We start from the raw sequence: 72089 nt of genomic DNA, 5'->3' as shown, positions 1-72089 counted from the left end.
CGTCGTCCCCTTCCTAGGCCTCATTGTCGTCCACCGCCTTGGTGCTCTCGGCGCAGCGTGGTCAATGTGGTTAAGGAACGACTTCCATCGGAAGAGTACTGTACGTGGAGAGGCTGACAGCTGGGTTCACGGCCGCAGCAAGGAAGTGCCTCCTTATTACGCGCAAAATAATGATTCCTCCACCTGACAGCAGGGACCCATCGTACAGGCCACCGTATTTCACGAAAAAACATTTCCCCCTGACTGTTGGGACCCACCAGCTACATCTTCGCACGCAAGAAAGTGCATCCATATTACGGGCAAAAAATATGATTCTCCCCCTGACTGTTGGGACCCACCAGCTATATCTTCGCACGCAAGGAAGTGCCTCCTTACCTCCCTGATAGCTGGGACCCACCCGGTCGAACCGTACGTAGGGTTGTATGTCTGATCGCAAACGTGTACGAATATACTGGTCGATCGGTCTGTCTGCAGGCTGCAGCGATGAACCGTGGCCGAGTAAGGAAGGGCACGTGTCGTAGTAGAGGCGCGGACGTAGCATGTCATGCAGTCCCATCAATATCGTGTACACGTATGTACATCCAAGGTGCAAGAAAGTAAATACAGCCACGTACGTACATGCGGGCGGGGTCTCGAACGCCTACTCGCGCATACGTATGGCCAGGGCTCATGTACATGCAGACACAGCGGAGCAACGATGGCGTCCTGTTCATCGGCAGCCAACTGGCTGGGTCGGAACGGAGAAACTATGTCATGTTCATCGGGAGGCAACGGAATGCATCATGTTCATCGAGAGCCAACTGGCTTGGATGGAACAGCCGAAATTAGGCCTGGTGTGCCGCAGAACGGAGGAAACAGCCTTCTGTTCGACCACCTACGGTCGAAATGGGATCATGTTCATCGAAGGGGTCTGGCGTACCGCAAAATGGAGGAAACGGGCTTCTCTTCAACCTCCTACGGTCGAAACAGGGTCCTGTTGATCGGGAGGGGTGTGGCGTACCGCAAAACGGGACTCCACGTGCTACTGTTCATCCACCATCAACCTCCTCCAGCCTCCACCTGCTACTGTTCATCAACAGCATCTCCCTCCTTCCTCCACGGGCTCCTGTTCATCCAGCCTCCACCGGCTACTGTTCAACCAGCCCTCCACAGGGTCCTGTTCATCCAGCCTCCACCGGCTACTGTTCAACCATCCCTCCACATGGGGTCCTGTTCAACCAGCCCTCCACGGGGTCATGTTAATCCACCCCCAACCGGCTCGGGTGTGTGGCGGCCTCCTCTCGATCGGGGTCCTGTTCATCCAGCGGCAACGTCCTCTACTACCATGGGGTCCTGTTCATCTAATCCCCACATGGAACTGTTCATCCAACCTCCAACAACGTCGACTGTTCATCAAGAGGCAGCAGGTTCGATCGGCTTCAGTTAGCAGCAGTAGCGACGGAATCGCTCGATCGGGTTCAGTTAACAGCCAGGGATCGATCGATCGCTCGGGTTCAGCAACGCGTAGCTAGTGCAATCGCTCGGGTTCAGTAAGGGAATGCCCCGCTCGGGTTCAGTTAGAGCCCAACGCCTCGCACAGACGCGCGTAGTGTACGAGAGGAATGCGCAAACCTATCTGCATCGCTCGGCCCTGAACACCCACCGTAACCGGGAACTCCCCGAAATTTTCCTTGCCCTCTCTTCTACCATAGTTTTTTCCATTATGGACGGCCCAAAGAATGTCATGCAGCTGCATCTCCGGCCCGCCCAGGACGAAAAGCCCATTTTCTATCATGATTTTTCATCATAGAAGTAGGAGCCCACCACATCTATGATGATACCGGGTTTTGTCACAATTATCGTCATAGAAGTGTCATAAGCATGACAGAAAAAAATTCGTTCGGCCCAAAATGTCACAGATGTGTCTTTTTTTGTAGTGAAATCATATGTTCTTGAGATGTGGATAGATGAACTGAGGTTAGCTCTGAAGAACTCCGACGAACCCTATAAACAAGATTGATCTAATGGAGATCTTAGAAAGAAGAGGAAGAGCACCTGGAAGTACTGATGAAGCGCGGAGGTGCGCCGCCGAGTTTCTGGTCCGGTCAGGTTGATGCAGTAGCCTGGACGAGGTCGTTCGCGACGGTCGACTAGGGCGACGGAGCTTAGACGACGGCGGTCGACACAAGGAAGAAGAAGAAGAGAAGGAAGCAGGGATGAAAATGGAAAAAAGCCCCCCCCCCCATCCCCCCATCCCTATTTATAAGGAAATAGTAAAACGGCACGCACGGAAATCAGGGAGGCAACATGATTATTTCAACATTATGGGCGCCTCGATTCTCAGAATGACCAATTAATGTGAAAGATCCGTTGTGATATCACATGTTTTTTGTAGATTTGATATACATGACATCATGGTGGGTTATAATGCTTCAGTTCGCATGACGTCATGGTGGGTTACAGTGAATTATTCCAGGTTAAGATTTGGGAGATGATTCACCAACGGAAGCACTGAAGATTGACATGAATGAGCTCAAGTAAATCTGGGCCCTAATGTTGGGGATATAACCCCGAGGTGTGACCCACCAGGAGGGGCCAGGTTACAATGTTGGTGGCTTAACATGAAGGAGGCCCAAGAAGACGAAGTGTGAAGATGGCGGCTCACAGAGGCGAGCTTGGTAGTGGCCCAAGACCCGTATATGTGAACCGCCACATGGTGGCTTTCTTGTTAAGGCGAGACAACTTAGAAACCAGGCCAGTTACGTTGTGTGATCCGTCTCGGACTCTTGTAAGCCTCGAGCCTCGACCTATGTATATAAAGGAAAGACCCGGCGGCGGGTTAGGCCAAGAAACAATCGATCGATAGCTAGGTCAAGCGTATTCGCTCCCTTGTAATCGAACCTTAAGCAATACAACTAGAAGCAGGACGTAGGATTTTACCTTAGCTAAAAACTTCAGATGGTTAAATCAAATCACATAGAAGAAGGGAGCACCTTGCTTTGATACCAATTGAAAGTGCTAGTTATCGACTAGAGGAGGTGAATAGGTAATTTTTATGGAAGTCGTCAAAACAAGCAATGTCTTTGAAGACAGATAGTAAAACAACACCGAAACAGGATGCAATGGAAGATAAATTACACCAGCCATGCCATAGTCAAACAAACAGTACAGAGAAAGCATGAAGACAAATAGCAGCTAGGTAGAACAGATCAGAATAGGAAGACAATATGAAGCCAAATAAGTAATTAGGAGTGAGTGTATTCAACCAGAGAAGGCAATCAATGACTTCACAAAGCTAAACAATAAGTAAGGGTTGAAGTGATAGGACCAGTTGCTTGACGAAGACAAGGATTTGGTAGACTAGTTCCAGTTGTTGTAACAACTGTATGTCTGGTTAGGGAGGCTGAGACTAAACTCAGAAGACCATGTCTTCACCTTATTCCCCTTAAGCTAAGGTCACTTAGTCCTTGCCCAATCACTCAGGTAAGTCTTCAAGGTAGACTTCCAAACCTTCACAAACTTCGTTCACCGGCAATCCACAATGACTCTTGGATGCTCAGAACATGACGCCTAACCGACTAGAAGATCACAGTCTTCAAGTGTAATAAGTCTTTGCTACCTCTTGAGCACTGCGTTGGTTTTCCCTTGAAGAGGAAAGGGTGATGCAGCAAAGTAACGTAAGTATTTCCCTCGGTTTTTGAGAACCAAGGTATCAATCTAGTAGGAGACCACGATCAAGTCCCACGCACCTACACAAACAAATAAGAACCTCGCAACCAACGCAATAAAGAGGTTGTCAGTCCCTTCACGGTCACTTAAGAGAGTGAGATCTGATAGATATGATAAGATAATTGTTTTGGTATTTTTATGATAAAGATGCAAAGTAAAATAAATGGCAAAGGAAATAACTAAGAATTGGAAGATAAATATGATGGAAGATAGACACAGGGGCCATAGGTTTCACTAGTGGCTTCTCTCAAGAGCATAAGTATTACGGTGGGTGAACGAATAACTATTGAGCAACTGATAGAATTGAGCATAGTTATGAGAATATTAGGTATGATCATGTATGTAGGCATCACGTCCGAGACAAGTAGACCGACTCCTGCCTGCATCTACTACTATTACTTCACACATCGACCGCTATCCAGCATGCATCTAGAGTATTAAGTTCATAAGAACAGAGTAGTGCTTTAAGGAAGATGACATGATGTAGAGGGATAAATTCATGCAATAGGATATAAACCCCGTCTTTTTATCCTCGATGGCAACAATATAATACGTTCCTCGCTGCCCCTACTGTCACTGGGAAAGGACACCGCAAGATTGAACCCAAAGCTAAGCACTTCTCCCATTGCAAGAAAGATCAATCTAGTAGGCCAAACCAAACTGATAATTCGAAGAGACTTGCAAAGATAAACCAATCATACATAAAAGAATTCAGAGGAGATTCAAATATTGTTATAGATAAACTTGATCATAAACCCACAATTCATCGGATCTCGACAAACACACCGCAAAAGAAGATTACATCGAATAGATCTCCAAGAAGATCGAGGAGAACTTTGTATTGAGATCCAAAGAGAGAGAAGAAGTCATCTAGCTAATAACTATGGACCTGAAGGTATGAAGTAAACTACTCACACATCACCGGAGAGGCCATGGAGTTGGTCTAGAGGCCCTCCGTGATCAATGCCCCCTCCGGTGGAGCTCCGGAAAAGGCCCTGAGATGGGATCTCTCAGATATAGAAGGTTGCGGTGGTGGAATTACGTTTTCGTGGTGCTCCTAGATGTTTGGGGGGTACGTGGACTTATATACGAGGAAGAAGTAGGTCGGTGGAGCAACGAGGGGCCCACGAGGGTGGAGGGCGCACCTAGGGGGGTAGGCGCGCCCCCCTGCCTCGTGCCTTCCTCGTTGATTAACTTACATCCACTCCAAGTCTCCTGGATCACGTTCGTTGAGAAAATCACGTTCCCGAAGGTTTCATTCCGTTTGGACTCTGTTTGATATTCCTTTTCTGTGAAACACTTAAATAGGCAAAAAAACAGCAATTTGGGTTGGGCCTCCGGTTAATAGGTTAGTCCCAAAAATGATATAAAATTGTAAAATAAAGCCCATTAACATCCAAAACAGATAATATAATAGCATGGAGCAATCAAAAATTATAGATATGTTGGAGACGTATCAAGCATCCCCAAGATTAATTCCTGCTCGTCCTCGAGTAGGTAAATGATAAAAGAAGAATTTTTGATGTGGAATGCTTTCTAACATATTCCTCAATCAAATTTTTTCTTTATTACGGCATGAATGTTCAGATCCGAAAGATTCAAGATAAAAGTTTAATATTGACATAGAAATAATAATACTTCAAGTACACTAACTAAGCAATTATGTCTTCTCAAAATAACATGGCCAAAGGAAGTTATCCCTACAAAATCATATAGTCTGGCTATGCTCTATCTTCCCCACACAAAATATTTAAATCATGCACAACCCCGATGATAAGCCAAGCAATTGTTTCATACTTTTGATGTTCTCAAACTTTTTCAATCTTCACGCAATATATGAGCGTGAGCCATGGATATGGCACTATATGTGGAATAGAATGGTGGTTGTGGAGAAGACAAAATGGAGAAGATAGTCTCACATCAACTAGGCGTATCAACGGGCTATGGAGATGCCCATCAATAGATATCAATGTGAGTGACTAGGGATTGCCATGCAATGGTTGCACTGGAGCTATAAGTGTATGAAAGCTCAGCAAAAGAAACTAAGTGGGTGTGCATCCAACTTGCTTGCTCATGAAGACCTAGGGCAATTTTAAGGAAGCCCATCATTGGAATATACATGCCAAGTTCTATAATATAAAATTCCCACTAGTATATGAAAGTGACAACATAGGAGACTCTCTATCATGAAGATCTTGGTGCTACTTTGAAGCACAATTGTGGTAAAAGGATAGTAACATTGTCCCTTCTCTCTTTTTCTCTCATTCTTTTTATTTGGGCCTTCTTTTTTTTTTGGCCCCCTTTTTTCGTCTGGAGTCTCATCCCGACTTGTGGGGGAATCATAGTCTACATCATCCTTTCCTCACATGGGACAACGCTCTAATAATGATGATCATCACACTTTATTTACTTACAACTCAAGAACTAAAACTCAATACTTAGAACAAAGTTTGACTCTATGTGAATGCCTCCGGCAGTGTACCGGGATGTGCAATGATGCATGAGTGACATGTATGAAAGAATTATGAACGGTGACTTTGCCACAAATACGATGTCAACTACATGATCATGCAAGCAATATGACAATGATGAAGTGTGTCATAATAACGGAACGGTGGAAAGTTGCATGGCAATATATCTCGGAATGGCTATGGAAATTCCATGATAGGTAGGTATGGTGGTTGTTTTGAGGAAGGTATATGGTGGGTTTATGGTACCGGCGAAAGTTGCGCGGTACTAGAGAGGCTAGCAATGGTGGAAGGGTGAGAGTGCATATAATCCATGGACTCAACATTAGTCATAAAGAACTCACATACTTATTGCAAAAATCTATTAGTTATCGAAGCAAAGTATTACGCGCATGCTCCTAGGGGGATAGATTGGTAGGAAAATACCATCGCTCGTCCCCGACCGCCACTCATAAGGAAGACAATCAATAAATAAATCATGCTCCGACTTCATCACATAACGGTTCACCATACGTGCATGCTACGGGAATCACAAACTTCAACACAAGTATTTCTCAAATTCACAACTACTCAACTAGCATGACTCTAATATCACCATCTCCATATCTCAAAACAATTATCAAGTATCAAACTTCTCATAGTATTAATTGCACTTCTATGAAAGTTTTTATATTATTCCTAAAAGCAAATTTCCATGTTGTCTAAAGGACTCTCAAAATAATATAAGTGAATCATGAGAGAACAATTATTTCTATAAAATAAAACCACCGCTGTGCTCTAAAAGATATAAGTGAAGCACTAGAGCAAAAACTATATAGCTCAAAAGGTATAAGTGAAGCACATAGAGTATTCTAATAAATTTCAAATCATGTGAGTCTCTCTCAAAAGGTGTGTACAGCAAGTATGATTGTGGTAAACTAAAAAGCAAAGATTCAAATCATACAAGACGCTCCAAGCAAAACACATATCATGTGGTGAATAAAAATATAGCTCCAAGTAAAGTTACCGATAGACGAAGACGAAAGAGGGGATGCCTTCTGGGGCATCCCCTAGCTTTGGCTTTTTGGTGTCCTTAGATTATCTTGGGGTGCCATGGGAATCCCCAAGCTTAGGCTCTTTCCACTCCTTTTTCCATAATCCATCAAATCTTTACACAAAACTTGAAAACTTCACAACACAAAACTCAAAATAGAAAATCTCGTGAGCTCCGTTAGCGAAAGAAAACAAAACACCACTTCAAGGTACTGTAATGAACTCATTCTTGATTTATATTGGTGTTAAACCTACTGTATTCCAACTTCTCTGTGGTTTATAAACTATTTTACTAGCCATAGATTCATCAAAGCAAACAACACACGAAAAACAGAATCTGTCAAAAACAGAACAGTCTGTAGTAATCTGTAGCTAACGCAAACTTATGGAACCCCAAAAATTCTAAAATAAATTTCTGGACGTGAGGAATTTATCTATTAATCCTATTCAAAAATAATGAACTAAATATAACTTTACAAATAAAAATGGCAGCAGTTCTCGTGAGCGCTAAATTTTCTGTTTTTCACAGCAAGATCAAAAAGACTTTCCCCAAGTCTTCCCAATGGTTCTACTTGGCACAAACACTAATTAAACACAAAAAACACAACCAAAACAGAGGCTAGATAATTTATTTATTACTAAACAGGATATAAAATCAAGGAATAAAAATAAAATTGGGCTGCCTATCAACAAGCGCTATCGTTTAACGCCCCTAGCTAGGCATAAAAGCAAGGATAGATCTAGGTATTGGCATCTTTGGTTTGCAATCCATAAGTGGCTCTCATAATAGATTCCTATGGTAGTTTAATTTTCTTTATAGGAAAGTGTTCCATGCCTTTCCTTAATGGAAATTGGAATTTAATATTCCCTTCCTTCATATCAATAATTGCACCAATCGTTCTAAGGAAAGGTCTACCAAGAATAATAGGACATGAGGGATTGCAATCTATCTCAAGAACAATGAAATCTACCGGCACATAGTTCCTATTTGCAACAATAAGAACATAATTAATTCTTCCCATAGGTTTCTTAAAGGTGGAATCCGCAAGGTGCAAGTTTAAAGAACAATCATCAAAATCATGGAAACCTAGCAAATCACGCAAAGTTTTCGGAATCGTGGAAACACTAGCACCCAAATCACACAAAGCATAGCATTCATGATCTTTAATTTTAATTTTAATAGTAGGTTACCACTCATCATAAAGTTTTCTAGGGATATAAACTTCCAACTAAAGATTTTCTTCATAAGATTGCATCAATGCATCAACGATATGTTTAGTAAAAGCTTTATTTTTACTAAGCATGAGGAGAATTTAGCACGGATTGTAACAAGGAAATACAATCTATCAAAGAGCAATTATCATAATTAAATTCTTTGAGATCAAAAATAGTGGGTTCATAGATATCTAAAGTTTTAACTTCTTCAATCCCACTTTTATCAATTTTAGCATCAAGATCTAAAAACTCCGAATTTTTAGAGCGCCTTCTAGGTAAAGGTGACTCATCTTCAGTCCCCTCATTATCAAGATTCATATTGCAAAACAAAGATTTAATGGGAGACACATCAATAACTTTTAGATCTTCATCTTTATTATCATGAAAACTAGAAGAACACGCTTTCACAAAGCAATCTTTCTTAGCACGCATCCTAGCGGTTCTTTCTTTGCAGTCATCAATGGAAATTCTCATGGCTTTGAGAGACTCATTTATATCATGCTTAGGTGGAATAGATCTAAGTTTAAAAGAATCAACATCAAGAGAAATTCTATCAACGTTCCTAGCCAATTCATCAATCTTAGACAATTTTTCTTCAATCAAAGCATTGAAATTATTTTGTGAACTAATAAATTCTTTAATATTAGATTCAAAATCAGAGGGCATATTATTATAATTTACATGAGAATAGTTGTAGGTTTACCATAATTATTAGAGGAATTACTAGGAAACGACCTAGGATTAAAATTAGCTCTATACGCGTTATTACCAAAATTGTTCCTACCAACAAAATTCACATCCATAGATTCATTATTATTCTCAATCAAAGTAAACAAAGGCAAATCATTAGGATCAGTAGGAGCACTCTTATTAGCAAACAATTTCATAAGTCCACCCATCTTTCCACTCAAAACATTAATCTCTTCGATTGCATGCACTTTCTTATTAGTAGATCTTTCGGTGTACCAATGAGAATAATTAACCATAATATTATCTAGGAGTTTAGTAGCTTCTCCTAAAGTGATTTCCATAAAAGTGCCTCCCGCTGATGAATCTAAAAGATTTCTAGAAGCAAAATTCAATCCGGCATAAAAAATTTGTATAATCATCCATAAATTCAAACCATGTGTAGGGCAATTACGTATCATTAATTTCATCCTCTCCCAAGATTGTGCAACATGCTTATGATCAAGTTGCTTAAAATTCATAATATCGTTTCTAAGAGAGATGATCTTAGCGGGAGGAAAATACTTAGAGATAAAAGCATCTTTGCACTTATTCCATGAATCAATACTATTTTTAGGCAAAGACGAAAACCACACTTTAGCACGATCTCTAAGAAAAAAAGGAAATAGCTTCAACTTAACAATATCGTTGTCCACATCTTTCTTCTTTTGCATATCACACAAATCAACAAAGTTGTTTAGATGGGTAGCGGCATCTTCACTAGGAAGGCCAGAAAACGGATCTTTCATGACAAGATTCAACAAAGCTGTATTGATTTCACAAGATTCAACATCGGTAAGAGGAGCAATCGAAGTGCTAATAAAATCATTGTTGTTGGTACTGGTAAAGTCACACAATTTAGTATTATCCTGAGCCATCGTGACAAGCAAGCAATCCAACACACAAGCAAAACAAGGAATGGACAAAAAGATGAAAATTGGGAGAGAGGAGGAGAAGGGAAAGAGAGGGCGAAAGGAAAAGAAGGCAAATAAAACGGCAAGGGTGAAGTGGGGGATATGAAAATGAGAGGCAAATGGCAAATAATGTAATGCGAGGGATAAGAGTTTGTGATGGGTACTTGGTATGTCTTGACTTGTGCTTGACTTGACTTGGCGCGAATCTCCCCGGCAATGGCGTCAGAAATCCTTCTTGCTACCTCTTGAGCACTGCGTTGGTTTTCCCTTGAAGAGGAAAGGATTATGCAGCAAAGTAACGTAAGTATTTCCCTTAATTTTTGAGAACCAAGGTATCAATCCAGTAGGAGATCACGTTCAAGTCCCATGCACCTACACAAACAAATAAGAACCTCGCAACCAACACGATAAAGGGGTTGTCAGTCCCTTCACGGTCACTTACGAGAGTGAGATCTGATAGATATGATAAGATAATATTTTTGGTATTTTTATGATAAAGATGCAAAGTAAAATAAACTAAAAAGGAAATAACTAACTATTGGAAGATAAATATGATGGAAGATAGACCCGGGGCCATAGGTTTCACTAGTGGCTTCTCTCAAGAGCATAAGTATTATGGTGGGTGAACGAATTACTGTCGAGCAATTGATAGAATTGAGCATAGTTATGAGAATATCTAGGTATGATCATGTATATAGGCATCATGTCTGAGACAAGTAGACCGACTCCTGCCTGCATCTACTACTATTACTCCACACATCGACCGCTATCCAGCCTGCATCTAGAGTATTAAGTTCATAAGAACAGAGTAATGCTTTAAGGAAGATGACATAATGTAGAGGGATAGATTCATGCAATATGATATAAACCCCATCTTTTTATCCTCTATGGCAAAAATACAATATGTGCCTTGCTGCCCCTACTGTCACTGGGAAAGGACACCGCAAGATTGAACCCAAAGCTAAGCACTTCTCCCATTGCAAGAAAGATCAATCTAGTAGGCCAAACCAAACTGATAATTCGAAGAGACTTGCAAAGATAAACCAATCATACATAAAAGAATTGAGAGGAGATTCAAATATTGTTATAGATAAACTTGATCATAAACCCACAATTCATCGGATCTCGACAAACACACCGCAAAAGAAGATTACATCGAATAGATCTCCAAGAAGATCGAGGAGAACTTTGTATTGAGATCCAAAGAGAGAGAAGAAGTCATCTAGCTAATAACTATGGACCTGAAGGTATGAAGTAAACTACTCACATATCACCGGAGAGGCCATGGAGTTGGTCTACAGGCCCTCCGTGATCAATGCCCCCTCCGGTGAAGCTCCGGAAAAGGCCCCGAGATGGGATCTCTCAGATATAGAAGTTTGCGGTGGTGGAATTACGTTTTCGTGGTGCTCCTAGATGTTTGGGGGGTACGTGGACTTATATACGAGGAAGAAGTAGGTCGGTGGAGCAACGAGGGGCCCACGAGGGTGGAGGGCGCACCTGGGGGGGTAGGCGCGCCCCCCTGCCTCGTGCCTTCCTCGTTGATTGCTTTATGTCCACTCCAAGTCTCCTGGATCACGTTCGTTGATAAAATCACGTTCTCGAAGGTTTCATTCTGTTTGGACTCCATTTGATATTCCTTTTCTGCGAAACACTGAAATAGGCAAAAAAACAGCAATTTGGGCTGGGCCTCCGGTTAATAGGTTAGTCCCAAAAATGATATAAAAGTGTAGAATAAAGCCGACTAACATCCAAAAGAGATAATATAATAGCATGGAGCAATCAAAAATTATAGATACGTTGGAGACGTATCAGTCTTCAGATCACACGGAATAGAAAGACTTCAGTGATGCCAAACACTCTTTGGGCTTTGAGGGATTTGGGTTTTGTCCTCGTAAGGATTCTCTCTCAAAGTCTTTGGAGGTGGGTTGCTCTCAAATGACAAAAGTTGTGCACTTACTCTGAGCAGCCACCAAATAATGGTGGAAAGGGGTGGCTATTTATAGCCAGGGCAACCCGACATGATATGTCTGAAATGACCCTGGGTCATTTGGGAACCAACACGTGTCCAATGGCCAGACTTCAAACACATGCGGCATCTTGACTTGGGCTACAAGTATAGCTGACTTATCCAACTCAGGATAAGATTTCTCTCATTTGTCTTCACTCGAAGACATAGGATTTGGGTTGAGCATCACATCAGTTTTCTAACTTTGTTCATCTAGACCCCACTTAACATTTTGGTGGTTCCTATGACTTAAGAAACAAGAAAATGAAACTACGAAAGAAACTATGTCTTCGCACTCCATTGTCTTCAAGCGAATGTCTTCACACGTCATTATCTTCGACGCGAATGTCTTCGCGAACCACCAATGTCTTCATACATTTTTAGGGGTCATCTTTGATGGGTAAACGAATCAATAGGGACTTCTACCCGTGTTTTCCTATGAATCTCACGAACACATTAGTCCCTCAACCAAGTTTGTCGTCAATACTCCTAAACCAACTAGGGGTGGCACTAGATGCACTTACAGCATCACTTGCTATTGCAATAAATATAGTGCCCTTGTATTGTCTGGTCAAGAACATGTCGTCAATGAAGATGACCGGTCGGCAGTGTTCAAAGGCCCTCACACATTGCTCGAACATCCAAAATGCACAGCCAAACACTCGGATGATCCTTCCATTGTGAATCATTGTTTTTTTCACATGAGGCTCAACCACATGAACCATGCTCGGGTTAGTGGCAGCCATAGCTCCCAACAACCAAGGGATTTTGTTGGAAGTGAGGATATTGAATTGGAAAGCCTGTAAGCGATGAACTCGGACGTGAGTTGTCTGTGGTCTTGGAACACAACCTTGCCATTCATAACCCACAAGTATAGGGGATCAATTGTAGCCTCTTTCGATAAGTAAGAGTGTCGAACCCAATGAGGAGCTAAAGGTATAACAAATATTCCCTCAAGTTTTATCGACCACCGATACAACTCTACGCACGCTTGACATTTGCTTTACCTAGAACAAGTATAAAACTAGAAGTACTTTGTAGGTGTAATGGGATAGGTTTGCAAGAATATAAAGAGAACGTAAATAAAAACTAGGGGCTGTTTTAGGTAAAGAAGCAATAAAGTTAGTATAGGGAGTGTGGAAAAGTTGTGGTAGGAGTTGCGAAATTGTCCCTAAGCAATTGACTACGTTACTAGACCGATATCAAGTTTCATGTGGGAGAGGCCACTGGTAGCATGTATCCCTGACTTGGAATTCTATGCACTTATGATTGGAACTATTAGCAAGAATCCGCAAATACAAACGTTCATTAAGGTAAAACCCAACCATATCATTAAGATATATTGGTCCCCCTTCAATACCGTATGCACCAATTTCTATGCTAGGTTGAAGCTTCTGTCACTCTTGGCCTCCAATACATAGTCCTGTCAACATACAACTAACCCTATGGTGTGATCCATGTACGCGCTCATATGATGGGCACCAAAGGAGAGTAACATAACCACAAGAAAATTAAACTAATCATAGTAATTCACCAATTACCAATAGGACAACGAAAATCTACTCAGACATCATAGGATGGCAACACATCATTGGATAATAATATGAAGCATAAAGCACCATGTTCAAGTAAAGTGTACAACGGGTTGCGGGAGAGTGGACCGCTGTAGATAGATGGGGGGAGGTGATGAAGATGTTGGTGAAGATGAAGGAGGTGTTGGTGTAGATCGCCGTCACACGATGATGGCCCCGGCAGCGTTCCGGCGCCACCGGGAGAGAGGGGGAGAGGGCCCCCTCCTTCTTCTTCTTCCTTGACCTTCCCCCTAGATGGGAGAAGGGTTTACCCCCTGGTCCATGGCTTCCATGGAGGCGGAGGGGCGAGAGCCCCTACGATATTGGATCTGTCTCTTTGTCTCTCTCTCTTTGTGTTTCTGCCTTCTAGATTCTGTCCATCCACCGTTTCTTATATTCCTGGAGATCCGTAACTCCGATTGGGCTGAAATTTTAACACGATTTGTATCCAGATATTAGCTCTCTTGCGGTGAAAGAAGGGCACCAGCCGCCTTACAGGGTGGCCACGAGGGTCAGGGGCGCGCCCACCCCCTGGGGCGCGCACCCCTGCCTCGTGGCCCCCTCGGGCATCGTCTCGCGTTGATTCTTCTTCCCAAAAATAACATATATTCCAAAAAAATCTCTGTAAGTTTTTATCCCGTTTGGACTCTGTTTGATATGGATTTTCTGCGAAACAAAAAGCATGCAACAAACAGGAACTGGCACTGGGCACTGGATCAATATGTTAGTCCCAAAAATAGTATAAAAAGTTGCCAAAAGTATATGAAACTTGTATAATATTGGCATGGAACAATCAAAAATTATAGATATGACGGAGACGTATCAGCATCCCCAAGCTTAATTCTTGCTCGTCCTCGAGTAGGTAAATGATAAAAAAGATAATTTTTGATGTGGAATGCTACCTAGCATAATCTTGATCATGTAATCTAATCATGGCATGAATATTAAGACATGAGTGATTCAAAGCAATAGTCTATCATTTGACATTAAGACAATAATACTTCAAGCATACTAATAAAGCAATCATGTCTTTTCAAAATAACATGGACAAAGAAAGTCATCCCTACAAAATCATATGGTCTGGCTATGCTCCATCTTCACCACACAAAGCATTCAAATCATGCACAACCCCGATGACAAGCCAAGCAATTGTTTCATACTTTTGATGTTCTCAAACCTTTTCAACTTTCACACAATACATGAGCATGAGCCATGGATATAGCACTATATGTGGAATAGAATATGATGGTGGAGGTTGCGTGGAGAAGACAAAAAGGGAGAAAGTCTCACATCAACGCGGCTAATCAACGGGCTATGGAGATGCCCATCAATTGATGTCAATGCGAGGAGTAGGGATTGCCATGCAGCAGATGCACTAGAGCTATAAGTGTATTAAAGCTCAAAGTGAAGCTAAGTGGGTGTGCCTCCAAATCGCTTGCTCATGAAGACCTAGGGCACTTGAGGAAGCTCATCGTTGGAATATACAAGCCAAGTTATATAATGAAAATTCCCACTAGTATATGAAAGTGATAACTCAAGAGACTCTCTATATGAAGAACATGGTGCTACTCTGAAGCACAAGTGTGGTAAAAGGATAGTAGCATTGCCCCTTCTCTCTTTTTCTCTCATTTTATTTGGTGGGCTTCTTTGGCCTATCTTTTTTTGTGGGCTTCTTTGGCCTCTTTTATTATTATTTTGTAAAGTCCGGATACTCATCCCAACTTGTGAGGGAATCATAGCTTCCATCATCCTTTCCTCACATGGGACAATGCTCTAATAATGATGATCATCACACTTTTATTTACTTACAACTCAATATTACAACTCGATACTAGAACAACAATATGACTCTATATGAATGCCTCCGGTGGTGTACCGGGATGTGCAATGATCTAGCGTAGCAATGAAATCAAAAAACGGACAAGCCATGAAAACATCATGCTAGCTATCTCACGATCATGCAAAGTAATATGACAATGATGCTCAAGTCATGTATATGAAGATGATGGAAGTTGCATGGAAATATATCTCGGAATGGCTATGGAAATGCCATGATAGGTAGGTATGGTGTCTGCTTTGAGGAAGATATAAGGAGGCTTATGTGTGATAGAGCGTATCTTATCACGGGGTTTGGATGCACCGGCGAAGTTTGCACCAACTCTCGAGGTGAGAAAGGGCAATGCACGGTACCGAAGAGGCTAGCAATGATGGAAGTGTGAGAGTGTGTATAATCCATGGACTCAACATTAGTCATAAAGAACTCACATACTTATTGCAAAAATCTATTAGTCATCGAAACAAAGTACTACGCGCATGCTCCTAGGGGGATAGATTGGTAGGAAAAGACCATCGCTCGTCCCCGACCGCCACTCATAAGGAAGACAATCAATAAATACCTCATGCTCCAACTTCGTTACATAACGGTTCACCTTACATGCATGCTACGGGAATCACAAACTTCAACACAAGTATTTCTACAATCCACAATTACCCACTAGCATGACTCTAATATCACCATCTTTATATCGAAAACTATTGCAAGGAATCAAACATATCATATTCAGTGATCTACAAGTTTTATGTAGGATTTTATGACTAACCATGTGAATGACCAATTCCTGTCAACTCTCTAAATAGATATAAGTGAATCAAGAGAGTTTAATTCTTTCTACAAAATATATGCCCACGCTCTAACAAATATAAGTGAAGCAAAAGAGCATTCTACAAATGGCGGTTTTCTATGTGTAGGGAAATAGGCAATCCAGACTTCAAAAGATATAAGTGAAGCACATGAAGCATTCTATAAAGCCATACTCAAAAGATATAAGTGAAGTGCAAAGAGCATTCTACAAATCAACCATGGACTATCCCATACCATCATGGTGCATCAAAGAAAAGTGAAAACTAAATGCAAAAGACGCTCCAAGATTTGCACATATCACATGAACAAAATTAAACCGAAAACATACCGATACTTGTTGAAGAAAGATGGGATGCCTTTCGGGGCATCCCCAAGCTTAGACGCTTTATAACGCCCCGGATACAACATTCCATATTTGTAACTCCAACTCTTGCCATTCTCGGCTATGTGTTATGAGATTCCCTTCGTGGTTGGGTTTTTGTCTTTCGTTTTGCATTTTGTTCATGTCATGCATTTCATATCATGTCATCATGTGCATTGCATTTGCATTCGTGTTCATCTCATGCATCCGAGCATTTTCCCCGTTATCTGTTTCGCAATCCGACACTCCCACAGGCACCCAGCGCACCCCTCTTGTCTCTTTTAGTGAGCGGGAGTTAAACGTTCTCGGAATTGGCCGAGATTTGTCAAGTGTCCTTGGTATATCATCGGTAGACCGCCTGTCAAATTTCGTTCCATTTGGAGGCCGTTTGATGCCCCAACGGTTAACCGGGTAACCGCAAAAGCCTCTTTTGTGTTGCAGCCCAACACCCCTCCAAAACAGCCCAATAACCCATCTAAACCATCTCCATGTTCTCCGTCGTCGGATCAAGATCGGGTGGGCAAAAACCACACCTCATTTGGACACTCCTACCTCCATCTACCTATAAATATGTGCCCCTCCCCGAAATTCACGGTCTAACACTAGTCATTTTCCTCCTCGCGCCGCCAGACATGTCCATCCGCGCCAGACATGTCCGCCGGGCAGGTCGCTCCGCCCAATCGCTCGCTGCCTTGTCGCCCCTATCCATCTCGTAGCCAAGCAGAACCGGCCACGTCGCCTCTCCACCTCCCCCACTTCGCCGGGCCCGCTAGAGCCCATCCGCGGCCCACCATGGGCCGATCTGGGCCAAAGGTGCGCCGCCGCCCTTACTGTCGGTGTTCTGGGAACCGGGGTCCCCAGACTTGCCTGCCTGCGGCCTGCGGCGTGGATCGGGTGGGGGCCCAGTGTGGCCCATCTTCATCAGCCCAAGATCAAGACCCCCGCGAGGGGCCGAGCCTCGCAGGGCGGACGACAGGAAGCTTCCTCAAGAGCGGCCTCATCAGGCAGGCTCGCGAGGAGGCGGAGAGAGCAATGCAAGTGTACCTCGCGAGGATCCCATGACGCAAGCCATGACGATCAAGGCCAGGCGGGCGCCGGCCTGCGCAGGGTCCTTGTTTCCCCTTTGTTGCAAAGGGGGCAAGCACAGGCCAAGGTATCAGGCAAAGGTTGCCATTCCGGTGCAATAAGACCAAGACCAGAAGAGCGGCAGGACGGAGGTCACCGTGGATCCCAAGACGGCATCATCACCAGTGCTTTTGGCAGCCGAAGACCACCTTTGGTCAGGATAACTTGTACTAGATGTTCCCCTTCAAAATGGCCAATTGTTGGCGCCCTTCCCGCTCAATTATTCGGGGAGAGGTCCAGGGCCTCTATAAATAGAGCTAGCCACCATAGAGTAGGGACATCTAGAAAAAACCTCGAGACATCGAGAAGACGGCGAGAGATCTGGTAGAACCCTAGCAGAGAGAGAGAGAGAGAGGCGACGGAACTCACCCTAGCAGTTCATCGCACCAGCTCAAGAACACCTCTCGCGAGGCTGTTCTTCCCTTGTACTATCCATCATCAGCCCCAGAGGCAATCCACCACACCACACACTGGAGTAGGGTATTACACCACAACGGTGGCCCAAACCAGTATAAACCTCGTGTCTCTTGTGTTGTTCATCGTTTTCATCTTAGTTCGCACGAGAGGGTCAGACGTATATCGGTAGGGGAGAGATCTCCGCGTGCACCCTAGTGTTCGAACTTCAAGGGTCTGCCGGAACCCGAAATCCGACATTTGGCGCGCTAGGTAGGGGTGCGCCGGAATCTTTCTTCCGCTGTTCGCGTGTGATCTTCCGTCGTGTCCATGGCTGACGCTCGTCGGGATCGCGCCAAGCGCCGGGCTGCTCGCGCCACTCGCGTCGCCTAGATGGCGCCCGTCGGCGGCCCCCCTCGTCGCTCCCCGTCGCCCGCTGCCAACGCCGCCACCGGCCCAGCGGCGAACGAGCAGCAGGCCTCGTCCCAGCATCCTTTGGTGCAGCGGGATGGCCGCACCGCCACCCCGTCACTGACTCCAGCTAGCTCGTCGTCCCACGCTCGTCGCGCACCCATGGATGCGCACGCCTCACTGCTCTTGGTGCGGGAGCTCCTGCACTATGGCCCCGTCGACGACCTCTACGAGGACTGGCTCGCCCGCATCACCGAGCTCGTCAGTGCCGCAGGGGGCTCCCCCTTGCGGTCCCTCTCGCTGCCTCGCCCTTCGTCCCGTGCAGGGGGCGAGGATCAGGAGGCGCTTCCGCCGCCTCCTCCCCAAGAAGGTGCCTTGGCTCCAAGGCGCGCATTCCCAGGGCGGGACCCTCCACGTCCGGCGCCTGTGCAGCAAGAAGGGAGATGCCAAGAGATCCCACGTCCCCGGGAAGGTGCTCGCGCGCTCCCAGCGCCGGCGCGCCAGGATCGCGCCCCAGCGCCTCCACGACAAAACCCCGCGCTGCTCCCAGTGGCGGCACGTGGTGACCCGCAAGAACAAGTCCAGCACCAGCAAAGGGCGCCGGTGGCCACTGCAGGCTGCCTCGCCTTCACCCCCGAGCTGCGCGGCATCACATGGCCAGGCAAGTTCAAGCCTGACCTCCCTCCCCGCTATGATGGCACAGCGGACCCCACGGAATTCCTGCAGCTCTACGAGCTGGGCATCGTAGCCGCCAACGGAGACGAAAAGGTCATGGCGAATTGGTTCCCCATGGCGCTCAAGGACGGCGCCCGCACCTGGCTCCTGAACCTGGCTCCCGGCACGATCTCCTCCTGGAGCGAGATGCGCACCCGCTTCATCGCCAATTTCCAGGGCACTCACGACTGGCCCCCGGCCGTGAACGACCTGCGCCACATCAAGCAACAGCTGGGAGAAACCCTGCAGAAGTACATCCAGCGCTTCAAATACGCTTGCCTCAAGGTCCCCAAGGTGACTGAAGAAGCTATCATCTCAGCCTTCTCCGACGGCGTGCGCGACGTCAAGATGAAGGAAGAGCTAGCAATCCATGAAGACCTGTGCACATCCCTGGAGCTGTTCAACTTGGCGACCAAGTGCGCCAGGGCTGAGGAAGGGCGTCTCTCCCTCCTCAAGCTCCCGACAGCCGACCCGGAAGAAAAGAAGCTCAAGGCCAAAGACGTGAAGCGCAAGGGGGCTGTCATACTAGCAGCGGAACCGGACACCAAGCGAGGCAGGGATCAGCCTGAGTCATCCAAGGGCGGACGGTACTGCGTGTACCACGACCTCCACACCCATAACACCAACGAATGTCAATAGCTCAGAGCCGTGCGAGATGGGCGAATCAGCCAACGCCCAGAGCGCAACGACAGGGGCTATGGCCGAGGAGGAGGAAGAGGTGGCGGATGATGGGAAGACCGTGGCCTTTGCCAGGGATGGCGTGACCGCCCTCGCGAGGACCGCTGGCAGGACCAGCCTCACGAGGGAGGCTGGAAGGACAAGCCTCGTGAGGGCCACCCGCACGGCAATGCAGGCCTCCCTCCCCTGCCGCCTCCACCAAGGAGGAACGAAGACCAACACCAAGACGATGGGGCTGGGGGCTTCCAAGAGCCGCGTGCAATTTCTTGCATCTTGGGTGGCGCCCAGGCCCTAGCCTCACAGCGCATCTTCAAGCAGTTTGCTCGCGAGGTGAATGCAGTCCTTCCCAAGCTTGAGGCCACGCGCCCTCTCAGGTGGTCTTCGTGCGCGATCACGTTCAGTTCTGCAGACCAGCTCAAGTGTGCGGCAACGGCCGGAGTCCTCCCGATGCTTTGCTCCCCAGTCATTAGCAACGTGCAGGTCACCAGGACCCTCATCGATGGCGGGGCGGGACTCAACGTCCTGTCCATCGAGACGTTCGACAATCTCCAAGTACCGTACAACCAGCTTCAGCCGACCAAGCCTTTCTCAGGAGTCACCGATGGTTCCACTATTCCAATTGGGCAGGTTCGCCTTCCGGTCACCTTCGGGCAACGCAACAACTACCGCACCGAGCTCATCGACTTCGACGTCGCTCACATCCGCCTGCCGTACAACGCCATCCTCGGGTACCCCGCCCTAGCCAAGTTCATGGCAGTGACTCACCATGGTTACAATGTCCTCAATATGCCAGGAAGCGGTGGAGTCATCACCGTACCCTGTGAAGAAAGGGACGCAGTGTGCTCGCTTGAGCGTGCGTTCCAAGCCGCCGCAATCGAAGACCCAGACCACAGGAACAGGAGACCTCCCAAGGCGACCCTCAAGAAGAAGAAGACCTCACCTGGCCCGAGCCACAAGGAGGCAGGCACCTTCGGAGGTATTGCGTCAGGATTCGCGCCCGATCAGGGAGCGCCACCCTCTCACGCATAGGAAGGCGCGCCTGGCGCCCTCCTCAGGCAGGGCTCGTGGGCTCTCTCTTGGAGAGCCACCGACCTTGCCAAGGTCGCGGGGGAGGCACTCGGGCACCACTTGGAGGGGTGCTTTCAAGCACGCTTCCCTCAGGAAGGTACAAGTCAAAGGAGACCAAACCCTCAGGAGTTCATCGCAAGGAACACCCATGAGCTACAAGAGTCCAGAGTCATGCGCGGCAGCCGCCGCTAACCTGCCGTGGCCTCACATCTAGGCGAGGATGGAGGACTGCGCGTCTGTGTTGACGTACCAGGGCTCAACCGAGCTGCGTCCCAGGAGCGCCTATGGCCTTCGACCGTAGGGCGCTGCGAGGGACCACCTCACAGCTACATTCGCATGCCCTTCGGCCTGCCGAGCGCGGTCGCCGCACATCAGCGCCTATTGAGGAGCATTCTGGAGGCTCAGGAGGTCAGGCATTGCGCCATCCTGGCGGAGGTGGCGATGGTCCCCGAAGACCTGCACATGCCGCCGGAGCCTCCCGAGGCCCTTGGGCCTGGGGGCTCATGGGGGCCGACGTCTTCACCGTGCATCGCTCACTTCCTCGGCGTCACTTCATCTTCAACAGCACCAGGTGACATCTTTCGGAGTTCTACTTTCAGCTGGGAGCGCCCACAGGGCTGCACCATTCCCAGGCCGCATGGGTCCGTCCCTGCGGCATGTATCCATTTTGGTTATGCTCTTTATTTACCTTGTTGGGGGCGCCCCTCGGGCTGCATCATCCCCACGCCACCTCGGGCCCGACCCAGCGGCAGTTTCTTTTCCAGCATTTACCTTAGGATGAAGTTGTTCTCTCACGCTTAATCCGATTCCCATAATTATCACCTACTGCTTGTCGTCATGCAAAGCGCTTGCACGTTAAAAGGGGGGCGCCTGAGCATCGCGACTCATGGGCTCTCACTGGCTCTCCAGCCCTCACCCCTTGGCCTTGACCCACGGCATCGCGACCTGTCATACCAGCGGTGGCTGAGCTCGCTCGAGGGCCGGGACCTGAGGACGTAGAGCATTTTCATTCTAACAACCCTGCAGGAACACACCAATTGATAAAGGCCCAGAGCCAGGCACAACCCGCCTCGAGGTAGGGCCTCGTGAGTCCCGCGCTGGCTCACGGGTGCCCAGATACACCTCTCCTAGCCCTACTGTGTCATCCACGTGTCAGGGCGGGGCTGTACATGACCCGGGGGCTCCTCATGGAGGGGAGCCCCCTCCCACGCACCAGTGGAAACACCATGCTCCGCGCTGGCTGACGACACTGTCGAGGAGCGGCTATGCCCGTACACATACAGAAGCGCTATGCTCCGCGCTGGTGATAAACAACTGAGGGCGGCCCACGGCCGTACCAACCTCAGGGAGCCCAGAGCTCGGTGTCTGGCACCATCACAACGCCTCCCCTCGGGAGTGCTGCGCGAGGGGGCTGGACACGGGGGCTACGCCCGGGCCTCGATCGAGCGCACGCCACCCAGCCAGGTCCCTTGGCCTGGTCGTCGCGCGCCACTCCCCGAGCGGAGCCAAGGTACGAAACCCGTTTGAGCATCTAGGGGGGCTCCTGAGCATCGCAACTCAGGAGCCTAACTTGCCACGTAGCCCCTCACTCCTTAGTCCCGTCCTTGGTTTTCGGTCGGGGCTAATGCTGGGTGAGGTACACGTGGGGCCGGGCCCTGCCGACGTAGAACGATCAATCCACTCCTCGCTCCCCCCTTACCTACTTGTTGCTCGCGCGTCAAGGGGGACTCCTGAGCATCGTGACTCAGGAGCCTAACTTGCCACGTAGCCCCTCACTCCTTAGTCCCGTCCTTGGTTTCCGGTCGGGGCTAACGCTGGGTGAGGTACGCGCGGGGCCGGGCCCTGCCGACGTAGAGCGTAAGCAAGTAGGAGAGGAAAATGCAAATTCCAGGAAAATCAAAGCAAATATTACAAGCCATAAGATTGTTCCACAACGCCAAACACAAGTTTAAACGCCTCCACGAGGCATGGTGCATGTGCAGGAATAAAACAGGATGGAAGTCGCGAGGGGATCACTCCCCAGTAACGCCGTCACCGGTGGTGGAGTCACGCTGGACGGCTTCGCCTCTCGAGGTCGCAAGGCCGGCGGCACCGCGCCCGGGCAGGACGCTGGTGGAGCGGAACTTCCCTAGCAAAACCTCGGCTCGGCCTTTCACGGCCTCAATGGCAGCAGCGGCACGGTCGCTGCTCACGGGCTCCAGCAGGCTGGTCAGAGCCGACCTTGAGCACAGTCGCCCCCTCGCTGCCCTGTGCCATCATCATCAAGCGCGCGAGGGCGAGGTTCTTCTCTGACAAATTCGGGGAATCCAGGGCCGGCGAGTACCAAGCATCAGCCGGGGACTTGCGAGGCGCCATGGCGTGCCGGATGCGAAGGATTGAGACGGATCTGGTGGATTTCGGGAGCAAGAGGAAGGAGAACGAGAAAGGGGATCTAGGGCAAGACGGACGAGAGCAGGGCAAGTAAGCCTGGCCAGGGCACCCCCTTTTGTCAAGTCGTGCAGTTGCCGAGGCATTGTGGGAAGTGCAGACGCCCACGTCCAATCAACCGCCACGCGGCGCCCAAGGTCGCAGGCTCTTAGGTCTCGCGGCGCTTCGTGCTTGCTCCTTCACTTCTCTGCTAAGCCAAGTCCGCACGCGCCTTGGGCCCGGGGGCTACTGTCGGTGGTCTGGGAACGGGGGTCCCCAGACTTGCCTGCCTGTGGCCTGCGGCGTGGCTCAAGTGGGGGCCCAGTGCGGCCCATCTTCATCATCCCAAGCTCAAGACCCTCGCGAGGGGCCGAGCCTCGCGGGGCGGACGACGGGAAGCTTCCTCAAGAGCGGCCTCATCAGGCAGGCTCGCGAGGAGGCGGAGAGAGCAATGCAAGGGTACCTCGCGAGGATCCCATGACGCAAGCCATGACGATCAAGGCCAGGCGGGCGCCGGCCTTCGTAGGGTCCTTGTTTCCCCTTTGGTGCAAAGGGGGCAAGCACAGGCCAAGGTATTAGGCAAAGGTTGCCATTCCGGTGCAACAAGACCAAGACCAGCAGAGCGGCAGGATGGAGGTCACCGTGGAGCCCAACACGGCGTCATCACCAGTGCTTTTGGCAGCCGAAGACCACCTTTGGTCAGGATAACTTGTACTAGATGTTCCCCTTCAAAATGGCCAATTGTTGGCGCCCTTCCCGCTCAATTATTCGGGGAGAGGCCCAGGGCCTCTATAAATAGAGCTAGCCACCACAGAGTAGGGACATCTAGAAAAAACCTCGAGACATCTCGAAGACGGCGAGAGATCTGGTAGAACCCTAGCAGAGAGAGAGAGAGAGACAGAGGCGACGAAACTCACCCTAGCAGTTCATCGCACCAGCTCAAGAACACCTCTCGCGAGGCTGTTCTTCCCTTGTGCTGTCCATCATCAGCCCCAGAGGCAATCCACCACACCACACACTGGAGTAGGGTATTACACCACAACGGTGGCCCGAACCAGTATAAACCTCGTGTCTCTTGTGTTGTTCATCGTTTTCATCTTAGTTCGCACGAGAGGATTGGACGTAGATCGGTAGGGGAGAGATCTCCACGCGCACCCTACTGTTTGAACCTCAAGGGTCTGCTGAAACCCGAAATCCGGCACTTGCCCTCGTCCGCCGCCGCCCGATCCGGGTCGCGCCGCCACCTGAGATCCTTGTCGCCGGCCACCGTCTCCGGTGACCCCTCGCCGGAGCTCCGCCGACCGCCATCGCCTCACCGCGCCGCGCCCGCACCACCACTTGCGGTTGTTGCCACCGCACGCCCGCGGGCGCGTGCCCGCACCCGCAGCTTCGCCGCGCCGCCCCTGTTCCTCCCGCCGGCGACTAGTGCAGCGCTCCACCTCTCTAGCGCCGCCCGGCGCCTCCCCTTCGCCGCGCCGCCCAGCCGCCCCATCCACCGCGCTGCCCGCCGTCGCATCCGCCGGCCCCGCACCAGATCCGGCCGGCCCCCGCTCCGGCGATCCCCTCCGGCCTCCTTCCCCATCTCCTCCGGCGATGCAACTCCGGCGAGATCTCGATGAGCATCGAAAACCGTGCGAACCCTAGATCTGAAAATTCAGAGGGTAAAATTCTTCTAAGTCCACAGTCCCTGTAATTTTTATGCCTCCTTCATAATGCTATATCTCCGTGACTGTGGCTCCAAATCTTGCATATGATATGTCAAATTGTTCGTCTCATTGAGTTCTTCATGTTAGCAGCATATCCATGCATGTTACTATCCCTTATGATGCCATTTTCATTATCGCAAGAGTGCTATAAAATGTTAGCTGCTGGTTCTTATCAGATCATGGTGATTTGTCATTTTTGTTGCATTTGATGTGTGCATTCTATGAGCATGAGGTCTACATGTGTTTTGAACTACATCATGCCATCTTTACAGGGGTGAAAGTCTTCTATTTTTTGATCTATTTGGTGACTAGCACATGCATGCAAACTAGGCTCCATGATGTTGTTGTTTTCAGGGACTTAGGTTTTTGCTAAGTCCTTTTCATGCTGTTATTTTGATGCCATGTAAACTTGATGATACATTGAGATCCATGATTAGTTTGAGATACTACAGTAAGGATGTTTTGAACTTGTGATTATGCTCTATCCATTCATTCCCCTAGTTGCAATTATGGAGTGCTCTAGCATGTCATTTTCTTGCTCTACTTTTGCTATAAAATGTTCCTGGCAGATTGTTAATGTAACATCCCAAATTTTCAATTTGGAATGTTATACATTAGATCATCATGCATATCATATTTTATTTTGCTTTTGGTTTTGATCCTAGAAAATCCTAAGCAACTCAAGGACCCACGGAGAGAGTTGGGGATTTCGTTATTTACATATTTGAGTTTTCTCAAATTATGTAAACAGGATCATTTGATTTTATTTATTTTATCATCAATTATTTCTATTACAAAAATATGAGAGAGGGAATAAAATGACTTTCCCAAAATATAGAAATATTGAGGATTTAATAAAAAAATCAAATAAGACTTATTTCGGAGTTTTTCGGTATTTTTATTTGAATTTAGGAAAAATGCATGTTTTTCAAAGTTGTAGTTTGGGCCCAGATAAATGTTCACTTTATCGGGCTTGATTTTAGAAGCCTGGGAAAATTTATTTCGTGATTTTTGGAGTCCGTTTAATATTTCTTTTTATTTTTCTTCCAAGCTGAATTATTTGAAAAAAACGCGGAACCGACTTTGGGCCGTACTCGGCCAGGACTCCGCCTAGCCGGGGCCTTTATAAGGCGCGCCCGAGGCCCGAGCCGAGCCAGCCCACCACCGCCGCCCTAACCCTAGCGCGCCCCAGCCCCAGCCGCCGCCGCCGCCGCTGCCGCCGCCGCCGCCGTCGGAGTTGCGCGCCGCCCGAGGTTCACCGCCACCTCGTTTTCCGTGCTATTTTAAAAAAAATGTTCGTCGTTTTTCTTTTTCATCAGATTTTTCCGCGGTTATTTTCTGATCGCGATTTCTGATCCGATTTTCGTTTTATTATATAACTTTTCCCTCGTTTATCGGAATCAGACGATTCAAGCGCCTGGAGTTTCGTCTCGAAACCCTCTTTCCGAATAATCAACTTAAACATGTTTTTGCTACTGTAAAATTTGCCCTAGATCCAGATTACTAGAACGAAGTTGTTTTCTTTCGCCGTTTGATTTCTTTTGCTTCGTTCGATTTGATTCTTTTGCAAACCAGGGTTCTTAAGTTGAACTTTCTGGTTAGATCTTCTATTTGAGTTTTACCTGTGCATTAGATGAGTACTTATTGTATGCTTGTTGTTTGTCTGCGATAGAATACCCGGAGTGCGCCGCCTGTTACTTTGAATCTCTAGGTTTCGCGGATCATCAGCAAGGCAAGTAACACTTTGATCATACCTTTTCTACAACCCATTTTTATTGCATTAGATCAATCCTCACACGTTGCATGATTAGGATCTAATTAAATTGTGGGATGGGAAGTAGATGAGGTAGTACCTATTACCTGTTTATTATCAAACCTTTGGGAGTTACTTCTGCGTTTGCTTATTATGCCATGCTATGCTAGTAGACGTGGATTGGGTGAGTGATATCCATGACATATGTGAGATGGTTAATTAATGGTTTATCTAAGGTGGCAACCTAACACACATCTGGGTGGATTGAGGCACCTGGGGTTTCCAGGACTTGCCTGTTTTTCTTTTGGACCGCCACCCAGGCTCAAAGGGATCATGAGATTATTCATACTAGAAACTTCCGTGTGCAGCCACAAGCCATTATGGGCTCTGGCATAGTTGACTAAGTTGTGCGAACTCTTACAGTGGTAGACTAGCAGATGTAGGGGATGTAGGTGGTACGGTCTACCCGATCGTAAGGTGCTAGCGCTTCTGAAAGACTATGTCTCGGTCATCCGTTTCTCAAAAACCCTGTAGTGCGAGAAACCAAACGGAGGCGATCGAGTCTTGTGGGGAAAAGTGCGCAAACCTCTGCAGAGTGTGACAAACTAATCATGGTTAGCCGTGTCCCCGGTTATGGACATCTTGAGTATCTAGTACCTGGATTATCATGTGAATCTCAACATGTTACTCTAAATTAATTTTGTTGGGTTTTAATGATGTTACTTAATTGGGATTGAGAATGCTGTCAACCATTCTCAATGTTTAACAACCACCATGATATTAATTAATTTATTCCTTTGAAGTAGGGAAAAATTGGCTTTACGCAAAAACTGTAACCATAGAGCTTTCCACCAGCCAAATATGCATATAGTATAGCTGTTGCATTCCATTACTTTCTATGTGTTACCTTGCCAGCATATTCCATGTGCTGACCCATTTTCGGGCTGCAACGTTAATGTTGTAGACTTTTCAGACGACGATTAAGGAGTTTTTAGGTCGTGGTTCTATACTCAGTGATGCCGTTGGAGTTGATGGACTCACTTATCTTCCAAGCCTTCCGCTGTTATCGTTACTAGATGGCCTTAAGCCATATTTATTGTAATAAGTTCTCTTTTGAGACACTCGATGTAATAAGTGTGTGATTGCTACTCTGTTATAAATCCTCTGAGTACTGTGTGGTGTCAGCATTACTGATCCAGGGATGACACCGGAGCACAGAGATCAGACTGTTTGAGGTCTGGTCGCTACAGAGATGGTATCAGAGCACACGCTGACTGTAGGACGCGACCACTAAGCTAAAGACCTAGATCACTACTCACTCTCCTCTCTTCTGACTTCTCATCTTTTCTACTCTTTAGGATGGCGGATGCAAGGAACAAGTTCACCCAACCGGACGAAGGTACACCCTTTGGACGCTACTTGAAGGAAGTCACTAGATACCTGAACATAGGATTACCAAGCTTCACGGGAACCTACAATGCCACTTTACCTGAAGAAGAGCGTTGGATGATTCAAGTTCAAGTTCCAGGAAGGACGTTCATGCCAGTCACTGAGCCCATAGAGTTTTCTTTTGATGCACCAACTTGGAGTCTAGGAAAGAGTATGGCAGCTCACATCGCCATGGGACGCATTGGAGAAGTCTACCGCAAGGATCTCAAGGATACTATCTACCAGATTTGTGGGCGCCGAGATGAACACTGGGAGATGATCAGCACCAGGAAAGATAGATCAATTGCAGCTTTTATTCAGGAGTTAAACCAGCACATTCGACGACAGGAGAATCAGATGTGCGCCGACATGATAGATCTGAAGAAGGCTAAGACTAGAATCAAGGAACTAGAGGAAGAACTCAAGGCTACACGCGAAGATTATGAAGAAGAAATTGAAGTATTGGTGGATAAGAATGCCGACCTAACTATGAAGCTAGGAATATTTATGGGAGGCCTGACACCAGTAGATGAAGACGAAGAACCCAAGGAGATTAGCCCGGAAGACTACATCATCATTGACGGCACCGACTCGGAACAAGATGGTAGCGATAATGACTATGTTGATGAAGCAAGAGCAGATATCATGGAGTCTACAACCGTAGAATATTTCTAGTAGACCACCTCATCAGTAGTAGTAGTCCACCATGTAAATATAGTAGTCCGAGCACTTTTGCGATAGCTAGATCGATTGTATGTCCTTGTTTGATTGATTGAAGTGAATTGTTTGTTTTTGCCTCATGTGCATATGGGTAGTGTTTTCCCTTTAGACCCCCTCTATTCTTATATCTCATCTTTTCTAAACCCTCAGATGCCTCCGAGACGTGACCCCGGACTTGCCTTTCCGCCGGAGCTCACCCAGTTGATCCAGCAACAGAACACCTTGATGCAGTTGCTAGTTCAGAATCAGAATCAGGGGAACAACAACAACACCCCACCACCACCACCACCACCTGTTGACCACTTAGCCCGTTTTCTTAGGCTGAATCCGCCGGTGTTTTCCAGTAGCACCGAGCCGATAGTAGCAGATGATTGGCTCCGCAAGATAGCTAGGGAGTTGACCACAGCAGGATGCACAGATGCGGAGAAGGTTAAGTTTGCCGCACATCAGTTAGAAGGACCCGCAGCATCCTGGTGGGAGAATTTCACAGCCACCTTCCCAGTCGACACTGTCACATGGGACCAGTTTCAGCAGGCTTTTCGTACTGCCCATGTTTCAGCAGGAGCAATGGCCATGAAGAAGCGTGAGTTTCGTAACTTGCGCCAAGGAGGACGGACAGTTGGCCAGTATGTGGAGGAGTTTAGTAAGCTAGCACGATATGCCCCAGATGACGTTGCTATAGATGCAGCTAAGCAGGAGAAATTCCTGGAAGGATTGAATGATGAGTTGAGTATGCAGTTGATGGTAGCCACCTTCAACAACTACCAGGAGTTGGTAGATCGTGCTCTTATGATTGAAGGGAAGCAGCAGCAAATTGAGAACCGCAAGAGGAAGTATGGACAAGGAAAGTATAATTCAGGAGCTCAGCAGAAGCCTCATTTTACCCCTAGACCAGGAGGACATTTTCAGCATACCCATGGAGTAGGTAGCTCGCACAATCACAATGGCACCAAGAATGGTCATGGGAATGGAGGAAGCAATGGCCATAACCGCAGCACCCCATCAACCCCAGCCAAGAAGGACTTGAGCCACGTCACTTGCTATAAGTGTTCGAAGCCAGGACATTATGCAAATGACTGTCCTGAAGGACAAAACGGCAATGGAAGCTCTGGAAAGAAGCCGAACCCTTTCAATAGGGGACAGGTGAACCACGTTAACGTGGAGGAGGTTGAAGCTCAGCCCGATGCAGTAATAGGTAAGTTTTTGGTTAAGTCATTTACTGCACTCGTTCTTTTTGATACTGGTGCATCGCATTCATACATCTCAAGGGGATTTGTGGATAAGTATAACCTACCAACCCAAGCCCTTAGGTCACCCATGTTAGTAACCTCGCCGGGAGCAGAGTATGTGGCAAGTCTATGGTGTGATCGGTTACCATTAAGGATTGGTAACTATGTTTTTCCCTCAGACCTAATAGTATTGGAATCTCAAGGATTGGATGTGATATTAGGCATGGATTGGTTATCAAAGTATGAAGGGAATATTGAGTGTGCTAGTAAGTCAATTTTGCTTACCACACCAGAAGGGAGAAGGATCAAGTATGTATCCCGGCATGCGCCGAAGAGAACACAAGTAAATTGCCTAACAGGAGTTGTGCAGGAGGAAGTACCAGTGGTACAGGATTTTCCTGATGTATTTCCCGAAGAGTTGCCAGGCATGCCACCGGATAGAGACATTGAGTTTTTGATTGAGCTTTTGCCAGGCACTGGGCCAATATCGAAGAGACCATATAGGATGCCAGCAAAAGATTTGGTGGAAATTAAGAAGCAGATTAAGGAGTTACTGGATAAAGGTTACATTCGCCCAAGTTCTTCGCCTTGGGGATCACCAGTACTTCTAGTAGAGAAGAAGGATGGATCGTTAAGGATGGTTGTTGACTATCGAGGATTGAATGAAGTAACAATCAAGAACAAGTACCCGCTACCAATGATCAATGATCTGTTTGATCGATTGCAAGGAGCTAAAGTGTTTTCCAAGATCGACTTGCTATCAGGGTACCATCAGTTGAAGATTCGAGAGCAGGACATTCCGAAGACAGCTTTTACCACCAGGTATGGGCTGTATGAGTATACCGTTATGTCATTTGGACTGACTAACGCGCCTGCCTATTTTATGAACATGATAAACAAAGTGTTTATGGAGTTTTTGGATAAGTTCGTCGTAGTGTTCATTGATGATATCCTGGTATATTCGAAGAAAGAAGAGGAGCATCGTATCAGATAGAGGAACCCAGTTTACCTCAAAGTTCTGGAAGCAGTTGCATGAGACTTTGGGTACTAGGTTAGAATTTAGTACGGCTTTTCATCCGCAGACAGATGGACAGACTGAGAGAGTCAATCAGATTTTGGAGGATATGCTGAGAGCTTGTGCGCTAGATTATGGATCTAGTTGGGACGATAATTTGCCATATGCAGAGTTCTCTTACAATAATAGCTATCAGACTAGTTTGAAGATGGACCCTTTCGAAGCTCTGTACGGAAGGAGGTGCAGGACACCGTTGTCATGGGACGAAGTTGGAGACCGCCAGTTGTTTGGACCAGATCGGATTAAAGAGTCTGAACAGAAGGTGAAGTTGATTCGCGATAGGCTCAAGGTAGCCCAGTCCAGGCAGAAGAGCTACGCAGATTCTAAACGCAAGGAGACAGTTTACAAAGTCGGAGATAGAGCTTATCTTCGAGTATCCCCACTTCGAGGGATTAAGCGCTTTGGAGTTAAGGGGAATTTAGCGCCACGATTTTTAGGACCATATCGAGTTTTGGAGCGTATGGGAGAAGTGGCTTACAAGTTGGAATTGCCAGAAGGATTAACAGGAGTTCATGATGTGTTTCACGTTTCTCAGTTGAAGAAGTGTCACGCGGAGATGGATGACATGCCTTTGAGAGACACGGTGCCATTGGAAGCAATTCAGTTGGATAACAATTTGACCTATGAGGAGAAACCAGTCAAGATTCTTGAGTTTGCCAGCCGAGTTACTCGTAGCAAGGTTATCAAGTTTTGCAAAGTTTAGTGGAGCCACCACACGGAGGATGTAGCCACCTGGGAGCGAGAGGAAGATTTTTTCAAAGACCACCCTCACCTATTTTCTAGACAACCCGAATATCGAGGGCGAGATTCATCTTAAGGGGGGTAGGTTTGTAACATCCCAAATTTTCAATTTGGAATGTTATACACTAGATCATCATGCATATCATATTTTATTTTGCTTTTGGTTTTGATCCTAGAAAATCCTAAGCAACTCAAGGACCCACGGAGAGAGTTGGGGATTTCGTTATTTACATATTTGAGTTTTCTCAAATTATGTAAACAGGATCATTTGATCTTATTTATTTTATCATCAATTATTTCTATTACAAAAATATGAGAGAGGGAATAAAATGACTTTCCCAAAATATAGAAATATTGAAGATTTAATAAAAAAATCAAATAAGACTTATTTCGGAGTTTTTCGGTATTTTTATTTGAATTTAGGAAAAATGCGTGTTTTTCAAAGTTGTAGTTTGGGCCCAGATAAATGTTCACTTTATCGGGCTTGATTTTAGAAGCTCGGGAAAATTTATTTCGTGATTTTTGGAGTCCGTTTAGTATTTCTTTTTATTTTTCTTCCGAGCGGAATTATTTAAAAAAAACGCGCAACTGACTTTGGGCCGTACTCGGCCAGGACTCCGCCTGGCCGGGGCCTTTATAAGGCGCGCCCGAGGCCTGAGCCGAGCCAGCCCACCACCGCCGCCCTAACCCTAGCGCGCCCCAGCCCCAGCCGCCGCCGCCGGAGTTGCGCGCCGCCCGAGGTTCGCTGCCGCCTCGTTTTCCGTGCTGTTTAAAAAAAAATTGTTCGTTGTTTTTCTTTTTCATAGGATTTTTCCGCGGTTATTTTCTCATCGCGATTTCTGATCCGATTTTCGTTTTAGTATAACTTTTCGCTCGTTTATCGGAATCAGGCGATTCAAGCGCCTGGAGTTTCGTCTCGAAACCCTATTTCCGAATAATCAACTTAAACATGTTTTTGCTACTGTAAAATTTGCCCTAGATCCAGATTACTAGAACGAAGTTGTTTTCTTTCGCCGTTTGATTTCTTTTGCTTCGTTCGATTTGATTCTTTTGCAAACCAGGGTTCTTAAGTTGAACTTTCTGGTTAGATCTTCTATTTGAGTTTTACCTGTGCATTAGATGAGTACTTATTGTATGCTTGTTGTTTGTCTGCGATAGAATACCCAGAGTGCGCCGCCTGTTACTTTGAATCTCTAGGTTTCGCGGATCATCAGCAAGGCAAGTAACACTTTGATCATACCTTTTCTACAACCCAGTTTTATTGCATTAGATCAATCCTCACACGTTGCATGATTAGGATCTAATTAAATTGTGGGATGGGAAGTAGATGAGGTAGTACCTATTACCTGTTTATTATCAAACCTTTGGGAGTTACTTCTGCGTTTGCTTATTATGCCATGCTATGCTAGTAGACGTGGATTGGGTGAGTGATATCCATGACAGATGTGAGATGGTTAATTAATGGTTTATCTAAGGTGGCAACCTAACACACATCTGGGTGGATTGAGGCACCTGGGGTTTCCAGGACTTGCCTGTTTTTCTTTTGGACCACCACCCAAGCTCAAAGGGATCATGAGATTATTCATACTAGAAACTTCCGTGTGCAGCCACAAGCCATTATGGGCTCTGGCATAGTTGACTAAGTTGTGCGAACTCTTACAGTGGTAGACTAGCAGATGTAGGGGATGTAGGTGGTACGGTCTACCCGATCGTAAGGTGCTAGCGCTTCTGAAAGACTATGTCTCGGTCATCCGTTTCTCAAACACCCTGTAGTGCGAGAAACCAAACGGAGACGATCGAGTCTTGTGGGGAAAAGTGTGCAAACCTCTGCAGAGTGTGACAAACTAATCATGGTTAGCCGTGTCCCCGGTTATGGACATCTTGAGTATCTAGTACCTGGATTATCATGTGAATCTCAACATGTTACTCTAAATTAATTTTGTTGGGTTTTAATGATGTTACTTAATTGGGATTGAGAATGCTGTCAACCATTCTCAATGTTTAACAACCACCATGATATTAATTAATTTATTCCTTTGAAGTAGGGAAAAATTGGCTTTACGCAAAAACTGTAACCATAGAGCTTTCCACCAGCCAAATATGCATATAGTATAGCTGTTGCATTCCATTACTTTCTATGTGTTACCTTGCCAGCATATTCCATGTGCTGACCCGTTTTCGGGCTGCAACGTTAATGTTGCAGACTTTTCAGACGACGATTAAGGAGTTTTTAGGTCGTGGTTCTATACTCAGTGATGCCGTTGGAGTTGATGGACTCACTTATCTTCCAAGCCTTCCGCTGTTATCGTTACTAGATGGCCTTAAGCCATATTTATTGTAATAAGTTCTCTTTTGAGACACTCGATGTAATAAGTGTGTGATTGCTACTCTGTTATAAATCCTCCGAGTACTGTGTGGTGTCAGCATTACTGATCCAGGGATGACACCGGAGCACAGAGATCAGACTGTTTGAGGTCTGGTCGCTACAGTTAACATATTAATCAATATTGTCATTGTTGTTGCTGGTGATGCATGTACCCTATGAACTTGATCTTGCTATGTTTAGCTTCGTGAACATGTCTTCTTGCTGTTGGTATGCTTATGTTGTCATGTAATGCTTTGTAGTGAGTGGCTTGAGGTTGCGAAGTTGCTATCATGAATCTGTTTATGCCATGCTCTGTTTTCTTCTAAGTCTAAAACTGTTAATAAAACTTGCTATGTTTACATGTGTGCCATCATATCTTCTGTGCCGTTTTGGCTCATGTTCAGTAAGGGACTTTTGATCTATGCTTTTAGTAGAAGCATGCCATGCCTTTATTTGCTAAGATATGTTCATGTAGCATGTTATTTGCTTGCTCTAAACATTGCTTCCTGATGTTGTTTTGCCATGTTAGTATTTTCACTAAGTCTCTGAAGCTGATATCTTTTGCACTTTTGCCATGCTTGTTTGAACCTGTTCTAGTGTGATTTAGCCGTAGCTCAATGTTCATGTTTTGTCAAGCATCTCTTGTACATCACTGCCATATGCTTTGTTGCTATGTTGGAGTGCAGTAGCTTAGTTTCTTGTTGCATTCTAGGTGGCATCATGCTGTTAAGTCACAGTTCCGCATCATCCTTATATTGCTTGTCATTTGCAAACTGTGCATCCGTTTCCGGTGATCCTCATATCGATTTCGACCGAAATCACCTCATCTTTCCAGTGGCATACTTGGTTTGCCAAGTTGATGCCTTGATCATTCTTTCCTTTTGGAGCACGCATATGCATTGCATATCATATCTTGCATATCATGCCATGTTTCGCATCATGTTGCTTGTGCATTACACTGTGTTTGATTATTGTTCCTTTGCTTGTGTTCTTGCCTTGGTTAGAGCTGGGAGACGAGTACGTGACCGAGGAACCTATTGAGTACTCTAACGAGGATCAAGCTTTCGACAACTCTGAGAACTTTGCAGGCAAGATGACCATACCCTCGAAATCACTTCTATCTTTGCTTGCTAGTTGTTCGCTCTATCGCTATGTCGCTACCTACCACTTATTTATCATGCCTCTCATATTGCCATGTCAAGCCTCTAACCCACCTTCCTAGAAAACCGTTGTTTGGCTATGTTACCACTTTTTCTCAGCCCCTCTTATAGCGTTGCTAGTTGAAGGTGAAGTTGAAGTTTGTTCCATGTTGGAACATGGATATGTTGGGATATCACAATATCTCTTATTTAATTAATGCATCTATATACTTGGTAAAGGTGGAAGGCTTGGCCTTATGCCTGGTGTTTTGTTCCACTCTTGCCGCCCTAGTTTCCGTCATACCGGTGTTATGTTCCTTGATTTTGCATTCCTTGCGCGGTTGGGTGTTATGGGAACCCCTTGACATTTCGCTTTGAATAAAACTCCTCCAGCAAGGCCCAACCTTGGTTTTACCATTTGCCTCACCACCACCTATACTTTTCCCTTGGGAGTCGCGCTCCCAAGGGTCATCTTTATTTTAACCCCCCCCCCCCGGGGGGGGGGGGCAGTGCTTCTCTAAGTGTTGGTCCAAACCGAGCCGCCTACGGGGCCACCTCAGGGAAACTCGAGGGCTGGTTTTACTCGTAGCTTGTCTCATCCGGTGTTGCCCTGAGAACGAGATACGTGTGACTCCTATCAGGATTGTCGGCACATCAGGTGGCTTTGCTGGTCTTGTTTTACCATTGTCGAAATGTCTTATAACCGAGATTCCGAGACTGATCGGGTCTTTCCGGGAGAAGGAATATCCTTCGTTGACCGTGAGAGCTTGTGATGGGCTAAGTTGGGACACCCCTGTAGGGTATAAACTTTCGAAGTCGTGCCCGCGGTTATGTGGCAGATGGGAATTTGTTAATGTCCGGTTGTAGAGAACTTGACACTTGACTTAATTAAAATACATCAACCGCGTGTGTAGCCGTGATGATCTCTTTTTGGCGGAGTCCAGGAAGTGAACACGGTTCTTGTGTTATGTTTGTGCGTAAGTAGTTTCAGGATCACTTCTTGATCACTTCTAGCTTCACGACCGTTGCGTTGCTTCTCTTCTCGCTCTTTTTTGCGTATGTTAGCCACCATATATGCTTAGTGCTTGCTGCAGCTCCACCTCACTACCTTCTCCTACCCATAAGCTTAAATAGTCTTGATCTCGCGGGTGTGAGATTGCTGAGTCCTCGTGACTCACGGATACTTCCAAACAGTTGCAGGTGTCGATGATACCAGTGCAGGTGACGCAATCGAGCTCAAGTGGGAGCTTGATGAAGATCTTGATTGTTGTTTTGTGTCTTTTCCCAGTTGATCAGTAGTGGAGCTCAGTTGGGATGATCGGGGATCTAGCATTTGGGGTTGTCTTCTTTTATTTTGGTTCTATAGTCGGACCTTGATTGTATTCTGGATGATGTATGTTTAACTTGTTATTTGTGTAAGCCAACTCTTTATCCCTTTCTTATTCAGTACATGGGATTGTGTGAAGATTACCCCACTTGTGACAAAACTACCATGCGGCTATGCCTCTAAGTCGTGCCCCGACACGTGGGAGATATAGCCGCATGGTGGGTGTTACACGCTTGAGTATCCTTGAATATTTACTTGGGCACCTTAGGCATCCCCATGCTTGAGCTCTTTCCTCTCCTCCTTCTCCTCATATCGAGACCTCCTCGATCTTTGATCACTTCATCCACACAAAACTCAACAGAAAGCTCGGTAAGATCCATTAGTATAATAAAGCAAATCACTACTCTAAGTACTGTTGCAAACCAATTCACATTTTATTTTGCATTGTAGCTACTGTAATATAACTTTTCCATGGCTTAATCCACTGATAGAAATCAATAGTTTCATCAAAACGAGCAAACAATGCATCAAAAACAGAATATGTCTTAAACAGGACAGTCTGTAGTAATCTGAACATTCACCATACTTATGGTACTCCAAAAATTCTGAACAAATTAGGAAAAATAAAAAATTTGTATATAAAGACAGTGCAAAAGTTTCAGAACCGTTTGACGTTCCAGTAAAAAATGTAAAATCACGCACTACAGCCAAAGTTTATGTTTTGCACCACACAAACCAACAAGCAATGTAAACATCCTAAAGGCAAATCTTGGCTCATTATTTTTATGATACAGTGGATTTGTACAGGGGGGTAATTATTTTTGTTGAAAAGTTTCTGTAATCAAGGGTCACAAAGTTTCCATGGGCATGAACAAAGTTCGAGTCTAGCTCCCACTTTAACAATGCTCGTCTTTCTCACTTTCGCTTTTCTTTTTGAAAAAGTTTTAGGTTCCCCTCTTTATTTTATTTTTTTAATTTATAAAAGCACACAACAGAAATAAATGACTCTCTTAAACTTCCGGGTTGTCTCCCTGGCAGCGCTTTCTATAAAGCCATTAAGCCAGGCATATAGTGCTCAAGTAATGGATCCACCCGGATCCCAAGGTATATCAAAGCCAATTTTAATTAACAATGATTTGTGATTTAGTAGTGAGCACAAATTAACATATATCATGCAACAACGAAGTCTAACTCTCTTCCCATGCATCGGCATGTCATAAAAGAATAATTCATGCACACATGGAAAAGGCCAATGCATAGTATAAACAGTTTCTTGCAATTTTATCATATTGGAAACATGGAAAGGCGGAGAAGTAGTTCCTCTCTCATAATAATTGCAAGTAGGAGCAGCAAGCACATGCATATTATATCTATCAAAATCATCATGTGTAGTAGTAAAACGCAACCCATCAATATAATCCTTAATAAGGGCAAACTTCTCCGATATAGTGTAGTTGGGATAATTCAAAAAGATAATAGGACTATCATGTGTGGGTGCAATAGCAAAAATTTCATATTTAACATAAGGAACTATAGCAAGTTCATCTCCGTAAGCATAATCCATATTGGCATCTTGGTCACAAGCATAGCAAGCATCATCAAAAAGGGATATTTTCAACGGGATCATAACAATCATCATAGCATTCATCCTTCGGTAAATTCGAAGGGAAATTAAACAATGTATGGGACAAAGAGTTACTCTCATTAGATGGTGGGAACGGGTGATCAATCTGCTCTTCCTCCTTTTGTTCTTCGCTCTCCACCTCATCTTTTTCATCCAATGAGCTCACAATGTCATTAATTTTTTCTTCCATAGACTCCTGCAAAATATTAATCTCTTCTTGGACAGCGGAGGAGTCCTCAATATATGGTTTAATATAGGGATTATAAGCATAATTATCATAGCAATATTTAAGTATGGCCAAATTTTTAGATTTGTAGAGAGTAGTATCACACTCTTCAATAAAAGAAGCAATTTCACAAGTACCCCTAAAAGCAACAAATTCTTCAATTTGTTGAACATCATAGTAATTATAAACACCCTTAGTATATGAAGATACGATTCCATTATCACTAAACTCACATTGGCAAGGAAGGTGTTTCTTAGGATCTTTAGAACAACAAGTACAATCATATATTTCACATAAATTCCAAGCATACCACTGCAAACGATGAATTTGATCCAGTAAGAGTTTCCCTTTTTCAGATATGTGATGTCGCACATAACAAGCATGCTCATCTAAAGATTTGCCCTCAACTAAGCTAGTTGGGGTTTTAGCCCGAGCACATAGGGATCAAAGATGATCCAAGTAAAAAAGCTTCAGTAGTGTGATAGATTTTGAGTGGTTCTTCAACCATTGGTTCAGTAGGTACCACTAATTTTTTTGGTATTTTGCGTTTCCTACCCATAACTAAAGATAGAAAATAAGAGCACGAAATAAAAGCTACTTAGTGATAAAGCAAACAAGCACACTAGAGAATATTCACCCCACACTATAACTCCTCGGCAACGGCGCCAGAAAAAGGTCTTGATAACCCACAAGTATAGGGGATCAATTGGAGCCTCTTCCGATAATTAAGAGTGTCGAACCCAATGAGGAGCTAAAGGTATAACAAATATTCCCTCAAGTTTTATAAACCACCGATACACCTCTACGCACGCTTGACGTTCGCTTTACCTAGAACAAGTATAAAACTAGAAGTACTTTGTAGGTGTAACGGGATAGGTTTGCAAGAATATAAAGAGCACGTAAATAAACACTAGGGGATTTTTTAGGTAAAGAAGCAATAAAGTTAGTATAGAGAGTGTGGAAAAGTGGTGGTAGGAGTTGCGAAATTGTCCCTAAGCAATTGACTACGTTACTAGACCGATAGCAAGTTTTATGTGGGAGAGGCCACTCCTAGCATGTCATCCCTGAATTGGAATTCTATGCACTTATGATTGGAACTATTAGCAAGCATCTGCAACTACTAACGTTCATTAAGGTAAAACCCAAACATAGCATTAAGATATATTGGTCCCCCTTCAATCTCGTATGCATCAATTTCTATGCTAGGTTGAAGCTTCTATCACTCTTGCCCTCCAATACATAGTCCTATCAACATACAACTAACCCTATGGTGTGATCCACGCGCGCGCTCATATGATGGGAACCAAAGGACAGTAACATAACCACAAGAAAATTAAACCAATCATAGCAATTCACCAATTATCGATAGGACAACGAAAATCTACTCAGACATCATAGGATGGCAACACATCATTGGATAATAATATGAAACATAAAGCACCATGTTCAAGTAGAGGGTACAACGGGTTGCAGGAGAGTGGAGCGCTGTAGATAGATGGGGTAAGGTGATGAAGATGTTGGTGAAGATGATGGAGGTGTTGGTGTAGATCGCCGTCACACAATGATGGCCCCGGCGGCGTTCCGGCACCACCGGGAGAGAGGGGCAGAGGGGCCCCCTCCTTCTTCTTCCTTGACCTTCCCCCTAGATGGGAGAAGGGTTTACCCCCTAGTCCATGGCTTCCATGGCGGCGGAGGGGTGAGAGACCCTCCGAGATTGGATTTGTCTCTCTGTCTCTCTCTTTTTCTGCCTTCTAGATTCTGGCCTTTCACCGTTTCTTATATTCCCGGAGATCTGTAACTCCGATTGGGCTGAAATGTTAACACGATCTGTATCCGGATATTGGCTTTCTTGTGGCGAAAGAAGGGCACCAACCGCCTTACGGGGTGGCCACGAGGGTCAGGGGAGCGCCCCCTACCTCGTGGTCCCCTCGAGCATCGTCTCGCATTGATTCTTCTTCCCAAAATCACATATATTCCAAAAAAATTCTCCGTAAGTTTTTATCCCGTTTGTACTCCGTTTGATATGGATTTTCTATGAAACAAAAAACATGCAACAAACAGGAACTGGCACTGGGCACTGGATTAATATGTTAGTCCTAAAAATAGTATAAAAATTTGCCAAAAGTATATGAAAGTTGTATAATATTGGCATGGAAAAATCAAAAATTATAGATATGACGGAGACGTATCATCCATCCACCTTGTTGCCACGGCACATGTCACTTGGTAGACAACTCACTATGTGCCAAGTGGGTCCTCCTTTCCATGGTCTTGCACGACCAATCCAAGGACATCGGGCCTCCTCACATGCAACCGTGTAACCCACATTGATGTCCGAGTGAACCACCTTGTGTGGATGATAATGCATAACCGAGTAGTCGTTGAGCCACATCTTCAATTCCAAGAAGGTTCCAAACTTACCCGAGAGCAATTCCGTTCTTGCCGTGCTCCAAATCCCGGTGAGAAGTTGGCCTAACTCCAAGAAATATACCTTTGCCACCATCTACCACGGCTTCATGCGCGAGACTAACATCCTTGAACAATGGTATCCGATGATCCCGCTAGAATACCTTCTCGTAAGCTTCGACCTCCTTCACTGTGAACCCCTCCTCATCAACTTCTTCATCGGGACCTTCGTCATCCGACTCCAATGCATAGCCATGGGAATAAGGGATGGAAGGGTCCATCGTCTCTTGCACATAATATTTGTCGAGATCACCCACATTGTTGTCATCGAGATCAACTTCATTGTCATTGTCCTCATACTCAACATTCTCCTCTTGCAAAACTTCATTCTAGTTGTTTGAAATCGGGCTCAATGTTGGTCTCACTTGTTGAGTCAAAGGAGGTTCACTCATTTCATCTTGCTTCATGGGTGGGGGACTACTAGCAACCAACGGGGAGGCGTTCCGGTTCAAGTCCAAATGCAAACTAGACTCAACCTTCTTCGTAGCAAATAACTCAAGAGCCTTGTCTGGTGATTCGGCCACCGTCTCCTTGTATGCAACCCAATGTTGCTCGGAGTTCACACGCATGGTCTTCCAACTGATGTGCATTCCAAAACCCACATTATGCCTTCCCTCAAACTCAACGATATCACTTGGGTCCATCCAATTCAAATCTTTCCTCACTTGTTCCAAGACCCCCACATAACTAGGACTACTCTCAAACACCATGTCAAGCTCATCCGGATTCGGTTCAATATTGCCTTTCAAAAAGGCATCTTTGTCCACATGATGAACATACCCACATGTTCTTCCCAAACCTATAATAATTAAAACAACAAAACGTAACATATCTTCCATAAGTACTCATCCGAAGAATAACACGAAATACAAAGCCTTAACATAGATATGAAACAATAACCCTAACTCCCACTTAACAATGACCATAAGCACAACCCTAACATGCTAACAACACTAACCCTAGCCCCAACATAACAACACCCATAACCCTAACCCTAACATACTAAGAAGCCTAATCCTAGCAAATTGGCAAACAAACATCTCATATCTCCATACAAATTTCAAGATCCATAAAAAACTAGGGTTTGCCCAAACTAGCAACAGATGAGAAAATGTGAGCATTCTTTGGATGAAAACATGGGGATCGAAGGAGATTGCCTTAAGGGAGGGATTGGATTTGAAATCCACGGAGAAAATCTCCAGATTTGGAAGATTTGGAGAAGGGTTAGAGAGGGGGGAGAGGGGCAGTCACGGGTGGGGGTCGGGGTGTGTGGGGGGGGAGTGAGAGAGGGGGGCAACCTACCAATTACTAATATAATGTGCAGCGCCTAGAGAGGGAGAGAGGGGCAATCACGAGTTGGGGAGGGGGAGGGGGGTTGGGGGTGTGTGGGAGGGGCGTGAGAGAGGGAGGCCAACCTACCAACTACTAATAGAATGTGCAGCGCCTAAGAGCTAGGCGCTGTACATTACATGTGTGGCGCCCAGCTCCAAGGCACTGCACATTACATGTCTAGCTAAGCGCTGCACATTACATATGTGACGCCCAACTCTAAGGCACTGCACATTACATGTCTGGCGCCTAGCTCGAAGGCGCTGCACCGCTCGGTGCGGGACCCAACTGTGCCATGCTGGTCAGACGTGCAGCGCCTGAGAGTTAGGCACTACACTATAGAACGCCTGGCTGTCAGGCGCTACACAAAAGGGTCAGTTGAGCGAAATTTTTTAAAAAGCAATTCAGTTTATGAATCGATTTCGTCATAGTTGAGCGATTTTTTTAAAAAAAAAAACAATTCAGTTTGTGAATTGATTTCGCCCACAGGTCAATTTTGTCGTTTTTGCCTCTCATGAACATTCAACAAGAAAAAAAAATATGGGAGCATCTCAGCACCTGATACTTTCCTGGTAAGCAGTGACCGCAGCTTCTACACGTTGTTTTGTTTGGCTCAGTAAACGAACTTGCTGAGCTCGTGGGGACTTGTCTAAATGAGAACTTAGCGAACAAATTCACAGCAAGAACAAAATGAGCCACACAACTGGTGTTACCTACTGACAGATTCAAACTTATACCGATGAACAATTAAGCAACTGAGCTGACTTAGCTGCAGATGATTCCATTGAGGGTTCAAGTGTTCCATTACGACGTTCTTATGTTCGCATTATAAATATACATATAACATATTACAGAAGTTGTAGACTCGTAGTTGCATAACACATATGAGATGGTTAAATGAGCAAAGATTTGGGCAAGATTGCCGAACCCAATAGCCTTCAGGTACAAAACCTCCCTGTAATGATGCATCTTGTGGCCTCCTTCGATAATTATGTACCGATAGAATGGGCACCAGTTAAGTGGATTTCAGGATTCTCCCTCTTCCAATTCAGCAATGAACAGAAAAATGGCAGGGTACGAGCTTGCCACTCCCCATCTATGCATTTATTCAGATGGCAAAGACTGCCAGCTTGGCCGTCGTTGTCTATGTCAGCCCCAGCCATATTCACATTGGGTGGGAATTCAGGGTGAAGATGCTGAGAGGGGAAGTGGAAACAGATTTGCTGTAGAACCGAATCTGAGCAAAAACGAGCCGAGATCTCATCTCATCTACGCCAAAATAAACATCTTGAGAAGCTTTCTGAACATCCATTTTCATCCCAGGAATGGGATCAGAACTCTCCACCATGGATGGTGACAGTGGCACCGGTTGCAGAAGTTGGAGGACGGAGAAGCATGTGTGGAGCATAAATTTTTGACAACTGCCCAGCATTTCCAAATGTAGTTCCAGGTGACGCTGGCTGATTTGCTGAAGAGTCCTTGGCCAGAATGTAATCTGGCCGCAGACCAGAAGATAATGGAGATGGGGCCATAGGAGCAACAGGGAGACTGAGAGGATATGGAGCAATAGGCACGTCACCAAGCGATGATGCTGAAGGGCTGTAGCTTAGAGCACCCAGTGGGTGATCAAATTTGCATCCGGGACCAAATTTGCAAAACCCATGCTGTGAATAGTACAGACATGGCTGGGCACCCTGCAAATTAAAGGAAACTTGATCATAATTTTGCTCTATATGCAAAACTAAAAAAAAAATATGCAATGTGCAGTGCCATTTATCAGATTATCTTGTGTATTTTCATGTTGTCACAAGGAATTCAATAACAGATTAAATTCTACTGTGCATTTTATAACTTGCAGCCAAAATGAACTACTACAGGAACATTACATTTATGAGAAGTGTGCTTTCCCAGATAAGTTTGGACGAACATATTGCGATGTGCAAGAAATCAAAGTTAACACAATTAAATTCATAACCATTGCGGCTAAGACAAAAAAAAAATCGATACTGATAGGTGCTAACACATCACACCAAAGGATGTCTGTCAACTGTTGATCAGATATGGAAATAACCTCCCAGTAACCTGCACTTCCGGGATTTTTCTATGAACTCCAGTGAAAGCAAAAGAAAGGTTTTCCTGATTAACAGGGAATCATAGATAGGACAAGGTACTCCAGTACAAACTTTCTACTCCCTCCGATCCATATTAATTGTCGCTAATTTTGACAAATTTTACGAGTGATGTTATACGAGTTAGTATTTTAGGCTAATGCGGTGGCTCAAAGGGCTTCAGTATGCCAAGAACAAACATCCATCCCTAAGTTCGTCAAGAATCAAGATACTTGCGACCAAGTCAGAGGTAGTTTCGTTTTGCAAATATGTAAAGGAAGAAATGGTACACATACACGAGATTGTCCCAAGGAAGTACCCACCAGCAAAAAATATAGTATTGGATAAACACAGTGAAAACACAATCATGGATGTGTTGTATGTTCCATTAATAAAAGCCTCCATCTTCAAAGAATTACGAGATATTTTTTTTTTTGAGGAAGGAAGAATTAAGAGATTTCATCATAAGATATATGTTCGCAATTTTAAACTTTGTGTGTCAAATTTACACAGATGCAGAGCCATTTAAAGCACGAGCACCTGGTCAAGCTAGTGAGCAATAAACAGAAGACATTAGTTATGCAAAAACCCAGAAGAGTGGTTTCCAAAAGCATGCAATGCAGCAAGAATCCTGCATGCAGCAAGTATCCTATCTTATTATTTTCCAATGCTCAGAAGTTTCTTCCCTACCCTTTGCCATCATTATTTTCTGCGTTGGTGCAAAGAAACCGTTAAACTTGCACTAAACACAATCTACACTGGACACTGAATTTAAGAAGAATCAAATAAGTACCACAAGGTCAAAACTCGTATGCCTCCTACCTAAATAATATGAACATCGATCTACATTTGATTGACGATTCACAAAACACTGTCCTACACATAATATTCTTGGATATACAAAAACTAGAAGAGAAGGTCAATGGACGCAGAATAGACCCTCTTGCATGCACATGTTCTGCTACGGACTTAAAAAAAGTAAATTTTATATAGTTGGCTTTGCTTCACATTCTAGTCGACTATACAATGGGCTAAAATCAGACTTGAAGGTGCAATTACATGGCAGAACTTTCAACAGTTCTACAGAGTATATGGAAGGTGTATTTGCTGATGAACTAAAGCAATGGAATCCGCTCTTTAAAGTATGGCTACTTGATCGATTTTTGATCCAAAATCATAGCATTCACCAATAATTCCTCTATGACAGAATACCACCTAGCTGCACTACTTTCAAGTCCAACAGTAACACTCAAAACCTGTAATGACTGGAAAACTGAATGATCACTACTTCCCTAACTATGCAATTTGCAATTAGACTAAACTACACGAGTAAATGAAACTTCACTTATCAACTTTGCAGTATCAGAACAATAAGATGTGATGTCAATCTGATCAAGGACAACATCAAAATGATGATTCAGTGGTATGCTTTTGGTTTAACTTCCATTTTAAGATAACATAGTACTTCAATGCAAAAAAATCAGACTGGCGTATAAGAGCTACTCACCGGCCGAATTGGAAGACCTAGAGGGCTCAGCATATAGTTGGACCTAGGTGTACTCAGGTATTGAGGATGATTGTATTTACATGTGGATCCAAATTTACAGGTCCCTGTCTTCATGTAGTGGTGGCATTCAGGCTGCCCAGGCCGCTCTGGAAAGACAACTTCTTGTTTGTCACTTGAAGGCCATGTTGAAGAAGACAACGATGCATAATTACTGCCATAAGCAACTGCAGATGGAGGCCCTTGGTGTGATAAGCCATACAATGGTCCTGCCTGAACAGTTTGCTGTCCCCCAGCTGACGCGACTTGGTTGATAGGTGGCTAATAAGAAAATAAAAGAGAATAAAGTCGTCAGGGCAGTTCAGTATTTTCTTTTTCTGACAATGCATCACAATCTTCATAACACATAAGTACAAAATGATATTTTGGGTCATTTTTTTAATCTTCTGTTACAACACAATGCTCCTGCTACATTGTGAGTTTGTGAAATTAGACAGTAAACGTTGTATCATTAATAAGAGACCTTCCAAATTTATTTTCTTAATACTTTGGTCCAGATTAAAAGATTCATTTCATATAAAACACCCTTGCTCGATGATCTACTATTTGTAGCACAAAGTTCAAAATGAGAAGGAATACAGTATTAGAAACTTACCATGTAAGGGTTCCATCCCTGCATTGGCATGACTGCAGATGGGTGCATCATTGGAGGATAAGAGCCCGGGAAAAATGATCCTGGCAGAACAGAAGGTCTCCCCAATTGCCAACTGGCTAGAGGTGGGTATGGAAGAGGGGAAGAGACAGGCAGTTGTTGCACTGGTGGATACATGTTTGGTGTCTCTGAAACAACACCATGTTCTGGCCCTTCTGGGTGATGAAATTTACATGTTGATCCAAATTTGCAATGGCCAGTTTTGATATAGTAGGAACACTCTTTCTCACCCTGCATAACGAAAAGAATCTTCATTAGATATTGGAAAAAGAAGGGCCAAGACTAGATCAAAATTTGGATTGAACAAACAGTCCCACCAGACGCAGAGGGTAACCACAGGAATTTAAGACAACTGGTTGTACAGAACCGCCTTCTCTGGGATGATTATACTTGCAATTAGAGCCAAACTTACAAGTCCCATTCTTCATGTAGTACTGCAAAAAAAATATGAAACACTGATATAAAAAATGCATATGTGATGACTGAAATAGCAAGTACCAGCTTCTAAAGGAAAGATCTTCTATTCCATACAATTTCATATCACTGAGTGAGCGAGTTTTCGACTATTGGCAAGAAGAGGACTAGTTTCATTACCTCACACGGTGGCTGACCTGGGCGTTCTGGGTACTCCACTGTGTGTGCGGTCCTTGTCCCTCCATCAAACTAAAAAAACAGAGCACAAAACATGTTTATACCTTCAATTCAAGCTCCTTGAATAGGTAGTATACTCTATATAAAGTTCTCACTTGTACAACAACTCACTGGAAACATGTGAACACGGCTATCTACTTGTGCTGCAAGGTAAAAATAATCCTAATAGAAAAATGACCATATGACCGAGTGACTGATCAGGCCTATATCATAAGCAAGTGGCAGCGTAAGCAGAAAGTGGGCCTTCGAATTATCAACATCAACCGCGAGACTAAGACAAGAAGGCTTATTATAGAACGAGTCAATCACATAATCAACGACAGCAACCGACGACTGCACAATCAAGTTTCACTTCCATGGGCTCGTGACAGGCTCCTAAACCATAACTAGAATCAATTCGATTCAATCACAGCAAGAGGCTTGAGCCGGAAGCTCCCCTCCGCACCAACCAGCTGTAATTGAACCTGTCGGTCATTATCAGGGACTGGCGAGTCGTAAGTAGCAAGTCCCAAAACTAGACTGAAGTGAAGCAGAGCATGATGGGGGAAATAAAATCGGGAGAAGAGAAGCGGTCCGGCTCACCGCGGCGGCGCGATCGCGAGGGTGGTTGTAGCGGCAGGTCTCCCCGTAGCCGCAGGCCCCCGTGCGGAGGTAGTAGACGCAGTTGGCCTCGCCCGGGCGCTCCGGCAGCCCCTCCCCGGCGGCCTCCTCTCCGCCGGCCAGCCCCAGCCTCCACATCGACTCTGCGAGAACACAAAAGGCCGCGGCACGCAGCGACATTCGTACGGATCAGGCAGCATCGAAGATCCAAAACCCTAGCAAGCAAAGGACACACAAACCCCTCCTTTCCCAAAACACACGCGCAGAAACAGCCGGCCCGAAATTGCGCACATCGGGGCCGGAATTGAGCGCCGTACCTTCCAGGCCAGTGGCAGCGTCGGCGCGGCCGCCCTCGGCGCCGCCGTCCTTGGGGGACGCGGCGTACGACTCCATCATCGAGCAGCTCCCCGAATGCTCCTCCCGCCGCGGCGATCGGGCGGGGATCGGGCCGGACCGCGCTCGCCCGGCTGCCGCGCGAGCAGAGGACGGCTCGAGCAGGGGCGAAAGCGAAGCAAAATCTCTCTCGCTCTTGGGTGTTGCTTCCTCCGGACTCCTCTTCTCCCCCTTCCCTCTCCCTCCCTTGCAGTCGCAGCCCCCGCTCGTCCCGTACTACGCTCGCGTCGTGTGGCCTTTTCTGCGTGAGTGGGACTCACTCACTCCCTCTCTCTCGCTTGGGGTGGGGGGTGTCGTGGCTCGGACAGCGCGTGGTGACGTCGCGTAGGCGCCAAGAAGCGGGGCTGGCTGGTGAGACCAAGGGGAAGCCGGGGGTGGAAACGCAAAAGGGAAAAGTGGTGGGGGGAGTGGGCAGCAAGCCGCGGGCCGCATTCAATGCGCGGTCGTCCTGACGGTCGGTCGCTCCTCCTGCCCGCTGCTGCTGCTGCTGCCACGGCCCTGGCCCGGGGTGGACGGACCCCACCGCGGCGGCACCGTCATGTGCCCACTCGCCCGAGTCCAGTCCCAGCTTAGGATGCTCGGTCGACATCTTTTTTATTTGTTTGTTTGTTTTTTTGGCCAGGACCAACAACGTGTGGAACAATCTTTGTCCACCGTTTATTCGGTGCATGGATAGTTTGGTGGCTTGGTAGGTGGTGGTCCGGCGGACGCACTCCCCTTCCATCTTAAAAACGTTTATCTTTCTTGTGTATGTTTTTTTTTCACTTCCAATCTATTCATCATTAATAATGATCATACAAATAGTGTTAGAAATAACCCTTAAAAATAATATTAGAAATAATAAAAATTACATCCAGATGCGTATACCACCTAGCGACGACTACAAGCACTAAATCAAGCCGCAGGTGCGCCACCGTCATTGCTCCTCCTTCACTGGAGCCGGACAAAACTTGTTGTAGTAGACAGTCGGGAAGTCGTCATACTAAGGCCCTATAAGGTCAACGCACCAGAACAGCAACCGCCACCATCGAAAAGAAGTTTAGATCAGAAGGATCCAACATGTAGACACACGAACAAAGATCGGATCCACGTGAATTCGCCGAAGACAAACGCCGAACGAATCCCGCAAGATCCGTTGGAGATAAACCTCCATATGCCCTACGATGACGCTAGAAGCACCACCGAGACGGAGGCTAGACGGGGAGAACCTTATTCCATCTTCAGAAAACTCTGAGCAGGACACAAATCCTAACAAAACTCAGAAAAAGCATAAAAAACAAAGCCTTCCCGCCAACAAGGGTCGGGATCCACCACGTCTCCACGACCCTAAGGCCACAGAGACGAGGCAGACCGGCGCCAGCGCCGGCGAGAGGCAGGAGAAACCCTGTCGGCAACTGGGTCTAGCGCACTTTCCCTGACAGTTGGGTAAGAGCCCACATGATAAAGTCATCCACACACGTTGCTTTCAAACAATGATATGGTCTCTTTTTTCTATCTCGAAACAGACTTTCACTCCGCTTTATATATAATAAAAGCAACAACCAAACATAGTGCACGGCCGAACAATGCAAGGAAATGGGGTGACCCTCAAACAACGTCGATCCCAGGAAAACTGGATCACGCAGGACGCGCGCGACTACGCTACCGAAATAGATTACAGGAGGAACTGAGAGCAACACCATGCTAAGCCCTAAACCACCTAGGCTCCACAACAATGCCCCCAGGAGGGAAAACGGTGCCAAGCGTCGCCGTTGCTGAGCCACAGCAGACAGGGGTTTTCACCCGGAACCCGGACACGAAGAGGAGTACCACGACGATGTCTTCAAGGAGATAATGGTGCCCGCGGGCATTGCCGTCGTCAGCAAGAAAGCATAGAGCTTTCGCTCGACAACTCCCCCGCGTCACTAGGTCTTCAGGACAAGTGCGGCGAGCACTGAACTCCGGAGCCAGATCGGGGCACCGCCTCCGTCAGGGATAGAGATCGTGCCCGAGCCACCTGTTGCCCCCCTCTCACTGCCCACACAACCAAGAGGAAGGCCATCACCGCTGAAGGAGCGATTCCTGTCAGATCCCTCGGTAGGGTTCATGACGAGACCGGAAGTACCGGAATGGAGTCTGCATACACTACTTACCCAGGTTCGTGCCTCCAAAGTGTAATACCCTATGTCCTGCTTTGTCTTGGTATGCATGGTGAGGGGATACCTCATGCACAGGATTACAATGGTGTTTGATAAGTCTACCGAGAGTTGAGGTCCAGATTGGAATGCTAATGAGGACTGAGGGAGTCCTGGATTAGAGGGTGTTCGGATAGCCGAACTATACCTTCAGCCGGACTCCTGGACTATGAAGATACAAGATTGAAGACTCCGTCCCGTGTCTGGAAGGGACTTTCCTTGGCGTGGAAGGCAAGCTTGGCGATACGGATATGAAGATCTCCTACCATTGTAACTGACTTTGTGTAACCCTAACCCTCTCCGGTGTCTATATAAACCGGAGGGTTTTAGTCCGTAGGACAACATACACATCAACAATCATACCATAGGCTAGCTTCTAGGGTTTAGCCTCCTCGATCTCGTGGTATATCTACTCTTGTACTACCCATATCATCAATATTAATCAAGCAGGACATAGGGTTTTACCTCCATCGAGAGGGCCCGAACCTAGGTAAAACTTCGTGTCCCTTGTCTCCTGTTACCATCCGGCCTAGACGCACAGTTCCGGACCCCCTACCCGAGATCCGCCGGTTTTGACACCGACATTGGTGCTTTCATTGAGAGTTCCTTTGTGTCGTCGCCGTCAGGCTCGATGGCTCCTACGATCATCGATAGCGATACAGTCCAGGGTGAGACCTTCCTCCTCGGACAGATCTTCGTCTTCGGCGGCTTCGCACTGCGGGCCAATTCGCTTGGTCGTCTGGAGCAGATCGAAAGCTACGCCCCTGGCCGTCAGGTCAAATTTGGAAGTTTTAACTACACGGCTGACATCCGCGGGGACTTGATCTTCGACGGATTCGAGCCACTGCCGAGCGCGCCGCACTGTCACGACGAGCATGATCTAGCTCCGCCGCCGAATAGTGCCCTGGAGGCCGCACCCGCATCGGCTCCGACCCTTAATTCGGAGCCAACTGCGCCGATCGAGGATGGGCGGTTGGACGCCACCTCAGGGGCTGCGACCCCAACGGCGATTGAGCCAAGCACCAGCCCCGTACTCTGCGAGACTCGTGACTCCAAGGAGCTGGACTCCTCTCCGGACTCCGAACCCTCCGCGCCCCTGCCGATCGAATCCGATTGGGCGCCGATCATGGAGTTCACTGCCGCGGACATCTTTCAGCACTCGCCTTTCGGCGATATCTTGAAGTCACTGAAGTCTCTCTCTTTATCAGGAGAGCCCTGGACGGACTACGGTCAGCAAGGTTGGGGTACGGACGATGAAGAAATTCAAAGCCCACCCACCACCCACTTTGTAGCCACTGTCGACGACTTAACCGACATGCTCGACCTCGACTCCGAAGACATCGACGGTATGGACGCCGATGAAGGAGACGATGAAGAACCAGCGCCTATTGGGCCCTGGAACGCCACCTCGTCACATGACGTATACATGGTGGACGCACCAAAAGATGACGACGGGGAGCGGAAGGACGCACCGAAGGCTTGTTCCCTCGAAAAGCAGTCAAAGCGGCGACGCAAGCGCCGCCCCAAATCCCGCCCCGATAGAAATAGCGATCACATAGACCCAGCGCTGGAGCAGGGCGAACCGCTGCAGAACAACGGCAATCCGGATAATCAAACCGAACAAACAAATCCTATCAAGGATCATGGTCCGGACGACATAACGCCGGACAGGCACCCGGAGCAGCAGACTGCCCGTAAAAGGCTTGTTGCCACCGCGAGGAGCCTGAAAAAGCAGAAGCAAAGGCTCAAGGCCGCGCAAGACACACTCCAATTCAGATGGAGTAAAATACTCAGCACTGCAGCAAGGTACGGCGACAATCGCCCCTCCAAGAGCTACCCAAAGCGGAAGCTGCTACCCGAATTCGATGAGGAGGCCTCAGAACCCCCACAACCAAATATCGAAGCAGCCACCTGGTCGGATAGACGACCCCTCTACCAATACAGAGCGGCATACAACGCTGCTCACCATACAACACGCAACCAATGCGAGGGATCGCACCCAAAGGACGGTGTAACAAGATCCATCTATGGACCACGCAAGCGCGCCCCAGCATACAATGCAATACAACAAACATCCGAACAACGCAGTACACCCAGCTACAGGGGTGCCGCACACCCCCTATGTTTCACCGATGAGGTGCTGGACCACGAATTTCTAGAAGGATTCAAGCCTGTAAACATAGAGGCATACGACGGAACAACAGACCCTGGGGTCTGGATTGAGGTCTACATCCTTCATATCCATATGGCTCGAGGAGATGATCTCCACGCCATCAAGTACCTACCCCTCAAGCTCAAAGGGCCAGCTCGTCACTGGCTCAAAGGCCTCCCCGAAAGCTCCATCGGAAGTTGGGAAGAGCTCGAAGACGCCTTTCGGGCAAAATTTCAAGGGACTTATGTCCGACCTCCGGATGCGGACGATTTGAGTCATATAACTCAACAGCCCGGAGAGTCAGCCCGAAAGCTTTGGAACAGGTTTCTTACTAAAAAGAACTAGATTGTCGACTGTCCGGACGCCGAAGCCTTAGCAGCTTTCAAGCATAGCGTCCGTGACTAATGGCTCGCCAGACACCTCGGCCAAAATAAGCCAAGAACGATGGCCGCATTAACAAACCTCATGACCCGCTTTTGCGCGGGGGAGGACAGCTGGCTAGCCAGATGCAGCACCAGCGCCCCCGGTACATCTGAAGTTAGAGATGGAAACGAGAAATCACGGCGCAACAGCAATAACAAACGCCAGAATAAAGAAGACGTCACGAAGGGCGCGGCAGTAAACGCCGGATTCAAAAGCTCTCGGCCAGGTCAAAAGCCGCCTAAAGGCACCAGGGATGAACTGTCCAGCCTAAACAAAATTCTGGACCAAGTATGTCAGATCCATAGTACCCCTGGTAAACCTGCTAATCATACCCACAGAGAATGTTGGGTCTTCAAGCAGTCCGGCAAGTTCAACGCCGTACATAAGGGGGAGGATACACCAAGTGAAGACGAGGACGAGCCTCCCAAGCAAGACACGGCGGAACAAAAGAAATTTCCACCAGAAGTCAAAACAGTAAATGTGTTACACATAATCAAGGGAAAAAACAATATGACACTCCCACGAAAGTATACCCAAGTGCCTATCACTATGAAGTCCTGCCACTGGTCATCTCAACCGATCACTTTCGACCATCGCGATTACTCAGCAAGTATCCGACACGCAGGATGGGCTGCCCTGGTATTGGACCCAGTAATTGGCGGATATCACTTCACAAGGGTCTTGATGGACGGCGGCAGTACCTAAACCTAATATATCAGGATACAATCCGCAGGATGGGGTTAGACCCAACACAAATTCGCCATAGCAATACTACCTTTAAAGGAGTAACGCCAGGCCTAGGGGCTCGTTGTACGGGCTCCCTCTTACTACAAGTTATATTCGGCTCCCCCGATAACTTCCGTCGCGAGCATTTAACTTTCCACATTGCTCCGTTTCAAAGTGGCTATCAAGCACTGCTCGGACGCGAAGCTTTCGCTCTCTTTAATGCAATACCGCACTACGCCTCCCTCACACTCAAGATGCCCGGTCCACGTGGCATCATTACAGTGCACGGAAATATCAAGCGATCTCTGCGCGCCGAAGAGAGTGAGGCTGCCTTGGCCGCCGCACACTAAAGGCGCCCGGATAAACGAAAGCATCCAATAGGTCGTCAAGACCTCAGATACAACTAATCAAGTCCAGCGCCACTATTTATACGGAAATAAGTGGTCACACCCCTATTTGTCAATACAAGGGGCTCAACGCGCGCAGACAAGTGGCAATTTCTTATCATCTTGAATTACACATGGTTTCTTTAAAAACTATCTTTTTGCACGACAACTTTTTCACTTAACTTCCTCTCTTTTACAGACGATCATCATGCTACACCCGTCCAGGATACGGCACAACGGAGACACAGGCGCAGACATGCAGCAGGGACCCGCTCCAAGGATTCTTTTTAGGTTAAGACCCTGCGTAAACCTTTTTTACTGTCTCTTGTTGATACATATCCACCGTTGAGAAGGATGCTGATGTCTTGGCATGTGGCCACACCAGAACAATGCACGTACCTGGACACAAGGGGCTTCTTACAAAGTCCATTATTTAGGCCCGGTTTATACCACAAAGACCGAATACCTTAGGGAGTGTTCGGCGTCGCGAGTTTGGCCCTATATGCATCAGCTCCGAATCATTGTCTTTGGTCAAATGTTGGGTTTGCCCGGCTCCTGTGTTTTGGTGCCTTACGTTCCGCTTTACCGGCTAAGGTAGCACCAGGAGAACTACTGCGATTGTGCCCTGGTTCATCCGGACGAGCACCTCAGTAGAGAAAGCAAAAAACTGACTGTCATGATATAGCGTGAGACTGGTCAACCACTCGATGACCTGTGGGAATGTTAGAATTCCTCCGCCTTAACGAAGGGCCGTTTTTCGGCCAGGCATGTACGCACCCCGGAACCGGGAGAGTGCGGAGCCACCAGGGGCTATCTAGTAGCCCCACTGTCAAACTCCTATGGCTAAGTGAAAGTGCTAAAGCATTATAGTCCGGTTGCCTCGCTCGCCCCGCTATCACCTCCTTAATAGGACCAAGACGTTGGGTTAAGTGTGAACGCGTATTTTTGCGAGCACCTCCGCATTATATGTGTGGGGGCTGAAGCCAACGACTGCAATCTTTCAGGTTATACACATGTATACATAAACAGCCGCCCAGGAGGCATCATATTACTTTCAGGCAAAAGTATAAAAATAGCCTTATAAAAATTTATAAAAGCATTTCGCTTACAATGAGATTACATATCACTCAAACATAATATTTTTTGAGCACTGGGTCTCTATCAAATGGGCACCCTCAAGAACTTCTTCAAAATAGTGCTCAGCAGCCTTTCGACCTATAGCCGAATCCCGCGTTGCAACATTGGTAGCATCCATCTCCGCCCAGTATGCCTTAACACGGGCAAAGGCCATCCGTGCGCCCTCTATGCACGCCGACCTCTTCATCGCATTAATGCGCGGCACCACGTCAAGGAACTGCTGCACCAAGCTGAAATAGTTGTTCGGTTTTGACCTTTCCGGCCATAACTGATCCACAACAGACCTCATGGAGAGTCCGGACAACCTATTTAGTTCGGCCCATTCGGCTAATTGGTCAGTCAATGAAAGTGGACGCTCGGGAGAATGGAATTGTCTGCCAAATCCATATACACATCCTCCGAACTCCACAGCCGATCCAGAGGGGCATACCGTGGATCTCCGAATTTCCTCTGCAACATAAAGGATTTCCCAGCTACAATATCCCCGGCTTCCCGCAGCTCCTCCTTCTTTGCCCTCATAGCAGAGCGGAGATCCTTTTTCGTCGCAGCAGCCTTTTCAAGGTCCGATGCCTTTGCCTGGTTTTCTTTTTCAAGAACCCAGCAATGGTCGGCGGCGGCTTTTAATTTTATAGCCATCTTGGCCATCTTGTCTTGGCTCTCGCCATGCGCGGCCTTCTCGACTTGCAACTCTTCGGACGCCTTCAAGGCAGCCGCATTACCCAACCTCGCTTGTCCCTTGGCTCGGGTAAGTTCTGCCCGCAAGGCTTCAACAGTGGCAGCTCCATCTGCAGTCACAACATATTAAAGATGCTGGCATCATACTGCTCTTCCTATTGTGGCGTTTACCAGATAATGACACTTACCCTGTGCCTCGTCAAGCCTTTTGTTAACAAGCTCGATGTCGGCATCTGCCGCATCCAACTGCCGTTCTAAATGGGCAAACTCGCTAGTCTGGCTAGCCACCGGAGCTTCCATCACCTGCACATAGAGGTAGTATGGTTATTGCCTGGGAATATGATCCTCTGTTCGTCGTCGTTTCCGACGACAACCAGAGTCTCAGGGGCTACTATCTACATAGGGCACACCTAGCATGAGCAGGACTACCATACATTCTTTTACGTACCTCAAAGCCTGTTAGTAGACTCATAAAAACTTCATGTAATCCGCTTTCGACGGACGATATTCTCTCCATCACCATATTCATTAGCACACGGTGTTCATCTGAGATGGCCGCTCGCCCCACCAACTCCCTCAGAACATCCGATCGCACACTAGACGGTGCCGGACTCTTTTGTCCGCCCTCTTCGGGAGCCGGACACTTGGAGCTTCGGGGGTCAATGGGATTATCTTCTGGCCTCACCGGACTCGGAGAGGCCCTCCGCGATGACACTTCAGGGTCGCCCGCTTCCGGAGCGGAGGAGTCCGGAGGAGGCGTTTCGCTCTCCATCATCTCTGGAAGAAGCTCCCCCGAAGACGAGCTCATTTGAGAGGGGCTAAGGCCCGAACTGCAAAAATATATGCAGTGGTTATCTTCTCAGAGGAAAAAGATGGCATATCTGTATTGTTAAAGTATTTCGGGTCACTTACGACTCGCGGGAGAATTGATCCCCCCGCGGACTTTGTGCGGCAACGGCGCCCCCAAGGTAGGACCCTCTGTGGGAGACTTCTTCTCCCGTTTGGAAGCTTCGGCTTCCGAATCCCCGGGCACAGTCCTTTTCCTCTTCTGGTCGTCTTCCTTCATGGAGACGCTCGCTCCTTCGGTTAGAGTGGGCAGCGTTGGGGGCCCACATCCGCCCGCATTATCCTCCATGGTATCTTCCTTCAAGGGCTCCGGGCAAGGTGCGGTATGGAGCATCTTTTCCAATACCGGATTTTCCAAACCCTCAGGGAGGGGGGCCGAACACCGAATCAACTTCGCCTTTGTTAGCCAGTCCTGGTCAAAAAGCAAACTCTCAGAAATAACTTCGTAACAAAGTAGAGAAAGTATGTTCGGCCGGAAGATGCCGTACCTGTTTGGCGGTGCGGTTACTACTCAGGCCCACGTCCTCGGTGATTTCCGGACACTCCATCTGAGGTCCGAAGAACGACTTGTACATCTCCTCGTGCGTCAGGCCGAGAAAATTTTGAATAGCACGCGGTCCCTCAGGATTAAACTCCCACAGGCGAAGAGGCCAGCGTTTGCAAGGCTGGACTTGACGAACCAGCATAACCTGTATCACCGTGACCAAACTGAAATCTCCATTAAAGAGATCTCGAATGCGGCCTTGCAGTATAGGCACGTCCTTGACTGGACCCCAGCTCAGACCTCTGCTAATCCATGACATCAGCTGTGGTGGGGGGCCCGAGCGGAAAACAGGGGGGCCGCCCACTTGGCACTTATAGGAGCCGTGATGTAGAACCACTCATGTTGCCACAATTCAGACACCTCTGGGATGGAACCTTTGGGCCACAGAGCTCCCGTCATCTTGCGTATTGAGGCACCTCCACACGCTGCATGCTCCCCCTCGACCAGCTTCGGCTTCACTTCAAAGGTCTTGAGCCATAGGCCAAAGTGAGGGGTAACCCGGAGGAAGGCCTCGCACACGATAATAAATGTCGTGATATGAAGAAGGGAGTCTGGAGCTAGATCATGAAAATCTAGTCCGTAGTAAAACATCAAACCCCTGACGAAAGGATCCAGGGAAAGGCCTAGGCCTCGGAGGAAGTGGGAAACGAACACGACGTTCTCGTTGGGTTCGGGGGTGGGGACGGCCTGCCCTCGGGGAGGCAGCCGATGCAAAATCTCGGCGGTCAGATATCTGGCCTCCCTCAACTTCTTGATGTCTTCTTCCGTGACGGAGGAAGGCATCCATCGGCCTTGAAGGCTAGATCCGGACATGACTGAAGGTTCAGGGCGCCTGACCTGAACTTCGGGCGTTTGAGCTTGAGGTGGGGGAAGGATTCGATTGAGCACGGGAGGGAAAAATAAAAGCCTTGTCCCCTTTATAAGGAGGGTGAATATCAAGCGTCCTCTCCGTGTCTGCTTGGACTTGCCTATAATCTAGGAGTCCTAGAAGCGGTTGGGTTACGCACGCCCGTATTGATGAGAATCCCGGGATAAGGGGACACGATCTCTGCTTTAACAAGACGTGCCAAGGAAACCACCTCGCATGACGCGCTGAGGTGGGATAATGAAACGACTCGGATAAGGGCTTGGCCATGGTGTGACACGCTACAGAATACGTCAGCAGATTAGATTTGTGTAAATATTATTCTCTCTATGGCAATATGTGGAAACTTATTTTGCAGAGCCAGACACTATCTTTGTGTTCAAAATCTTCTATGAAGTACTTGGAGGAGGAACCCGCCTTGCAATGCCGAAGACAATCTGCGCGTCGGACTTGTCGTCATTGAAGCCTGGTTCAGGGGCTACTGAGGGAGTCCTGGATTAGGGGGTGTTCGGATAGCCGGACTATACCTTCAGCCGGACTCCTGAACTATGAAGATACAAGATTAAAGACTCCGTCCCGTGTCCGGAAGGGACTTTCCTTGGCGTGGAAGGCAAGCTTGGCGATATGGATATGAAGATCTCCTACCATTGTAACCGACTTTGTGTAACCCTAACCCTCTCCGGTGTCTATATAAACCGGAGGGTTTTAGTCCATAGGACAACATACACATCAACAATCATACCATAGGCTAGCTTCTAGGGTTTAGCCTCCTCGATCTCGTGGTAGATCTACTCTTGTACTACCCATATCATCAATATTAATCAAGCAGGACGTAGGGTTTTACCTCCATCGAGAGGGCCCGAACCTGGGTAAAACTTCGTGTCCCTTGTCTCCTGTTACCATCCGGCCTAGACGCACAGTTCGGGACCCCCTACTCGAGATCCGCCGGTTTTGACACCGACAAGGACCCTAGGCCTCCCTTTATATAGACAAGAGAGGTCTAGGGTTTACACAAGGGGGAAACCAGATCGATACGGCCGCCAGCTTCTACCTTGGGGAACACGCTCATCACCCTCGCCACCCTATGGTTCCATGATTCTCTTTGGTCCTGGTGGGACCTGGTCAAGGTCGAGCTGGGCTCCTTTACGTTAGGCACCCCAGGTCTGGGACCCCGTTAGTAGCCCCGGAGCGTGGTAGAGGTCGCAAGCGTCTAGGCTCCAAGATCACCGGCGGGCTCTTCTTTTCGTGTATCCGACATCTTGAGCCATCGTAGGGCAGTTCTTCCCTTCTTAGTAACGTTGTTGACTCTTCTTTGGGCGGCAGGGCCAAACAAACTCCATGGACCGGCCACTAGTCATGCAGGCACCGTCTCGGGTACGGTTCGTATGCTGTCCTTCTTTTTAAAAAATACATGACGTCCGAATGACCACATTGAGCCCAGCCTGACCTTTCTTCTCCACCGCCATGCATTCCGCCACCTCTTCCTAGATCGACGACTGTCGGAATCAGGGCTCCGGGAACCCAAAGATTTGAACTCTAGGTGCACTCGTTCCTACCGTCCTATCCTGTTGGGGAACGTAGTAATTCAAAAAAATTCCTACGATCACACAAGATCTATCTAGAAGCATAGAAACGAGACAGGAGAGTGTGTCCATGTACCCTCGTAGACCGAAAGCAAAAGTGTTATGTAACGTGGTTGATGTAGTCGAACGTCTTCATGATCCAACCGATCCAAGTACCGAATGTATGGCACTGATGTCTACTACGCAACTTTATTCTTGTAGACACGTGTTGGGCCTCCAAGCACAGAGTTTTGTAGGACAGTAGCAATTTTTCCTCAAGTGGATGACCTAAGGTTTATCAATCCGTGAGAGGTGTACGATGAAGATGGTCTCTCTCAAACGACCTTGCAACCAAATACAAGGAATCTCTTGTGTCCCCGATACACCCAATACAATGGAAAATTGTATAGGTGCACTAGTTCGGCGAAGAGATGGTGATAAAAGTGTAATATGGATGGTAGAAATATATTTTTATAATCTAAATAAATAAAAACAGCAAGGTAGAAAATAGTAAACAGACACAAAAACGGTATTACAATGCTTAAAAACAAGGCCTAGGGTCCGTACTTTCGCTAGTGCAATCTCTCAACAATGCTAACATAGTTGGATCATATGATTATCCCTCAAAGTGTAATGAAGAATCACTCCCGAGTTCCTATTAGCGGAGAACAAAAGATAGGAATTGTTTGTAGGGTACTAAACCACCTCAAAGCTATTCTTTCCGTTCGATCTATCCTAGAGTTCGTACTAGAATAACACCAAAGCAAATTCATATTCATAATACTCAATCCACACAAAGAACCATATAGAGTGCCCCAAGATTTCTATCGGAGAAACAAGGACAAGAACGTGCATCAACCCCTATGCATAGATTACCCCAATGTCACTGCGGGAATCCGCAAGTTGAGTGCCAAAACATATATCAAGTGAATCAATATGATACCCCATATTCACCACGAGTATTCAATTGCAAGACATATATCAAGTGTTCTCAAATCCATAAAAGTATTCAATCCGATAACAATGAGATCTCAAATGGAAAAACTCAATTCATCACAACAAGATAGAGAGGGGAAAACACCATATGATCGACTATATTAACAAAGCCCGGGGTACATCAAGATCGTAATATCTCAAGAACACGAGAGAGAGAGATAGATTAAACACATAGCTACTGGTACAAACCCTCAGCCCCGAGGGTGGACAATCCCTCCTCATCGTGGTAGCCGCCGAGATGATGAAGATGGCCACCGGAGATGATTCCCCCTCCGACAGGGTGCCGGAACGGGTCTAGATTGGTTTTCGGTGGATACGGAGCCTTGCGGCGGTGGAACTTTGATCTAGGTTAACCCCGGGGGGTTTCAGCATATTTGGTAATTTATAGTGCAAAGAAGGGGTGAGGGAGGCCACTGAGGTGGGCACAACCCACTTGGGCGCGCCAGGGGGCCCTGGCGCCCTAGTGGGTTGTCCCCATTGGGTTCCTTCTGGTCCAGAAAAAATCTCCGTAAAGTTTCGCGGTGTTTGGACTCCGTTTGATATTGATTTTGTGCGATGAACAAGCAAAAAACAGCAACTGGCACTGGGCATTGGGTCAATAGGTTAGTCCCAAAAAATGATATAAAGTTGCTATAAAATGATTGTAAAACACCCAAGAATGATAAAATAACAACATGAATACTTCATAAATTATAGATACGTTGGAGACGTATCAGGCACCGCCGTGTTCAGCACACGTTCATCACGATGACGTCCCTCGAGCTCTTGATCCAGTAGAGGGTCGAGGGAGAGTTCCGTCAGCACGACGGCGTGGCGACGGTGTTGGTGATGTGATCCGCGCAGGGCTTCGCCTAAGCACTACGACAATATGACCGAGGTGGTAAACTGTGGAGGGGGGCACCGCACACGGCTAAATAACAAATGATGTGTCTTTGGGGTTCCCCTACCCCCGTATATAATGGAGGAGGGGAGGAGGCGGCCGACCAAGGGGGCGCGCCAAAGGGGGGAGTCCAACTAGGACTCCCAATCCTAGTTGGACTCCCTTTCCTTTTCCAGAGGGGGGGAAGACACCTGTAGAGCATCTTTATAATCACCCAGATACGTTGTGATGTTTGATAGCACACGAGGTGTTCCTCCGATATTCAGGAGTTGCATAATCTCATAGTCAGAGGAATATGTATAAGTCATGAAGAAAGCAATAGCAATAAAACTATACGATCATAATGCTAAGCTAACGGATGGGTCTTGTCCATCACATCATTCTCTAATGATGTGATACTGTTTATCAAATGACAACACATGTCTATGGTAAGGAAATTTAACCATATTTGATTAACGAGCTAGTCAAGTAGAGGCAGACTAGGGACACTCTGTTTGTCTATGTATTCACACATGTACTAAGTTTCCGGTTAATACAATTCTAGCATGAATAATAAACATTTATCATGATATAAGGAAATATAAATAACAACTTTATTATTGCCTCTAGGGCATATTTCCTTCATATCCTTCCCTGCAGCTAAGCACGACGAGGCTACTGTGAGAGCGAGCTAGCGGGAGCGGGTCGGTGACACAGCGGTTACCCAGGTTCGGGGCACCTTGCGGTGTAAAACCCTACTCCTGCTTGGATTGGGATTGCACTAACCAGAAAGAGTGAGAGTACAAGGGTTGAGGATCAAGTGGTCGTCCCCTATACAGCAGCTCCCGGCCCTCCTTTTATATCTGCCTTGGTCCTCTTCCCCCGAAAACATTGGCGGGAAGGGTTGCCACACAATAGCAATTTTGAAGGGGAGCAGGGGCGCAGTCTATCCTGAAAAAGGTGGTATCCGCCTGCAAAGCCACCGTCCATGACATGCTAATGGGCTCGGGGATGACCTCCACCCTGCGTGCCCGTCATCTTGGCCTTCTTGCACCAATCGGGCAACCTTTGGGGGTTGCTTTTGAGAACCTCGTGCTAGCCTTGTTCCCTTAGCATAGAAAAGGAAACCATCCTCATCCGCGCCTATTGGCACGGCCTATGGTACCGTTCATTGATGCGCGTGTTTCCCACATGAAGGCATGGAGCCGCGTGACCGGGATGGACAGCCCTTGACTTGTTTGCCTCCGAGAGGGTGCCTTAGGAGGCAACCTCGGGAGGCCGCCTGATGACCCACAAGTATAGGGGATCTATTGTAGCCTTTTCGATAAGTAAGAGTGTCGAACCCAACGAGGAGCAGAAGGAAATGATAAGCAGTTTTCAGTAAGGTATTCTCTGCAAGCACTGAAATTATAGGTAACAAATAGTTTTGTGATAAGGTAATTTGTAACGAGTAGCAAGTAATAAAAGTAAATAAGGTGCAGCAAGATGGCCCAATCCTTTTTATATCAAAGGACAAGCCTGGACAAACTCTTATATGATGTAAAGCGCTCCCGAGGACACACGGGAATTATTGTCAAGCTAGTTTTCATCACGATCATATGATTCGTGTTCGGTACTTTGATAATTTGATATGTGGGTGGACCTGTGCTTGGGTGTTGTCCTTACTTGGACAAGCATCCCACTTATGATTAACCCCCATTGCAAGCATCCTCAACTACAACAGAAGTATTAAGGTAAACCTAACCATAGCATGAAACATATGGATCCAAATCAGCCCCTTACGAAGCAACGCATAAACTAGGGTTTAAGCTTCTGTCACTCTAGCAACCCATCATCTACTTATTACTTCCCAATGCCTCCCTCTAGGCCCAAACAATGTTGAAGTGTCATGTAGTCGACGTTCACATGACACCACTAGACGGATGACAACATACATCTCATCAAAATATCGAACGAATACCAAATTCACATAACTACTAATAGCAAGACTTCTCCCATGTCCTCAGGAACAAACGTAACTACTCACAAAGCATATTCATGTTCATAACCATAGGGGTATTAATATACATAATGGATCTGAACATATAATCTTCCACCAAGTAAACCAACTAGCATCAACTACAAGGAGTAATCAACACTACTAGCAACCCATGGGTACCAATCTGAGGTTTGGATACAAAGATTGGATACAAGAGATGAACTAGGGTTTGAGATGAGATGGTGCTGGTGAAGATGTTGATGGAGATTGACCCCCTCCCGATGAGAGGATCGTTGGTGATGACGATGGTGATGATTTCCCCCTCCCGGAGGGAAGTTTCCCCAGCAGAACAGCTTCGCTAGAGCCCTAGATTGGTTCCACCAAGGTTCCGCCTCGTGGTGGCAGAGTCTCATCCCGAAAGCTTGCTTATGATTTTTTCCTCAACGAAAGACTCCATATAGCAGAAGATGGGCATCAGAGGGCCACCAGGGGGCCCACGAGGCAGGGGGCGCATCCAGAGTGTAGGGCGCGCCCCCACCCTCGTGGCTGGTGGGTGGCCCCCCTCTGGTACTTCTTGCACTCAGTATTTTTTATATATTCTGGAAATAACTTCTGTGAAGTTTCAGGACTTTTGGAGCTGTTCAGAATAGGTCTCTAATATTTGCTCCTTTTCCAGCCCAGAATCCCAGCTGCCGCCATTCTCCCTCTTCATGTAAACCTTGTAAAATAAGAGAGAATAGGCATAAGTATTGTGACATAATGTGTAATAACAACCCATAATGCAATAAATATCAATATAAAAGCATGATGCAAAATGGACGTATCAACTCCCCCAAGCTTAGACCTCGCTTGTCCTCAAGCGAAAGCCGAAATCAAAAAATATGTCCACATGTTTAGAGATAGAGGTGTCGATAAAAATAAAATACGGACATGAGGGCATCATGTTCATTCTTAGAACAACAACTTATATACATATTGTCATATGATCTCTTATGCTAAAGTAACAATTCAATCACAATTTCAAGTATGAATCATAAACTTCATTGAGAACCAACAAACTCTAATCTCAGTCATTGAGGCAATTGCAATTTATCATAACATAGGAAAGAGTCAATATAAGAGCTTTTCAGCAAGTCCACATACTCAACCATCTTTTAGTCTTTCACAATTGCTGACACTCACGCAATATTTATGGGTATGAAGTTTTAATAGGACACAGAGAAAGATAGGGGCTTATAGTTTTGCCTCCCAATATTTTACCTCAAAGGTAATGTCAACAATAATAGTTCATGAAGACTCACATCCAATTAGCTATATATATCAGGATCTTTCCAACATATTGTGCTTGCCAAAGGATAAAATGTAAAAGGTAAAGGTGAAGATCACCATGACTCTTATGTAAGGTAGAAGATAAAAGTAAAATATAGACCCTTCGCAGAGGGAAGTAGAGGTTGTCTTGCGCTTTTATAGTTGGATGCAAAAAAATCCTAATGCGAAAGAACGTCACTTTATATTGTCACTTGTGATATGGACCTTTATTATGCAGTCCGTCGCTTTTATTTCTTCCACATCACAAGATCGTATAAAGCTTATTTTCTCCCACACTAATAAGTCATACATATTTAGAGAGCAATTTTTATTGCTTGCACCGATGACAACTTACTTGAAGGATCTTACTCAATCCATAGGTAGATATGGTGGACTCTCATGGAAAAAACGGGTTTAGGGATATTTGGAAGCACAAGTAGTATTTCTAATTGGTGCAGAGAACTTGGCTAGCATGAGAAGGAAAGGCAAGCTCAACATGTTGGATGATCCATGACAATATAATTTATCTCAGATGTAAGAAAACATAACCCATTACATTGTCTTCCTTATCCAACGTCAACTCTTAGCATGTCATACTTTAGTGAGTGCTCACAATCATAAAAGATGTCCAAGATAGTATATTTATATGTGAACCTCTCTTTCTTTATTACGTCCTATTCATTGCAACGATAACCAAAACTATGTTTGTCAACTCTCAACAACTTTTATTCATCATACTCTTTATATGTGAGCTCATTACTCTCCATAAGATCCATATGATCTCTTTGTTTCTTTTTATTTCTTCTCTTTTTTATTTTATTCAATTCCCTCAAGATCATAGCAAAATAATCAAGCCCTTGACTCAACACTAATCTTTATTATATATAGTTCACGGACTCGATTACATAGAAGGATCATAAAGCAAAACTCACAACTAGATCATACTAAAACTTGATTCTACTAGATCAAGTTATTACCAAAAGGATCGATCTAAGAAAAACAGTGAAGATAAAAGTGATGGTGATACGATACCGGGGCACTCCCCCAAGCTTGGCAGTTGCCAAGGGGAGTGCCCATACCAGATACTTAGTTCTTCTTTGTTGGTGAAGAAGGTGGAGTTGTTGATGGCGTAGGCTTCTTCCTTAATTTGTGCTTGAGGACGGAATTTTGATCCCTTAGATCCTTGATCTCCTCCTCAAGGCTTAATATCTTCTTGCATAATTCCTGTTTATTTTCCTGCAAGAGGCGAAAAGGGATAAAATCGATCTTAGGTTTCTTTGCTCTATCAGGGAGGCTTGACCTTTTGAACTCCACATGCATGTCCCCAGGTTGAGGTAATGGGACTTCATCTTCATCTAAGCTCATCTCCTCCTTTCCCTTAGGTTCATAATCCTCTTCTTCTTCCGTAGTCCAGCCACAATGCTCCACATCCCCATAGACCTTAGGATCTGCAAGGTAATCAGCCACATAGCTTTCTCCATCTGAATCCTGGGACGACATGTTGCCCAGATCTGCAGCAGGACATCTTGAAACAAAGACAAGAGATATTTGCGTGATACGGTGGTCAAAACCTTCGGGAGATTATATAATGAATTTTTACCGACTAAAAGAGGTAGCATGCAAGAAAAAAGAGTCCGGAGAGCGGACGAGGTGCCCACGAGGCAGGGGGCGTGCCCAGGGGGGTAGGGCGCGCCTCCCACCCTCGTTGGAGCCTCATGTCCTTTCCGGTCTACTTCTTATTTTCCTATTTTTCTAAATATTCCAAAACGAAGAAATATTGCCATTAGAACTGTTTTGGAGTCGGTTTACTTACCGTACCACGTAGCTATTCCTTTTCAGAGTCTGAAACGTTCCGGAAAGTGTCCCTTATGTATTCCTCCGGGGTTATGGTTTCAATAACATTAGTTTCAACATTTATGGGATTAGCTGAGATATAATGTTTAATTCTTTGACCGTTCACCACCTTCGGATTTTTGCCTTCGAAGTTGTTGATTTTTATGGCACCGGAACGATAGACCTCCTCGATAACGTAAGGACCTTCCCATTTAGAGAGAAGTTTGCCTGCAAAAAATCTTAAACGAGAGTTGTATAGCAATACATAATCACCTACATTGAACTCACGCTTTTGTATCCTTTTATCATGCCATCTTTTAACTTTTTCTTTAAACAGCTTGGCATTTTCATAAGCCTGGGTTCTCCATTCATCCAATGAGCTAATGTCAAATAACCTCTTCTCACCGGCAAGTTTGAAGTCATAGTTGAGCTCTTTAATAGCGCAATATGCCTCATGTTCTAATTCAAGAGGTAAGTGACATGCTTTACCATAAACCATTTTATACGGAGACATACCCATAGGATTTTTATATGCAGTTCTATAAGCCCATAATGCATCATCAAGTTTCTTGGACCAATTCTTTCTAGATCTATTAACAGTCTTTTGCAATTCTATGATTAACATCATACTTAGCAAGCATTTTACGAAAGGCACCATGAATAAAGTGTGAACCACCATCAGTCATTAAATATCTAGGGACTCCAAACCTCGGGAAAATAACTTCTTTAAGCATCTTAATAGAGGTGTTATGATCAACACTACTAGTTGGAATAGCTTCTACCCACTTAGTAACATAATCAACAACAACTAAAATATGTGTATACCCATTAGAGGAAGGAAAGGGTCCCATATAATCAAAGCCGCAAACATCAAATGGTTCAATAACAAGTGAATAATTCATAGGCATTTCTTGACGTCTACTAATATTACCAATTATTTGACATTCATCACAAGACAAGACAAACTTACGGGCATCCTTGAAGAGCGTAGGCCAATAAAAACTGGATTGCAATACCTTGTGTGCAGTTCTATCTCCAGCATGGTGTCCTCCATAGGCTTCGGAGTGACACTTGCGTAGGATCTGTTCCTGTTCATGCTCTGGTACACAACGTCTAATAATACTATCCACTCCTTCTTTATAAATATGCGGGTCATCCCAAAAGTAATGTCTCAAATCATAGAATAACTTTTTCTTTTGCTGGTATGTGAAACTAGGTGGTATAAATTTAACAACAATATAATTAGCATAATCAGCATACCATGGAGCAGTATGAGAAGCATTTATGACATTTAATTGTTCATCAGGAAAACTATCATCAATAGGTAGTGGGTCATCAAGAACATTTTCTAACCTAGACAAGTTGTCTACAACGGGGTTCTTAGCTCCTTTTCTATCAATAATATGCAAATCAAATTCTTGTAGAAGGAGAACCCATCTAATAAGTCTAGGTTTAGCATCTTTATTTTCCATAAGGTATTTAATGGCAGCATGATCAGTGTGAATAGTTACTTTAGAATCAACAATATAAGGTCTGAACTTATCACAAGCAAATACAACTGCTAAGAATTCCTTTTCAATGGTAGCATAGTTTCTCTAGGCATTATCTAGAGTTCTACTAGCATACTGAATAACATTTAATTTCTTATCAACTCTTTGCCCTAGAACAGCCCCTACAGCATAATCACTAGCATCACACATAATTTCAAATGGTAAATTCCAATCAGGTGGCTGAACAATAGGTGCAGAAATCAATGCTTTCTTAAGTATTTCAAATGCTTCTACACAATCATCATCAAAGACAAAAGGAATATCCTTTTGTAATAGGTTAGTCAGCGGCCGAGAAATTTTTGAGAAGTCCTTAATGAACCTCCTATAAAAACCGGCATGACCCAGAAAACTTCTTATACCTTTGATGTCCTTGGGACACAGCATCTTTTCAATAGCATAAACTTTAGCTTTGTCAACTTCAATACCTCTTTCAGAAATTTTATGCCCCAAGACAATACATTCATTAACCATAAAGTGGCACTTCTCTCTATTCAAGACAAGATTAGTTTCTTCACATCTCTGCAAAACTCGATCAAGGTTTCTTAAGCAATCAGCAAAAGAGGATCCATAAACGGAGAAATCGTCCATGAAAACCTCACATATCTTTTCACAAAAGTCAGAGAATATAGCCATCATGCATCTTTAAAAGGTAGCAGGTGCATTACATAAACCAAAAGGCATACATCTATAAGCAAAAGTACCGAAAGAGCAAGTAAAAGTGGTCTTTGATTGATCATCAGCTGACACGGGTATTTGAGAGAAGCCAGAGTAACCATCTAGAAAGCAAAAATGTGTATGTTTGGATAATATTTCTAGCATTTGATCAATAAAAGGCAAAGGGTAATGATCTTTTTTAGTAGCCTTATTTAATTTGTGGAAATCAATTACCATCCCATAACCTGTAATAATTCTTTGCGGGATCAATTCATCTTTATCATTAGGAACAACAGTAATACCTCCCTTCTTAGGGACACAATGGACATGACTTACCCACTTACTATCAGCAACGGGATAAATTATACCTCCCTCAAGGAGCTTTAATATTTCCTTTCTTACCACTTCTTTCATCTTAGGATTCAGCCGTCGTTGGTGATCAATAACTGGTTTGGCGTCTTCCTCCAAATTTATTTTGTGTTGACATAGAGTGGGACTAATGCCCTTAAGATCATCAAGAGTATATCCAATAGCAGCACGGTGCTTCTTCAGAGTTTTCAATAATTTCTCTTCCTCCTTCTCTGAAAGGTTAGCACTAATAATAACAGGATATATTTTCTTTTCATCAAGATAAGCATATTTAAGAGTATCAGGTAATGGTTTAAGCTCAAACACGGGATCACCCTTGGGTGGAGGAGGATCCCCTAGGATTTAAACAGGCAAGTTGTGTTTCAAAATAGGTCCTTGTTTAAAGAATACTTCATCTATTTCCCTTCTTTCATTCATGAACATATCATTTTCATGGTCTAGCAAATATTGTTCTAATGGATCAGTAGGAGGCATGAAAAAAGAAGCAAGACAAATAATTTCATCTTTACTAGGCAATTCTTTATCATGGGGTTGTGTACGAAATTTAGCAAAATTAAACTCATGAGACATATCCCCTAAACCAACAGAAACAATATCCTTATTGCAGTCTATCTTAGCATTGACATTATTCAAGAAGGGTCTACCAAATATAAAGGGACAAAAGCTATCTTGTGGGGAACCAAGAACAAGAAAATCAGCAGGATATTTAACCTTCCCACACAAGACTTCAACATACTCCCTCCAGTCCTTTTTACTCTGCATATTAGGTTTGTCCGAAGTCAATCTCATCCAACTTTGACCAAGTTTATATAAAAAATTATAGACATTCACATAACAACACCATTATCATTAGATTCATCTTGGAATATATTTTCATATTATATTTATTAGATATTATAGATGCTAACAATTTCTAATATAAATTTGGTCAAACTTAGCAAAGTTTGACTTTCGGCAAATCCAATGTGCAGAGTAAAAAGGACCGGAGGGAGTATCTAACAATCCCAACTGGTGAAATAGTATCTCTATTGGCAAGCGTAATGGTAACATCAATATCTTCTATCTCAGCTGGTGCAATATCATGCATAATTTCTTTGTATAAGGAAATAGGTATTGCACTAGCACTAGCACCCATATCACACAATCCATGATAACAATGATCTCCTATTTTAACAGAAATAACTGGCATTCCTACAACATGTCTATGTTTATTTTTAGTATCAGGCCTAGCAATTCTAGCAGCTTCATCACAGAAGTAAATAACATGCCCATCAATATTATCAGCCAAGAGATCTTTAACCATAGCAATATTAGGTTCAACTTTAACTTGCTCAGGGGGTTTGTGTGTCCTAATATTACTTTTGTTGACTACAGTTGAAACTTTAGCATGATCCTTTATTCTAACAGGGAAAGGTGGTTTCTCAACATAAGTAGTAGGAACAATATGATCATTATAAGTGATAGTCTTTTATTCAACTTTAATAGGTGCAACTACTTTTACTTCAATGGGAGGATTATATTTAAACCACTTCTCCTTAGGGAGATCAACATGAGTAGCAAAGGATTCACAGAAAGAAGCTACTATCTCAGAGTCAAGTCCATATTTAGTGCTAAATTTACGGAAAACATCGGTATCCATAAAAGATTTAACACAATCAAACTTAGGTGTTATACCTGACTCCTTACCTTCATCGAGATCCCAATCTTCAGAGTTGCGTTTAATTATCTCCAATAAATTCCATTTGAATTCAATAGTCTTCATCATAAAGGCTAGTACAAGAAGTATCGAGCATGGAGCGATTGTTGTCAGAAAGTCAAGCATAAAAATTTTGAATAATCATTTCTCTTGAGAGCTCATGATTGGGGCATGAATATAACATTGACTTAAGCCTCCCCCAAGCTTGATCGATGCTTTCTCCTTCGCAAGGCCAAAAATTATATATATAATTACGATCACGATGAACAAGATGCATAGGATAAAACTTCTGATGGAATTTCAATTTCAACCGTTTGTAGTCCCATGATCCCATATCATCACATAGCCTATACCATGTCAATGCATCTCCCTTCAAAGATAAAGGGAATACCTTCTTCTTGATAACATCATCGGGCATACCTGCAAGCTTAAATAATCCACAAACTTCATCCACATAGATTAAGTGTAAGTCGGGATGCAATGTTCCATCTCCTGCAAAAGAATTAGCTAGCAGTTTCTCTATCATACCCGAAGGAATTTTGAAGTAAACATTTTCATTTCCAGTAAGTCCAGTAGGTTGAGGAGCAACTATTTGCTCTACCAGTCGGGGTGAAGATACCCCGAACAAGCCCCTCAAAGGATTGCTTTCCATAGTAACAAGTGACAGTAAATTTCAGCACACTATATAAATTTTTCCTTACCAAATTCCACCTACCAAAGGCGCTTCACTCCCCGACAACGGCGCCAGAAAAGAGTCTTGATGACCCACAAGTATAGGGGATCTATCATAGCCTTTTCGATAAGTAAGAGTGTCGAACCCAATG

At 45.8% G+C, this 72089-nt stretch overlaps 1 protein-coding gene across 1 annotated transcript; it reads right to left on the bottom strand.

The window, feature by feature from the left end:
- Nucleotides 1-43311: 43311 nt before the first annotated feature.
- LOC125543576 (zinc finger CCCH domain-containing protein 5) lies at nt 43312-48808 on the bottom strand. The gene is made up of 7 exons (XM_048706952.2): nt 48457-48808; nt 48122-48282; nt 47483-47551; nt 47206-47322; nt 46832-47119; nt 46180-46497; nt 43312-44258 (listed from the first exon to the last, which is right to left on the bottom strand). Exons 1-7 carry the CDS (start codon nt 48533-48535, stop codon nt 43896-43898), a joined length of 1395 nt encoding a protein of 464 aa, XP_048562909.1. The 5' UTR covers nt 48536-48808; the 3' UTR covers nt 43312-43895.
- Nucleotides 48809-72089: the final 23281 nt, after the last annotated feature.

The sequence above is a fragment of the Triticum urartu genome, chromosome 3A, assembly GCF_056163025.1.
Source record: "Triticum urartu cultivar PI428250 chromosome 3A, HENAU_Tu73, whole genome shotgun sequence".
NCBI classification, from domain to species: Eukaryota; Viridiplantae; Streptophyta; class Magnoliopsida; order Poales; family Poaceae; genus Triticum; species Triticum urartu.
The sequence above is the reverse complement of the archived record's forward strand: the minus strand, read 5'-3'. Positions and strand labels throughout refer to the sequence as shown.

Bases quoted from the DNA above. Each gene is read 5' to 3' on its own strand.
- LOC125543576 (XM_048706952.2), bottom strand. From the start codon at position 48,535: ATGATGGAGTCGTACGCCGCGTCCCCCAAGGACGGCGGCGCCGAGGGC. The intron at 46,498-46,831 runs GTAAGTTTCTAA...TTTTCTTATTAG, and splicing joins AGGGATGGAACCCTTACATG to CCACCTATCAACCAAGTCGC. The intron at 44,259-46,179 runs GTGAGTAGCTCT...TTTAATTTGCAG, and splicing joins TAGGTCTTCCAATTCGGCCG to GGTGCCCAGCCATGTCTGTA.